This window comes from Myxine glutinosa, chromosome 5 (assembly GCF_964187855.1).
Source record: "Myxine glutinosa chromosome 5, kmMyxGlut1.1, whole genome shotgun sequence".
In the NCBI taxonomy this organism is placed as follows: Eukaryota; Metazoa; Chordata; class Myxini; order Myxiniformes; family Myxinidae; genus Myxine; species Myxine glutinosa.
In genome coordinates this window covers 42,211,473-42,283,561 of record NC_136265.1, presented here as the reverse complement: position 1 = coordinate 42,283,561, position 72,089 = coordinate 42,211,473, and the positions used below count along the sequence as shown (strand labels likewise).

At 46.8% G+C, this 72,089-nt stretch overlaps 1 protein-coding gene across 1 annotated transcript; it reads right to left on the bottom strand.

Moving 5' to 3' along the window:
• Nucleotides 1-43,457: 43,457 nt before the first annotated feature.
• Nucleotides 43,458-67,665, bottom strand: LOC137417383 (wee1-like protein kinase). Its single transcript, XM_068103255.2, has 11 exons — nucleotides 67,063-67,665; nucleotides 60,500-60,756; nucleotides 60,337-60,391; nucleotides 60,015-60,187; nucleotides 59,028-59,149; nucleotides 58,330-58,476; nucleotides 55,298-55,402; nucleotides 52,961-53,046; nucleotides 45,680-45,850; nucleotides 45,356-45,501; nucleotides 43,458-44,823 (listed from the first exon to the last, which is right to left on the bottom strand). Exons 1-11 carry the CDS (start codon nucleotides 67,351-67,353, stop codon nucleotides 44,682-44,684), a joined length of 1,695 nt encoding a protein of 564 aa, XP_067959356.2. The 5' UTR covers nucleotides 67,354-67,665; the 3' UTR covers nucleotides 43,458-44,681.
• Nucleotides 67,666-72,089: the final 4,424 nt, after the last annotated feature.

Here is a 72,089-nt window from a genome sequence, read left to right as displayed (position 1 = left end):
ACTCGCTGCCCCGTCAGGGCTTCACGCGGCTGGTTGAAAAAACGGGGCTGGACTCATCTGCCGTATCTCTTTGCAACTCGTTCGTAGAAGTTCCTCTGCTTTCTCTTGGACCCTTTCTTTGTCGTGTACCTCTCCACGCAGCTCAGCTCGTATTCCCTTCCTCTCACTTCTCTCCAGCGCGGGACTGACACGCCCTCTTACGCACCTGGACTCATCTGCCGTATCTCTGGTGTAGCTTGTCCCAGCGATCGTCGCACCCTTCTGTCCAAACCTTCAGAGCGGGTCTGTCACGCCCCCTCCGGTTTCGGTACCGCCCTCCTCCCCCGTGCTCTGTTTCGTGACCTTGTATGGTAATCCCACGGGCTTGTCTCCTTATTTGGGCATGGCGCCGACGGCACGCCCCTCGTGGCGAGCCACGGGCTTGTTTCCTTATTTGGGCATGGGGCTGAACAGCCCCGCCCTTCGTGGCGCGCCCTGGGCTTGCCTCTCCCTGGCGACCCCGCCCCTCCTGTTCAAACAGAGCACGGAGCACATATTCACTATAGCAGCGAAATGAGAGGGCGTACATCCCACGCTTGTGAACTGCTTTACCCACAGATGGAGAGTTTGGCTGTGAAATGGAATTATTGAAGGGGAGCTATTCTTAATTGATTCGGTGCAATGGAGTATTATTTTAATGGAAGACAAGGCCTTACTCTAAAACACATAATAAGATATAAGCTACTGAACAAGGGTTTTATCGGGTCCTGCAATGTGGTGTTTCATGGAATAACTACAGAGACGCCCTTTTTATCTTTACACAACTCCGGAGGCAGGAGGGGCCATATCCAAACAATGTTCATCACCAATTTACCACTACAATACACACAATCAAAAAAATGCAATCCTCATATCCGCAACAATATTTTGTTTAAATCGCGGCATGGTCAGTCATACACCGCCTGAAATAACAGACGGGAAAATGCCGAGATATATTAAAAATTCGTCCATTTGATGACAATCGTCACGATGAAATATTTAATTTATACGTCGTCACAATAATGTGGAGAGAGGAGCATAGCTTCGTTCACGTGTCGCCACACACGGGAAATTGCCGAGATATATATATTTTAAATCGCGGCATGGTCAGTCATACACCGCCTGAAATAACAGACGGGAAAATGCCGAGATATATTAAAAATTCGTCGCCACACACGGGAAATTGCCGAGATATATTTTCACTTTGCACAAAAATAACATCAAGTAATCGAATCCATAGGAATGTCCTGTGCCTATAACATCGACGTTATAGGCACAGCTGCATCTAGGCATTGTGTAACATCGACGCGGCTTTTGTTTTAATTAAAACTTTTTGTACTTGTTTTTGTATACAAGATCGAGGCTCGTGAAAGAGCTAACATTAATCACACTAAAGTCAAACCGACACAAAAAACACAAAATAATGGGAGCTGTTGACAAGATGGGGAGAGAGGGGGAAGGACACAAACACAACATATGAGAGCAGGGACATCGAGAGAACTGTGGGAGGGAGAGGGTCTGGGGGGGGGGGGGGGGAGGTGGGAGAGGTATAAAACATATGGACACTGCAAGGACTTCCAGGAAAGAAGTTGGAATTTCGAAAAAGTGTATCTGGGGTGAATTAGCGGGGTTAGAAAAGATCAAGGTTTTGGATGGGGGAAGATAAGAAATGGTGGTGAACAACTGTTTTAAAGACTTGGAGGGAGGAGTGGGGTTGAAGGGAGTGGGGGAGTTTGTTCCAGAGGCGGGAGAAAAGGGGAATGAAAGAGTGAAGGTGAGCAGAATCTTGATTTTGGCAGTTTAACCATAAGAGGGTTGCTGGCAGATCTTGCGTGACCTGTAGGAATATTTGGGGGACAAAGCACAGAGAGAGCTGGGGGAGCAAGGCCGGAGAGGAGTCGGCAGAAGACAGAAAGACCATCAACCTGCCTGCGGTGAGTGAGTGAAAGTCCCTCGGAGTTAGCTTCATCGCAGGAGATTCCAATGATTCTGAAAGCTTTGGTTTCAACAGCGTGAAGCCGAGCTCGGTGTGAGGCAGGAGCACCAGCCCATAGGGGAGAACAGTATTCCATTGAGCTGCGGATGAAAGCCTTGTATATGGTGAGGATCTCAGGTGTGCCAAGGAAGGACTTCGCACGATGGAGGATGCCCAGTCGGCGATTGGCTTTGGAGGCCAGCTTGGAAATGTGGTTTTCCCAGGAAAGATCATGGCAGATAGTGAGACCCAAAAGCTTGAGCGACAGAACTTATTGGAGAGGATTGTTGAGAAAGTAGATGGGAGGGTTGTCCAGTCGGTCTTTTCGGAGAGACATGGCAAGAGTGTGAGATTTGTCAGGATTGAAAGACATGTTCCACTTGCTTGACCAGTCTGTGATTCTTGTCCAGGTCTGCAGAGAGTGAGGAGGCTGCAGACTGCCGATCTGAGTGATGAGGAATGGAGCGGCAGAGAGTGGAGTCATCAGCAAAGAGATAGAGAGGATTTTCCAGAGATTCGGAGAGATAAATACTTGGAGATAGATCGATAAAGTAGATAGATACTTGGAAAAGTAATCGAGAGAAAGCTTGGGTGTGGCTCCGCACGACAAAATAATTAGACGGAGACACCGTATCTGCTTTGGATGCTTCTGAACACCGATGTTCAGGATGTATCTGGGCACTGGCGTCACTAGGGGGATGCGGGGGGTGCGGACCGGACAGGGTGACACCAAATTTTTGCAGTGTCAAGGCTTTCCGATCTTGCGATATTATCAATTGAAAGTGAGTTGGCGAAAGGCATTGACTTCGATGAAGTGATTCACAAGTTCGCAGCTTTGAAGGCCAGGAAAGGAAAGTTCTGAATTCGTCGAGATGTTCACTAAGTGCTGAAATGCTGTGTATTTGTTCCTGTTTATTTTATGGTATTATTTTATTTATGAGTATATTTCCATATGCATTTGTCTACAAGTTCTGCATTATTTGGCCCGTTATTAATTATGCAAACCTAATCCATTAATGTATCTCATGTAACAATAAAGTTTATCGTTAAAATCATAATTTTGATGAAGTTCTTAAACGTTTTTACTTCGAATTCTATTGTTTCTTACCGAATTTTCACTTTAACCACATGAAACTATTTAAATGTAAATACATTTAGGCTGTGCGTATGATATTGTAATTTAAAGGTGTAATTTTAATTTCGCTAGTTGTTTATGTCACTACTATTGCCATTACATTCAGTGATATATGGGAATTACGATTTACGAGTCACATTAGTACAAAAAACATTACTAAGGATTCTGTATGGTCTGGTACGGCAGGAGGTCCATGTAGTCAGGTTCACTATGTTTTTTCGTTCAAATTTTTTGGAGATTAGCAAAACTATACATTTTTGGAATATTCAGAGCATGAGGAATCCAAAAATTAATGTTGGCATTTGCGTAGACACCTTTGCGAAAATGACACTCAGGACAGTGATGAAGATCTGTAAAAGCATATTCCTGAACGGGATAGACCTTGTAGATCCTGTGTATAGGACTTATAGTTCAATCTGATACAAACAAGGCTGCTTTCTTGCTTTATAAACCCAAACCTATAACTTCAAAGGACTTGCAATATCATGTATTATGTAATACAGTTATATCACAAATATAAAGACAATGGTTTTCAATTACCTTTGTTTGTTGCTTTTCTATAATCCTGAGCACTATTTTGAGGCCTTTATTGGATTCCTTGACCCAGAAAACATGGGATTAGCATATTTAATTAAGTTTCTAGGTTGACTAGAAGCCGAGATAGCACAAAATATGTATTTTATGGCGGCCATTTTGAAAATCCAAAATCTGTGTCTGTGCAAATGCCAACATTGATTTTCGGATTCTCCATGCTCTGATGATTCCAAAAATGTACAAGTTTGTTAATCTCTCAAAATTTTGAACGAAATTATATTTGTTAACATCGTGAAGCTGACTAATGGGGGGGGGGTGGGGGGGGGAAGGGGAGGGTGGCACCATGAGTTACCGCACTGGGTGACACCAACCCTATTTACGCCACTGTATCTGGGGCTTGTAAATGCACAGGGTAAGTTTAAATCAAACTTTTAAAATGATGGTATCTATATAATAATATCTATATAATAATAGCGTAAGGACTCGACTTTGTTATCCCTTTTACGCCGCACCCAGTGACCCGATGCCCACGGCACTAATGGATTTACGATGTACGAACCGCGCTCTTTGTTTATCACGTACAGCCATACTCGAAAAATCTGAATTAGCCGACGTTGGGGCCCAAAAGCATCCGATTAACTGCCGATACGACGCCATCTTACGACGCCATCGTATTGGCGTCTGCTGGGCGAAGGCGGAGCAAGCCATCCGCTGATTGGACAGTCGAGTGGTGTGAACATGGGTGGTGTGAACCGAATGGTCTTTTTATTCCCTTGAACATTTTAAATTAGGATATATAAGGAAACGTCTTTATCGTCATTTTAATAAAGTTAAATGGAGTGACGTTGCGATACTCGGGGTGCGTTGCATAAATCCTCGTAACTCAGAGAGGTGTAGCAGGTGGTGAGACGTAAGGAAGCTTAAAGATAACGAGCTGAAACAGACGAACGATATGTCAATCCCTTTCTACACCGAACGGCAATAAAAGTATGAGAGCGGGAAGGCATGGCCTGAGCACTTCGAGCAGAGAGGACTGATTGGACTTAACTTAAAGAGAAAAAATTGGAGCTTAACGGAAGAAGAAGATCCCATGAGCGCTCCCCTATGCCATCCATAATGGTACACTCTATCCATACACCACATCCTCCCTTCCGTGGATGTTCCACGGGTTTCGGCTCGTTTACTATTAATCATGTTGGAGGGGCAGTGGTAGTGGGCGCTCTGAGGGCTGTTATAAATGTGTTGTTTGTCTGATTCCGGTACCACATGCACAAATAGCACTTTTTTGCATCTATTTGCCCCTCTCATTCCCCAGGAGGACCTCTGGCTGCGAGTTACCCTCCACTGCCACCTCTTAGTCTTATTCGTCTGCATGTTTTACGTCAGTCCTCCTGACAGCGACGACTCCATCTACATTTCTCTCAGCCAACATGGACAAACTTTTAACCACTCGTCCCAAACTCTCTCTTCCACATCTGTGGTGATATCAATTATTGTCACCATGCAACCTGACTGGGTGATGGTACCTTTCGCCAGCCGTGGCACTTCAGTAAAGGACCTCTGTGGCTCCGAGGGACGACTCCATCTGTGAACGTTCCAACCCGGATTCCTCCCAAATCATCCTCTACTACAATTGGCTCAACTGATCATATGTTTGTGAAAATCAACATCTGTCTGGTTATTCTTCGAGAGCTGCGTCAACGCCGGTGTGTCTGGCATTTCACCCAAGCAGATTCGCAGAGACTGCAAGCGGCCATCTATATATTCAGGACTGGTTTCCCATATCTACTGCCCCTGATATTAACTCAGCCAGGGAATTCTTCCACATTAACTTCATTTCTCCCATGCAAAGATTAATCGTATCTCGTCTTCAATTATCCTACCGTTATTCCCGCCCATGGTACATTGGGCCACCCTCTTGAGGCCCCACGGTTATATCAGAATGAGCTGATTCGTCACAGGGTCACGGAAACACGGATTGCTTAACCCCAATATGTGACTGTTCAAAAATTACGTAACGCTATTTATTTTAGTAATTTGCGTTATGTAATGCTTGACTACGTAATGTAACATAACGCTTGATTACCGTGCGTTATGATGTGCCGTGCGTTCTGATGTGCCGTCGTTCTGATGTGCCGTGCATTCTGGTGTGCCGTGCATTCTGGTGTGCCGTGCATTCTGGTGTGCCGTGCATTCTGGTGTGCCGTGCATTCTGGTGTACCGTGCGTTCTGATGTGCCGTGCGTTCTGATGTGCCGTGCATTCTGGTGTACCGTGCGTTCTGGTGTGCCGTGCATTCTGGTGTACCGTGCGTTCTGATGTGCCGTGCGTTCTGATGTAACGTGCATTCTGATGTACCATGCATTCTGATGTACCGTGCCTTCTGATGTACCGTGCGTTCTGGTGTACCATGCATTCTGATGCACCATGCGTTCTGATGTGCCGTGCGTTCTGATGTACCGTGCTTCTGATGTACCGTGCATTCTGATGTGCCGTGCGTTCTGATGTAGCGTGCGTTCTGGTGTACCGTGCATTCTGGTGTACCGTGCGTTCTGATGTACCATGCATTCTGATATGCCGTGTGTTCTGATGTGCCGTGCGTTCTGAGGTACCATGCATTCTGATGTGCTGTGCGTTCTGGTGTACCGTGCGTTCTGATGTACCGTGCGTTCTGATGTGCCGTGCGTTCTGATGTACCGTGCGTTCTGATGTGCCGTGCGTTCTGATGTACCGTGCTTCTGATGTACCATGCATTCTGATGTACCGTGCGTTCTGATGTGCCGTGCATTCTGATGTACCGTGCTTCTGATGTACCGTGCGTTCTGATGTGCCGTGCGTTCTGATGTACCGTACTTCTGCTGTACCGTGCATTCTGATGTGCCGTGCGTTCTGATGTAGCGTGCGTTCTAGTGTACCATGCATTCTGGTGTACCGTGCGTTCTGATGTACCATGCATTCTGATATGCCGTGCGTTCTGATGTGCCGTGCGTTCTGATGTGCCGTGCGTTCTGATGTACCGTGCTTCTGATGTACCGTGCATTCTGATGTGCCGTGCGTTCTGATGTAGCGTGCGTTCTGGTGTACCGTGCATTCTGGTGTACCGTGCGTTCTGATGTACCATGCATTCTGATATGCCGTGTGTTCTGATGTGCCGTGCGTTCTGATGTACCATGCATTCTGATGTGCTGTGCGTTCTGGTGTACCGTGCGTTCTGATGTACCGTGCGTTCTGATATGCCGTGTGTTCTGATGTGCCGTGCGTTCTGATGTACCATGCATTCTGATGTGCTGTGCGTTCTGGTGTACCGTGCATTCTGATATGCCGTGTGTTCTGATGTGCCGTGCGTTCTGATGTACCATGCATTCTGATGTGCTGTGCGTTCTGGTGTACCGTGCGTTCTGATGTACCATGCATTCTGATATGCCGTGTGTTCTGATGTGCCGTGCGTTCTGATGTACCATGCATTCTGATGTGCTGTGCGTTCTGGTGTACCGTGCGTTCTGATGCACCGTGCGTTCTGATGTGCCGTGCGTTCTGATGTCCCGTGCCTTCTGATGTGCAGTGCATTCTGATGTGCCGTGCATTCTGGTGTACCATGCATTCTGATGTACCGTGCCTTCTGATGTACTGTGTGTTCTGATGTACCATGCATTCTGATGTACCGTGCGTTCTGATGTGCCGTGCGTTCTGATGTACCGTGCTTCTGTTGTACCGCGCATTCTGATGTGCCGTGCGTTCTGATGTAGCGTGCGTTCTGGTGTACCGTGCATTCTGGTGTACCGTGCGTTCTGATGTACCATGCATTCTGATATGCCGTGTGTTCTGATGTGCCGTGCGTTCTGATGTACCGTGCGTTCTGATGTGCTGTGCGTTCTGGTGTACCGTGCGTTCTGATGTACCATGCATTCTGATGTGCTGTGCGTTCTGGTGTACCGTGCGTTCTGATGTACCGTGCGTTCTGATGTGCAGTGCGTTCTGATGTGCCGTGCGTTCTGATGTACCGTGCATTCTGATATGCCGTGCGTTCTGATGTACCATGCGTTGTGATGTACCGTGCATTCTGATATGCCGTGCGTTCTGATGTACCGTGCATTCTGATGTACCGTGCGTTCTGATGTACCGTGCATTCTGATATGCCGTGCGTTCTGATGTACCATGCGTTGTGATGTACCATGCGTTGTGATGTGGCATGCGTTTCGATGTACCATGCGTTGTGATGTACCATGCGTTGTGATGTACCTTGCGTTTTGATGTACCATGCGTTGTGATGTGGCATGCGTTTTGATGTACCATGCGTTGTGATGTACCATGCGTTGTGATGTGGCATGCGTTTCGATGTACCATGCGTTGTGATGTACCATGCGTTGTGATGTACCTTGCGTTTCGATGTACCATGCGTTGTGATGTACCATGCGTTGTGATGTACCATGCGTTTCGATGTACCATGCGTTGTGATGTACCATGCGTTGTGATGTACCTTGCGTTTTGATGTACCATGCGTTGTGATGTACCATGCGTTGTGATGTGGCATGCGTTTCGATGTACCATGCGTTGTGATGTACCATGCGTTGTGATGTACCTTGCGTTTCGATGTACCATGCGTTGTGATGTACCATGCGTTGTGATGTACCATGCGTTTCGATGTACCATGCGTTGCGATGTACCATGCGTTGTGATGTACCATGCGTTTCGATGTACCATGCGTTGTGATGTACCATGCGTTGTGATGTACCATGCGTTGTGATGTACCTTGCGTTTTGATGTACTGTGCGTTCTGACAGGCTTCATGAAACCTTACTATCATGCCACATACGATTTGATTTTTTGGGTCCATCATAGTGTTACAGACACGACTTTGATGTTAAGGTGGGCCGAGCGGAATGGCCGTCGTGTCCGCACAAATTACCCGATTGTACTCGAACGTTGACGAAGCCGCGCCACGTTGGCTCAATAAGAAAAAGAAGACACCCGGCTGGGTTATAAAATGACGACACCAGGGATACGGTTCTCAAGACCTCCGGAGGAGATTATATTCGTTACGGAAGGTCAGATTACAGGGACGAGAGGTACAACATAGAAAGACAAGCACTTAGACACAATCTTATATTATTCCCCAACAGACGACAGGCAAACGGGACAAGGCTGACTCACACGGGGGGTTGATGGCAGGAAAGCGGTTGTCGATGGCTCCAGGTCCTCCTGGGCTCAGGGCAGGATCGACCCGGTCCGGTCCAGAGATGCGGAAGGTTGCACAGCGCTCAGAGGTGACGTTCTTTCTCAGGCGGGTCTTTCTCAGGCCTCTCCAAACTCAGGCGCATCTGTTTCAGCGCTCGCAGGTCCTTCTTTCTCCAGCTGGGGGCGAATCTCACGTCACATCCGGCGCGTGGCCGCGTATATCCGGCGGGGAGTGACACGCCCTCGGCTCGTTAGCTCCGCCTCGTGGAATCGGCACGTTGCTTCTCATTGGGTGCGTGCGGGGGGTTTACCAGGCTCCGCCCTTGACGAGGAGCTGACAAGGAGCCCCTTCGTGGTAACCCCGTGGAGCGCATGGTCTGGAGCGCGTTGTCTGGAGCGCATTGTCGATGGCGGCGAACCGAGCCGGTGGGAGGACGCACACTCCCCCCCGCGCAGCGCCGTGCCCCTCTGTTGTTGTAGACGGGGAAGAAGATGGGAGGAGGTATGGGAAAGGTCCTAAACTCACTACTGATGCCATATAATCACATTCTGGTGCAACGAAGAGTCATAATTAATGGAGACGAGGCCTTAACTGACATAGACTAAGAATAACTAGGAAGATGTCCGAAAGTTGTCTACGTGTGGTGCGGTGGACCTGGGCACGACATTTAATGGGGGAATAAGGGGAAGGTCGGCTCTACTGATTGTTATTTACATGCAATGGGACTAGGGAATGGGGGATTGGGGAAAGTTGGGGAGTATTGGAGAAAATAGGGGAATATTTACAAGCGGATATGGAGGCCAAATTCCATATTCGCAACATTGCACCCTTCTCTACCCTCGGGGCGTCCCGACCCGATAAATTTTTACCTACTTTAGTGTGGCACGCAATGTAGTTCCCTCTACTATTAACTCTACCCTGAGTGCGACAGTTTTACAGATATTCACGAATGAGTAAATATGTCCCCCTGCGACGTTGCACCCTTCTCCTCACAGAAACACACCCACAGGATAACCGAATCCGGAAAGAATTCTCAAACTACACATACAGCCAGTAGGGAGCATTATTTACAAGACTACGCTGCTATCTACACTACGATCCAGGACCTGTCTTTGGAGGAACACATGCAGATGTTATGCATAGAGAGAGCGCGCTTGCCAGCATCGATACACCAACCCACGAGTGCTCTGTGGCCGACGGCCTTTAATAACGTGCAGAGCACCCCTTCCCGAGCATCAAAAGCACCACCCCACCACCAATCGGTGCAGTCACCATTGTTCATTGGAATTAAAATAAATTCGACAACCCCTAACCCTGCAGGTGTCTCTTGCTCTTCTTGTGGTGCACTTGGTGTTAACTAAAAGTGGTTCACCTGTATGGCATAGGTGCCACGTTGACCCATAGGTCCATCCCCGGGTGGTGCTTGGCCGCAAACGAACTGCGGTCCATTGTGGGTGGCCACAAACATTGCGGTCCATATGGTGTATCGATCCCGGCAGCAAACAGCGAAAGTGCAGGCCCACAACTGCGCAGCCAGCACCTCTCTCTCCTCTCTCTCTACCCCAAAGCCAGATCCTCGGAGGTGGGAGACAAAAGAAGCAGACAAGTGAGTAAGGTGGTAAGGGCGCAAAAGTGCACGCAATATAAGATGATGCACACTGGGGCACATGGGAACCAGGTGAGACAGGTACGTTCCTACCGTACGCTCCCCCCCCCCCCCCCCACCAGGTAACCTACATGGCCCCTCCCTTACCCCTTACTGTATCCACAAAACACAACACTACCCATAAACATCTACTTTACAAATCAACAAACATCCCTACTGTCTTCCCCGTTCCTCCCATAAACCAAATTCGTCTTCTCTCCCTCCTAACCAATCAAATTTGCCATTTTCAACTCTCATCAAAATTTGCCATTTTCAACTCAACATCAAAATTTGCCATTACCAATTCATCATCAGTCCCTCCTAGGGAGGGAGGGATGGAATCACCCCAATGTCTCATCCACGTCGTGATGCGTCTCACAAATCCACAGCAATCTCATTTCCTGCTACAAAACAAAGAAAACACAGGTGTGGAGTCATCATCATCACCACAGGTAAGTGGCTGCGTATGGTGCGACAGGTTCATCAATCCTAACTATTTCCTAAGTGACTTTAACAACTTTACACTACCCGGGGTCTTTCTCCGGCCAAACCATTGGCCCTCTTACACTATGGGTTCTAAAAACCAATTCCCATTGGCCAAACTGTGGTGCTCTTCAATTTGGGGTCTCACTCCCCCGATTCATCTCCCGGTGCCCTCGTACAATTTCTGGGCTGCGACGTGTACCTCTCCCAGTGGGTCTACCCACCTGCACACCTCCACCACTGCAGTTGCCTCCGAGCTTACCTGCTCCTTACCCTAACCTAACTACCAGGGGAAGGCCCTCTGGCACTCTCCCCACTCGGTGCCCTCTCTGGCACTGGGCTACCCGGGTCCATCCTCCGGATCCTCGGGCCCCATCCACAACTCTACCGGCTCCCAGAGCCCACCTGCGGCCTCACCCGGCCGACATCCTCACAGTGGTGGAGTGCCCAACCAACTACACACACTAACAGGCTACACGCCCAGCCATTTCCACAACACTAATGCACCCATCCACAACACCATTCTGCCACCGCACCACAAATGCCAATATCCAACCACAATTTACCTGTACCCTCTACCTAACACTTACACTACCCGCCCCGGGTACTCGTGAAAGGGGTCCACTCTTCCCCCATCCACACCTTCGCACCATGCACACCACTCCGTACCACTCACTCCAACTCTCTCCACACACCTGTACCTGCACACCTGTGCTCTCACACCTGGTGCCACCTGCACCCTTCTCTCCCCAAGCGCATTCGCGCTGATCCACACACTCACTACTCATACACTGCTCCACACACCTGTCCAGTTGCACACCTGTGCAATCACACCTGTTCAACTCTCAACCACACGGCATCATCTCAGCTAACTACTCCCTTCTGAAACTTGCGCTTCCCAGTCGTCCCTTTTAACTATTGCGCTCCCACGTCATTATCATCCACACTAATCTACCTGCGTCCCCACTACAGGTATCAGTCACTAACTAAACTTAACGTTACCTAATGTCAATCTCTTCTAGATCCCTACAATATAACCTAACCCACCCGGGCTAGTTTCCACTGCCATCAACCCCATAAGCTATAGCTCCTTTGCCCCACCATGGGAAGGATGGTGGATTTGCCATCCCACCACATCGGGGGTCTCTCACTACCAATTTTGCACATCAAATTTCAACAAATTAAAAATTTGCCAATCACTGCCCATCATCTGCCAATCACTACTGCCAATCCCTTGCCAATCATCAAATTTTGTTTTTCTCTAATTTTGGGTCCAAAACACTAACCTCATCACCCAGTCGACTCACTAATACCTCTCGGTGCGCCAATTCCTGTCCAAAGCCCGGCTTCGTAAAGCCAAGCCATGAATGCTGGTTGTTCTGTGCCAGCGGCTGGGTGCGTCCCGCATTCGGTGCAGGGAAGGAGGTTTACCCGGGCCGAGATCCCACGCACCATCTCGGCACGGAGCCATCCAATGCCCCGATCTCGACCTGCCGGCACGTCTCACCAAAAAGTGGTCGCCATGACGACCCTTTCTATCGGGCTGCCAGCTCCGCCTAGTGGAGCCTGGACGCGGCCGTTCAAAGCGAGGCCCGGCACGCACCGAGGGCCCGATTCGGCTATAAGTCGTTCTAAACTCTATCCCGTCTAACGTCGATGCTTCACCTGGACGCTTACACCCCGCAGCCCGTTCTTTGCTCACACATCCAGCCGTGCCCATGCTCCTCGTACCTTTCCTTACACACCCAGGTACACCCATTCCACTCACAGCCTTGGTCACACACCTGACCACCGAACATTTTGGCACACATTCGTTCGTAGCACACCTCACCAAAACACCTCTTCGCGCCCCCTCCTTGGTCACCTCCTCTGTGACAATCACAGGTGTGCCCTCATTCGCACACCCAACCACGTGCCTCACCACCAACTCCAGCGTGCATTCCCACTCACGCTCTACCATTCCAGGTGTGCATCCTTCCATCCCAGGTGTACATCCTCGCTCACCTGTCACAACCAACTCACTCTCCTTGTCACTCTCACTACTCTCACCTCCATTCTTGACAGCGCACTCACCCTTACTCTTGACAGCGCACTCTTTCCTCATGCACCTGTCCGTTACACACCTTTCTCACGCACACTCTCCCGTTACACCCTCTGTAACACTCACCACAGGTGGACACTCTTCCTTACTTCTGACAGCGCACTCTTTCCTCATGCACCTGTCCGTCACACACCTTTCTCGCGCATACTCTTGCGCACACTCTCCCGTCACACCCTCTGTAACACTCACCACACCGCGCTTCCACGTGCTTCCTCGCACATGTGCTACGACCGACTCACTCTCGCCAGCACCCTCACTCCTTGGCACGCACTTTTTCCTCACACACCCCAGAGTCGGACTTTCTTGCACACCTCCTTTTTCGCACACCAGACCGGTCGCACACTTCACCAGTGGCCTCTCACGAACATCCGGGTCTATCTCGACCCCCAAGCTTATTAAATCACCTGGCGCATCATACGCACGACCATATTGGTCACCACTTACACCAGGTCTTCTTCCTCTTCGCTTCTCCTCCATCACCTGCGAATCCCTCATCCGGTTAATGAGCACATCACGATCCAAACACAGACTTTGGACCAATTCTTTCATCTCCTCTTTTATCTCTTTGTTATCCCCTCTCCGTCGCTTCTTAATTTCGCTCACCCCTTCTTCCACTTCTTCTAATTTGTGCCTCACCTCTTTTATTCCCCGGTACGTCTCCTCAAGCTCGTCCTCCAAGGCTACCTTGACCGTTTCCATGTGCGTCCTCACCTGCCGGTCCTTCGTCTCCATTACCTCTATCACCTCGTCCAACCTCGTTGTCAGTCCCTCACGTACTATCTGACATTCCCTCTTTGTCGCTATTAAGTCGTTTTTTATGTCGTTTTGTGTCGCTTTTAAACCTCCTAATACTGCAGTGTTCCTTTGAACCTGCTCCGTTAGTCCTTTTTGTCCCTCCGTCAGCTGTTCCACCTCCTGCGTCAGGTCCTCTATGCCCCCTTGTAACTTTACAGTCCCCTTTCTCACCTCCTTTTCCATGTGCTCCTCACAGTGCCTCACCTCCTCGCGCACTCCTCCGACCTCCTCACTCACACCTCTTCTAATCTCCTCTCCCATCACTTGCATCTCCTGCCCAGATGCCACCCTCATCTGCTCCATTTCCTCCCTGTGAGCATCCAATTTCGTTTCTACCCCCATTCTGACCCCCTCTATCTGATTCTCCTGGGCAGCCATTCTATTTTCTACCCCCATTAACCCATTTTTCACCTCCTTTATCCCGTTGTCTAACCCCTCTCCGGTACCCCTCGCTTCGTCCCTCATTACCCCCATCTGGTTTCCCATTACCCCCAATCGCTCACTCCGAACCCTCGCTTCGTCCCTCATTACCCCCATTTCGTTTCCCATTACCCCCATTTGGTTATTCATTACCCCCATTTTTGCTTCTAGCCTCTCCATAAGGGCCCCCATTTGCAACATAAAAAGGTTCGGATCCACCAGGGGCGCTGCCACGGTCGCGGGCGCGGTGACCAGCGAGGCGCCATTTTGCGCTCCCGCAATGTCGGGCACAACGACGCTATTTTGTGCGTCTGCTACCCTCGCTGCTTCGCTCTCCTCCTGTCCCTCATGTCCCTCAATTTGGTCCTGGACCGACCCTGCTTCACTCTCCCCTACCGGACCCCAGCCGTCTTGATCCGCCATAGCGCGACTTTCAAAATTCGAGTTTCGTAACACCAATCCAAATTTTGCTGTTATAATTTCGTCGAGCGCAGTAACCGCGGGACCGCGCTCCGGATCGATTTGGTCGAGCGCCGTACGCGCTCCGGCTCGATTTTCCCTCCCAAAATTTGGGCCTAACTAATTTAGTCCCGGGTCCGAATCTCACTCCTCGACACCAATTTTTACCGTACTAACACAATTGGTGTCCAAAATTTGGGCTAAATAAATTTAGTCCCAGGTTCGAATCCAACTCCTGACAACCAATTGTTACAGACACGACTTTGATGTTAAGGTGGGCCGAGCGGAATGGCCGTCGTGTCCGCACAAATTACCCGATTGTACTCGAACGTTGACGAAGCCGCGCCACGCTGGCTCAATAAGAAAAAGAAGACACCCGGCTGGGTTATAAAATGACGACACCAGGGATACGGTTCTCAAGACCTCCGGAGGAGATTATATTCGTTACGGAAGGTCAGATTACAGGGACGAGAGGTACAACATAGAAAGACAAGCACTTAGACACAATCTTATATTATTCCCCAACAGACGACAGGCAAACGGGACAAGGCTGACTCACACGGGGGGTTGATGGCAGGAAAGCGGTTGTCGATGGCTCCAGGTCCTCCTGGGCTCAGGGCAGGATCGACCCGGTCCGGTCCAGAGATGCGGAAGGTTGCACAGCGCTCAGAGGTGACGTTCTTTCTCAGGCGGGTCTTTCTCAGGCCTCTCCAAACTCAGGCGCATCTGTTTCAGCGCTCGCAGGTCCTTCTTTCTCCAGCTGGGGGCGAATCTCACGTCACATCCGGCGCGTGGCCGCGTATATCCGGCGGGGAGTGACACGCCCTCGGCTCGTTAGCTCCGCCTCGTGGAATCGGCACGTTGCTTCTCATTGGGTGCGTGCGGGGGGTTTACCAGGCTCCGCCCTTGACGAGGAGCTGACAAGGAGCCCCTTCGTGGTAACCCCGTGGAGCGCATGGTCTGGAGCGCGTTGTCTGGAGCGCATTGTCGATGGCGGCGAACCGAGCCGGTGGGAGGACGCACACTCCCCCCCGCGCAGCGCCGTGCCCCTCGGTTGTTGTAGACGGGGAAGAAGATGGGAGGAGGTATGGGAAAGGTCCTAAACTCATTACTGATGCCATATAATCACATTCTGGTGCAACGAAGAGTCATAATTAATGGAGACGAGGCCTTAACTGACATAGACTAAGAATAACTAGGAAGATGTCCGAAAGTTGTCTACGTGTGGTGCGGTGGACCTGGGCACGACATTTAATGGGGGAATAAGGGGAAGGTCGGCTCTACTGATTGTTATTTACATGCAATGGGACTAGGGAATGGGGGATTGGGGAAAGTTGGGGAGTATTGGAGAAAATAGGGGAATATTTACAAGCGGATATGGAGGCCAAATTCCATATTCGCAACAATAGTCAATAACACTCGACACAAAAAGACAGTGGGAATCTGATGCAACAAACCCGGGCAGTGTATAATCAACAGAGGCTTGCAGGCCTAATGTGTTAGAGCCAGGGGTGGGGAACCTTTTTTCTGTCGAGGGCCATTTCGATTTTTAGAACATCCTTCGAGGGCCATGCTAAATTATTGAATACATATATCGGACTCACCTAATGCGATGGCTGGAACTGTTTCTCTTTGGCGAGGCGTTTGGTGTCAGGTGGTAGTGATGATGATGCTACTCGCAGCTGGTTTTGCAGGTTTGGGTCAGTCAGTCTTGAGCGGAACCGAGTCTTTGCAAGAGTCAGTTTTGAAAAGAACTGCTCACAGCTGTAGGTCGTCCCAAACAGTGATGCAAACTTCAGTGCATGTCTCCTCAGAATGGGAAAATCCTCAGCACGTACATACAGTTTGTAGAACTCGAGCAAAGGGAGGACAAATCTCACACTCTTACTATGTCTCTCCGAAAAGATCGACTGGACAACCCTCCCATCTACTTTCTCAACAATCCTCTCCAAGAAGTTCTGTCGCTCAAGCTTTTGGGTCTCACTATCTGCCATGATCTTTCTTGGGAAAACCACATTTCCAAGCTGGCCTCCAAAGCCAGTCGCCGACTGGGCATCCTCCGTCGTGCGAAGTCCTTCCTCGGCACACCTGAGCTCCTCACCACATACAAGGCTTTCATCCGCAGCTCAATGGAATACTGCTCTCCCCTATGGGCCGGTGCTCCTGCCTCACACCCAGCTCGGCTTCACGCTGTTGAAACCAAAGCTTTCAGAATTATTGGAATCTCCCGCGATGAAGCTATCTCTGAGGGCCTTTCACTCACTCACCGCAGGCAGGTAGGTGGTCTTTCTGTCTTCTTCCGACTCCTCTCCGGCCTTGCAGCCCCAGCTCTCTCTGTGCTCTGTCCCCCAAATATTCCTACAGGTCGCACAAGATCTGCCAGGAACCCTCTGATGGTTAAACTGCCGAAATCTCGGCTGTCTGCTCACCTTCACTCTTTCATTCCTCTTTTCCCCCGCCTCTGGAACAAACTCCCTCACTCCCTTCAATCCCACTCCTCCCTCCAGGTCTTTAAAACAGTTGTTCACCACCATCTATTTTCTTCCCCCATCCAAAACCTTGATCTTTTCTACCCCCGCTAATTCACCCCAGATCCATCTTGTTTGAAATTCCAACTTCTTTCCTGGAAGTCCTGGCAGTGTCCATATGTTTTATACCTCTCCCACCCCCCTTCCCATGCCCCCCCTTCCCATGCCCCCCCCCCCCCCCCAACGCCCTTTCCCTCTCACAGATCTCTCGATGTCTCCATGTCTCTCGGTCCCTGCTCTCAAATGTTGTGTTTGTGTCCTTCCCCCTCTCTCCCCATCTTGTCTACTGCTCCCGATGTTATATGTTTTATGTGTCGGTTTGTCTTTCTGTGTGATTAATGTTAGGTCTTTCACGAGCTTCGATCTTGTATACAAAAAAAAAAAAAAAAAAAAAATTTTTTTTTTTTATAGATAGATGAATTGCCTCGCGGGCCGGATCAAACGGTCTCGCGGGCCGTATACGGCCCGAAGACCGGAGGTTCCCCACCCCAGTGTTAGACCCATGAGAAAAACAAGATGGCAGCCATATAATTTCTTCTCCATGCCATGGGATGTGGTCCAACCCGCTCCGACCAATAGGTGAACACTTCAAAGTTCGACTCCCAAAAAGAGCCACAACAACAACAACAACAACAACAACACAATAACAACACGACACCCAGCTGCTCCTGGACTCTCCTGTGTCCTACTCTCCTGACAAGGTGGAGAAGTTTATGTCAAACCTCGACTCTGATTCTGCAACTGGACCAGACGGCATCAGACCACGGGTCCTAAAATCCTGTTCTTCCGCTCTTTGCTCCCTCTCTCTGTTCTCTTCACCCTCTCTTTGCCTCAAGGTCATCTGCCATCAGCTTGAAAATCAGCCAACATTACCGCTTTACACAACAAAGGTGCAAAAACAGAGCCTTGCCACTACAGACCAATCAGCCTGCTCCCAATTATCAGCAAAGTCATGGAATCCATCAAGGTCATTCAGATATCAAATCCATCCTCTTCTCCAATGGCTTGCTCTCTGATCATCAATTGGGTTTCAGACCAGGCCACTCTACTCTGGACATGCTGCTTCTGCTGTCTCAATAATGGATGGAGGTCCTCAATGTCAAACAGGAAATCAGAGCTGTCTCCCTTGACATTTCACGTGCCTTCGATACGGTCTGGCACCCAGCTCTGCTCACCAAACTCTCCTCCTATGGTATCCATGACAATCTCCATGCTTGGCTTGTGGACCTCCTCTCTGGTCGTAGTCAAGGTGTGGCCCTGAATGGGTTTCTCTCATCTCCCCCTTCCTGTTCAAGCTGGAGTTCCCCAAGGCAGTGTTCTGGGCCCTGTGCTTTTTCTGGTCTTCATCAATGATCTCTCTGACTCTCTGGAAAATCCTCTCTATCTCTCTGCTGATGACTCCACTCTCTGCCGCTCCATTCCTCATCCCTCAGATCGACAGTCTGCAGCCTCATCACCTCGTCACACCTTGACAAAAACACAGACTGGTTAAACAATTGGAACATGTCTTTCAATCCTGACAAATCTCACACTCTTACTATGTCTATCCGAAAAATACCGACTGGACAACCCTCCCATCTACTTTCTGAATAATCCTCTCCAAGAAGTTCTGTCACTCAAGCTTTTGGGTCTCACTATTTGCCATGATCTTTCTTGGGAAAACCACATTTCCAAGCTGGCCTCCAAAGCCAGTCGCCGACTGGGCATCCTCCGTCGTGCGAAGTCCTTCCTTGGCACACCTGAGTTCCTCACCACATACAAGGCTTTCATCCGCAGCTCAATGGAATACTGTTCCCCCCTCTGTAGTCCTTGAGCCAGACCAAAAGTAATGCTCCGGCGGGGGGAGTAATTCTCATTATGATTTTCCATTAGACCAATGTCTCAAGTGTCAGAAAAGGTGTGATGGACATCTGAGAACGGTAGCTTAGTGCCCGGATGGACGCCATCTTTGAAACCACCCAGCTCGAAAATGCCCATTTGGTGGGGTACATTGTTGCACGTGTATCTGGACTTCTATACTAGCTATCGATGTGCGGTTGACGACTAAATATACGTCCGATGTGTACCGTCTAAATAAAAAATAATATGAAGCATTTTGTTTTAGATTAATTATTATAAAAATCAATTATCGAAAAAAAATCATATATTTTTCAATATTTTATTATTAGACTTGTACTTTTTTTAGTGAAACAACACTGGTATGATTTTCCAAATTATGCATTGTGCTACACCGTTTATCTGTCTATAAAAATAACTCAAAAACTAAAACATATCATCCACCACGAGTTTACAACAAATAAATGTAAAGAGGCATAAAATGACTTAGGCCGCCGCTGGCATTATCTATTCTGACGATAACGCAAGTTAGGAATGTCGTACGGAGAGGATTTTAACACCATACGATATCTAATAAGCAGGCGGAAATTGTTACATAGGAAATCTGCACTTTGGTGGCCATCTTGGATTTCAAAATGGCCGCCAATTATATTAATTATTCATTACTAGAGTTTGGAAAGACGTATGGAGCTGATTTTAACACCATACGATGTATATTCCTAATAAGCAAGCGGAGGTATCATTGAACATGTCATGTTTTAGTCAAATAACACCGGTATGATCTTCCAAATTATACATTTTGCTAAACCGTTTATCTGTCTATAAAGATTTTCAGGCAGTTTGGCCTGCATTATAATAGAGAACAACATATGCTATACAATATACAGTGCACACAAAGTTAATCATCAGAGTCGCCATCAGAGTCATTGGCATCCTGAGCCACGATAGCATCATCCTGCACCATGTTGGAGCATCCCTGCAGCTTACACACAACAGTGCACTTCAACCCATTCAGTATGCAGGAGCAATCTGACGGTCGACACGTCCTTCTGCATGTGCATGAGATGAGATTCAAGACGACATCTGGAGCTGGTAGACCCGCCATCCATCGGATTGTGAGCGAACCGCCATCATCGAGTTCCCAACCATGTCCTGCTGATGGTGTTGGGACGTCTGGTAGGTTTTCAAGGCTGCGTCGCCAGATAGCCGCCTGATAGTTGGCCCTAAGCGTATGCTGCATCAAGGAGTCTTCACAAGGCGGCAATTGTCCAGATTCGATCTGGCCCTTCTTTGCACAGAACATGTGATAACGGAGCGAATTAACACCGACGATCTTCGTGTTCTTGGCGTACAGCTGACACGTGAAGGCCTGAATGCTATTGAAGACGTCTGTTGGTACATTCCACGAAGATCCCAGATCTGTGAATGCTTGAAGATACAGCTCATTCGCTTGCACAAGCTTCAAAGCCTTTATCTTTCCTTGGCTAGCCAGAGCACTCACAGTGTCACACCCGCTCCATGCATGAAGCCCTGGCAATGCACTGCAAACTCCAGACCCCAATACCGCAGCCAACTTTCCAACGTCGATCATTCTGACTCGAACCTTTGTTCCTCGTCTGATGAAGAGCTGACTATCGATGGTTCTGCTGAGATGAAGACTGATGATCAGAACGTCGGTGTCATCTGCCACTAAGATGATCGTCTTGTAGTGGGTAGCGGCGTGCTTTGCGTGGAGAAACATACGCGTGTCTGCTTCCTCGTGGCTACATTCGAGTGCTTGCACCAACTTCCACCTATCGCGGGTCAGTACCAGACATTTTTCACCACAGGTGACATACAGTGTTCTGTTGCCTAGCTTTTCGCGATTTGTTTCATGTGTTTCCACGACTCCGCCAGAAACACAACCAGTTTCTCCTTTGTCTGGCTGCAAGCAAGGAGACGCCGCCAGTTCATGATTTTGTGTGCGGGTCTGATCTCGCTGAAACTGATGCCTTCATTTGAACCGCGGTTCACACGCTCAGCTGCTTTGATGGATTCTTCTGTGTATGTGTCAAAGACAACATCGATGCGCTCACTGCCTTGACCAGCGTGAAGCGCTGCAGCAAGGATGCGGTCAGATAGTTCTTCGAACGTGTCGTTCTCGCCATGCATCTTTTGTATGAGAGCCATCGCATCAATTATTGTTGCACTTCGCTTGTCAACGTTCTCGGCTGGTTCCACAAGACCTTCCATGTGTTTCGCAAGTGCAGCTTTGTTCGTTTTTTTCATTGACCCATCAACGTTTGCCAAAGACCATGGTAACGGCCCTAGTGGGTGACAAAGGACAAGTTGCATGTCGAGGTTCCTTGTCTCGGCGATGAGTATCATGGTGGCAAACAGTTGTCTGTCAGCTCTCAGGACGATCTCCTTGTTTGTGCCCTTCACAACTTTCTGCTTGATCTTACCAAAGGTCTTCAAGTTTAGCTTGTTCAATGTGTCATGAAAGCCTGTTCCCTCTTCAAGACGTTTCTGGAAGCTTTGATACGCCGCTTCCCCCTTTTGCAGGGTGTTGAGTAGGTCATTAGAAACGTCCTCCCTCGCAGCCGCTCCGGTAGATATACTGAGAAGACATGACGGATCATCGGCGAATGGATTGGTCCAGTCATTTTCCAGTAGATCACAGATAGCTGTGACGCCAGACTCATCACGTTTGATGCGAGAAGTAGACAAGTCAGGGTGCTTGGCGTGAGATGTGTCGCTGCCATTCACAAGGATAGTTTCTCGTAGTTGCCTCAGTGCAGTAGCCCGATTTTCTGCAGTTAGATAGTATCGTGACACAGCCCCTTGTCGAAGACTAAAACCTCGTGTTCCTCCAGCTGTTTGCGTATCTTTGTTTACTGTTTCTTCTGTTGTCTGATCAACAGCGATTCTGGCAAATGGATTCCCTGGTCTAAGCTGTACGGAGAAGTAGCCTTGATTGAAATGCCTGTACAACTCGGGGCATGTTTCGTGGAGTTGCGTCATCTGTGCATAGTACACTGGTAGATATCTAGCATAGTTCACCTTGTTCATTGCGAAACACCAAGGGATCACTCTTCTGACACAAGCCAAGTGAAGCATCCAGTCGCCTTCTCTATCCGCACGAATCAACCCCAGCAGGGTCTCTACCATATCAATATACATCATCCAGAAGCGAGCCAGGTCTCCATGTTTGGTTCGCAGAAAATGTAGGTATTTCGCGAACATGTCAAAGCTCTGTACACATGAATCATCATCGAGAGCAGCAGCGAGAGTCTCGTGGCAAACATCCTCCTTGATGCTGCGAATTTTGAGGTCAGTGCTTCGAATCTGGGGTTCCTTGTCAGGATGATTGCTTTCTATCCACACCTGGAAGCCCTTCCAAATGATGCACATTAGTGCCTCGTACATCAACTTGTGGAGTCGCACAGCACGGTTGTATTGCTTGCCTTCCAGAACCCTGTTGATGGAACCTTCAGCGATTACTCCTGACTCAACAGCTACATCCCGAAGGCCTGCATCTCCAAACATTTTCCCAATGCTCGACATGAAGTTACAGATGGTATGGAAGTTCCCCATCATGAGCACGATTCTTCCATATCGATCGACATCTTTCCATGCTATTTCGGTCGCCTTAGCAAATAGTGCCTGGTCTAGCACCACCGGTATACGCTCAAGCTGAAGTGATGACATGATGTTCAGAGCTTCTCTGAGGATTTCTTGGTTTTTGTGAGTGAAGTCTGATCTACAAGCCCTATGGTATAATATTGGAATATTAGGAAGTTCAAGTGCGCCTTCTTGGACTAGCTTTAGAATTGGATAAAAGTTTCTAACTGCGGCTGCGTCACACAATGTCTTCCAAGAACTGTTGCCCGCTGCCTTGCTTAGTTCAGAGAGTGGCGACTTCTTGCTGCACAGGATGCACGTTCCGGACTCAGGTTCAATCTTCGCCCGTTTCGCCTCGACACCGGCCATCTCAGCTGAAAGAACAAAAAGACTGACGTTAGATTACTCCGATATCCGAAAAGCTCGCCAGCTTACATAGACATACTCATCCAAGTCAGTGAACATGTTAGATGGCGCCACAATACAACTCTATAATAGAGTTGTATGTGGCGCCATCTAACATGTTCACTTTTAGTTCTTAAGCCACCCACCCCCCCCCCCCCCCTCAGAAATTAATCAGGTCACCGCAACAAATCTCAGACTGAGATATAGAATATAGAATATAGATATAGAATAGACTGACGTCACTTTCGGCACTGGGTTCTGTGGGTTGATTATCGGCGGGAAATTCCAACTGACATAGTTTCGGTTTGTGGAAAGTGCATGCCTTTTCATATATTTTTTGTGTACACTCGTGGTGGATGATATGTTTTAGTTTTTGAGTTATTTTTATAGACAGATAAACGGTGTAGCACAATGCATAATTTGGAAAATCATACCAGTGTTGTTTCACTAAAAAAAGTACAAGTCTAATAATAAAATATTGAAAAATATATGATTTTTTTTCGATAATTGATTTTTATAATAATTAATCTAAAACAAAATGCTTCATATTATTTTTTATTTAGACGGTACACATCGGACGTATATTTAGTCGTCAACCGCACATCGATAGCTAGTATAGAAGTCCAGATACACGTGCAACAATGTACCCCACCAAATGGGCATTTTCGAGCTGGGTGGTTTCAAAGATGGCGTCCATCCGGGCACTAAGCTACCGTTCTCAGATGTCCATCACACCTTTTCTGACACTTGAGACATTGGTCTAATGGAAAATCATAATGAGAATTACTCCCCCCGCCGGAGCATTCACTTCAAAATATGGCCGGTTGGCTCAAGGACTACTGGGCCGGTGCTCCTACCTCACACCTAGCTCTGCTTCACGCTGTTGAAACCAACGCATTCAGAATCATTGGAATCTCATCCTTCAGCCGTGTGTTTACTTTCCTTCAGGCGCCAGGACAGTTTCGAAAGTGGACGAGACAGTGCAATGCATTGTGGGACATTGCCATCTCCCAATCAAGTTTATCCAGACCTTATCTTATTTAGCTGTTATCTGGTACATAGATATCCAGCCATAATTTATCCCTCGTATTTTTAACTATCGGATAATTATTTTATCCTCAGGATAACTCTTCTCATGTGGTTATGTTATCCAGGTTTCTTCGCCTTCGCCCCCATTTCATGGACGCCCGGCATTTCATGGAAACCCGGCATTTCATGGAAACCCGGCATTTAATGGAAACCCGCAATTTCATGGAAACCCGGCATTTCATGGAAACCCGCCATTTCATGGAAGCCCGGCATTTAATGGAAACCAGCCATTTAATGTAAACCTGCCATTTAATGGAAACCGGCCATTTAATGGAAACCCGCCATTTAATGGAAACCCGCCATTTAATGGAAACCCGGCATTTAATGGAAACCCGCCATTTCATGGAAACCCGCCATTTCATGGAAACCCGCCATTTCATGGAAGCCCGGCATTTAATGGAAGCCCGCCATTTAATGGAAACCCGCCATTTAATGGAAACCCGCCATGTCATGGATGCCCGGCATTTCATGGAAACCCGCCATTTCATGGAAACCCACCATTTCATGGAAACCCGCCATTTCATGGACGCCCGCCATTTCATGGAAACCCGGCATTTAATGGAAACCCGCCATTGAATGGAAACCGCCATTTCGTGGACGCCCGGCATTTCATGGTAACCCGCCATTTCATGGAAACCCGCCATTTCATGGACGCCCGGCATTTCATGGAAACCCACCATTTCATGGAAACCCATGATTTCATGGAAACCCGCCATTTCATGGACGCCCGGCATTTCATGGAAACCCACCATTTCATGGAAACCCGGCATTTAATGGAAACCCGCCATTTCATGGAAACCCGGCATTTAATGGAAACCCGGCATTTCATGGAAACCCGGCATTTCATGGAAACCCGGCATTTCATGGACGCCCACCATTTTATGGCCGCCCGTCATTTCATGGAAACCCGGCATTTAATGGAAACCCGCTATTTCATGGAAGCCCGCCATTTCATTGAAGCCCGCCATTTCATGGACGCCCGTCATTTCATGGAAACCCGGCATTTAATGGACGTCCGCCATTTCATGGAAACCCGGCATTTAATGGAAACCCGCCATTTAATGGAAACCCACCATTTCATGGAAACCTGCCATTTCATGGATGCCCGCCATTTCATGGATGCCCGGCATTTCATGGAAACCCGGCATTTAATGGAAACCCAAAATTTCATGGACGCCCGCCATTTCATGGAAACCCGGCATTTCATGGAAACCCGGCATTTCATGGACGCCCGCCATTTCATGGAAACCCGGCATTTCATGGACGCCTGCCATTTAATGGAAACCCGGCATTTAATGGAAACCCGGCATTTCATGGAAACCCGGCATTTCATGGACGCCCACCATTTCATGGACGCCCGTCATTTCATGGAAACCCGGCATTTAATGGAAACCCGGCATTTAATGGAAACCCGCCATTTCATGGAAGCCCGCCATTTCATGGAAGCCCGCCATTTCATGGACGCCCGTCATTTCATGGAAACCCGGCATTTAATGGACATCCGCCATTTCATGGAAGCCCGGCATTAAATGGAAACCCGCCATTTAATGGAAACCCGCCATTTAATGGAAACCCGCCATTTAATTGAAACCCGCCATTTCATGAACGCCCGCCATTTCATGGAAACCCGCCATTTCATGGAAACCCACCATTTCATGGAAACCCGGTATTTAATGGAAGCCCACCATTTCATGGACGCCCGGCATTTCATGGAAGCCCGCCATTTCATGGACGCATGCCATTTCATATAAACCCGGCATTTAATGGACGCATGCCATTTCATGGACGCATGCCATTTCATGGAAACCCGCCATTTCATGGATGCCAAGCATTTCATAGAAACCCGCCATTTCATGGAAACCCACCATTTCATGGAAACCCGGCATTTAATGGAAACCCGCCATTTCATGGAAACCCGCCATTTCATGGAAGCCCGGCATTTAATGGAAGCCCGCCATTAAATGGAAACCCGGTTTTTAATGGAAACCCGTCATTTCATGGACGTCCGCCATTTCATGGAAACCCGGCATTTAATGGAAACCCGCCATTTAATGGAAACCCACCATTTCATGGAAACCCGCCATTTCATGGAAGCCCGCCATTTAATGGAAACCCGCCATTTAATGGAAACCCGCCATTTCATGGAAACCCGTCATTTCATGGATGCCCGGCATTTCATGGAAACCCGCCATTTCATGGAAACCCACCATTTCATGGAAACCCGGTATTTAATGGAAACCCGCCATTTAATGGAAACCCGCCATTTCATGGACGCCCGGCATTTCATGGAAACCCGTTATTTCATGGAAACCCGCCATTTCATGGACGCCCGGCATTTCATGGAAACCCACCATTTCATGGAAACCCGGCATTTAATGGAAACCCGCCATTTCATGGAAACCCGCAATTTCATGGAAACCCGCCATTTCATGGACATCCGCCATTTCATGGAAACCCGGCATTTAATGGAAACCCGCCATTTCATGGAAACCCGGCATTTAATGGAAACCCGCCATTTAATGGAAACCCACCATTTCATGGAAACACGCCATTTCATGGAAACCTGCCATTTCATGGATGCCCGCAATTTCATGGACGCCCGGCATTTCATGGAAACCCGGGATTTAATGGAAACCCGCCATTTAATGGAAACCCGCCATTTAATGGAAACCCGCCATTTAATGGAAACACGCCATTTCATGGAAACCTGCCATTTCATGGACGCCCGCCATTTCATGGACGCCTGCCATTTCATGGAAACCCGGCATTTAATGGAAACCTGCCATTTCATGGAAACCTGCCATTTCATGGAAGCCCGCCATTTCATGGAAACCCGGCATTCAATGGAAACCCACCTTTTCATGGAAACCCAACATTTCATGGGCGCCCGCCATTTCATGGAAATCCGGCATTTCATGGAAACTCGGCATATAATGGAAACCCGGCATTTCATGGACGCCCGCCATTTAATGGAAACCCAAAATTTAATGGACACCCGGCATTTCATGGAAACCCGGCATTTAATGGAAACCCAAAATTTCATGGACGACCGCCATTTCATGGAAACCCGACATTTTATGGAAACCTGGCATTTCATGGACGCCCGCCATTTCATGGAAACCCGCCATTTCATGGACGTCCGCCATTTCATGGAAACCAGGCATTTAATGGAAACCCGGCATTTAATGGAAACCCGCCATTTCATGGACGTCCGCCATTTCATGGAAACCCGGCATTTAATGGAAACCCGCCATTTAATAGAAACCCACCGTTTCATGGAAACCCGCCATTTCATGGAAACCTGCCATTTCATGGATGCCCGCAATTTCATGGACGCCCGGCATTTCATGGAAACCCGGGATTTAATGGAAACCTGCCATTTAATGGAAACCCGGCATTTAATGGAAACCCGGCATTTAATGGAAACCCGCCATTTAATGGAAACATGCCATTTCATGGAAACCTGCCATTTCATGGACGCCCGCCATTTCATGGACGCCCGCCATTTCATGGAAACCCGGCATTTAATGGAAACCTGCCATTTCATGGAAACCTGCCATTTCATGGAAGCCCGCCATTTCATGGAAACCCGGCATTCAATGGAAACCCGCCTATTCATGGAAACCCAACATTTCATGGACGCCCGCCATTTCATGGAAACCCGGCATATAATGGAAACCCGGCATTTCATGGACGCCCGCCATTTAATGGAAACCCAAAATTTAATGGACACCCGGCATTTCATGGAAACCCGGCATTTAATGGAAACCCAAAATTTCATGGAAACCCGGCATTTAATGGAAACCCGCCATTTAATGGAAACCCACCATTTCATGGAAACCCGGCATTTCATGGACGCCCGCCATTTCATGGAAACCCGGCATTTCATGGACGCCTGCCATTTAATGGAAACCCGGCATTTCATGGAAACCCGGCATTTCATGGAAACCCGGCATTTCATGGACACCCACCATTTCATGGACGCCCGTCATTTCATGGAAACCCGGCATTTAATGGAAACCCGGCATTTAATGGAAACCCGCCATTTCATGGAAGCCCGCCATTTCATGGAAGCCCGCCATTTCATGGACGCCCGTCATTTCATGGAAACCCGGCATTTAATGGACATCCGCCATTTCATGGAAGCCCGGCATTAAATGGAAACCCGCCATTTAATGGAAACCCGCCATTTAATGGAAACCCGCCATTTAATTGAAACTCGCCATTTCATGAACGCCCGCCATTTCATGGAAATCCGGCATTTCATGGAAACCCGGCATTTCATGGACACCCGCCATTTCATGGAAACCCGCCATTTCATGGAAGCCCGCCATTTCATGGAAACCCGCCATTTTATGGAAACCCGCCATTTCATGGACGCCCACCATTTCATGGGAACCCGCCATTTCATGGAAGCCCACCATTTCATGGATGCCCGGCATTTCATGGAAGCCCGCCATTTCATGGACGCATGCCATCTATCTATAATTCCAGCAATCTCTGTGTGTATGTGTGTATGTGTGTTTGTATGTGTGTATGTGTGTATGTTTGTCTGTGACCGCTGTTTCTCGACAACTACCGGTCCGATATACTTGAAACTTGCCAGGTATATTGCTGGGGACCCGAGGATGTGCCTTTTCAAGGTTTGAAATTAATCGGACAAGTAGTTACCGAGCTATGGCGATTTCTTTACCAAACACCGCAAGCCGTTCGCTTTGGACCAAACCATTTCATGTAAATAGAGGGGGGGGTTCTGTGGTCGTTGCGAATGGACCAAACCATTCATGTAAATAGAGGGGGGGGTTCTGTGGTCGTTACTGCCACGTGGTTTCAAAGTTTTTTTTTGTTGTTGTTGTTTGCACGCATGTTTTTTTGCACCCACGTACGGGCACGCCCTAGGATGTTTACACACACACACCCCTACACAAATTTTTTTTTTTTGGCAAGGAACGGGCACCCACGTACGGGCACGTCCTAGCTTATATATAGTACGGGCATGCCCTAGTTTCATATAAACCCGGCATTTAATGGACGCATGCCATTTCATGGACGCATGCCATTTCATGGAAACCCGCCATTTCATGGACGCATGCCATTTCATGGAAACCCGCCATTTCATGGACGCATGCCATTTCATGGAACCCCGCCATTTCATGGACCCCCGCCATTTCATGGACGCATGCCATTTCATGGAAACCAGGCATTTCATGGATGCCGCCATTTCATGGATGCCCGCCATTTCATGGAAACCCGCCATTTCATGGACGCATGCCATTTTGTCCATGTCCCCAAACAAATTCTCTTGAATTTCAACACTGGCAATCTAGAATTTATAATGGGTACGTTGGGACGAACCCCACTCCTGATACCGGTTGTCCTGTCGACAGATCTAACATCACCCGTCGCATTTGCTACTCCTGAAGATATCCGAGTTCACCAAATTCGCCCTGCCTTCTGTTGTTAGCTTGAACTGCGGTCTTTATTCCATCAGTTGTCAGCCTAAGATCTGTAGATGGCAGCAATCCCTCCAGTCTCCACCATGGGTTTGTTTCCCGTGGAACACCAAGAACAAACTTTGGTGGTTAAAATCGATTCTATCGATCGATCACCATGGACGCATGACCATGAAATCCCAAATTATAAAGTCATTACCCACCCGTAGTGGTTCCAATTCTCCGGAATCAGTCGATTATTAATTATTTGCAGCTAAATTGTAACCACGTGATCAATCCATTTGAGGGTGCAGGAGGGGCGAGGGTTGCGAGTATCAGTAATAGGATTAGCTGATTGGTCCGGATGTGGAGTTTTGTGGACCACGTGATGTCCAGGTCTCTCTACCTGTATCTCTTCTTTCACTCAGGAACATGTCTCATGTTCAGGAACATGTCTCAACAAAGGATGGAGGTCCTCAATGCCAAGCAGGAAATTAGAGCTGTCTCCCTTGAAATATCACGTGCCTTCGATACGGTCTGGCACCCAGCTCTGCTCACCAAACTCTCCTCCTATGGTATCCATGGAAATCTCCACGCATGGCTGGCGGACTTCCTCTCTAGTTGTAGTCAAGGTGTGGCCCTGATTGGGTTTCTCTCATCTCCCCCTCCTGTTCTGGCTGGAGTTCTCCAAGGTAGTGTTCTGGGCCCTGTGCTTTTTCTGGTCTTCATCAATGATCTCTCCGACCCTCTGGAAAATCCTCTCTATCTCTTTGCTGATGACTCCACTCTCTGCCGCTCCATACCTCATCCCTCAGATCGGCAGTCTGCAGCCTCCCCACTCTTGGCAGACATGGACAAAATCCCAGACTGGTCAAACAAGTGGAACATGTCTTTCAATCCTGACAAATCTCACTCTCTCCCTCTGTCTCTCCGAAAAGACCGACTGGACAACCCTCCCATCCACTTTCTGAATAATCCTCTCCAAGAAGTTCTGTCACTCAAGCTTTTGGGTCTCACTATCTGCCAAGATCTTTCCTGGGAAAACCACATTTCCAAGCTGGCCTCCAAAGCCAGTCGCCGACTGGGCATCCTCCGTCGTGCGAAGGCCTTCCTTGGCACGCCTGAGCTGCTCACCACATACAAGGCTTTCATCCACAGCTCAATGGAATACTGTTCCCCACTCTGGGCCCGTGCTCCTGCCTCACACCGAGCTCGTTTTCACGCTGTTGAAACCAAAGCTTTCAGAATCATTGGAATCTCCTGTGATGAAGCTAACTCTGAGGGCCTATCACTCACTCACCGCAGGCAGGTTGGTGGTCTTTCCGTCTTCTACCGACTCCTCTCCGGCCTTGCTCCCCCAGCTCTCTCTGGGCTCTGTCCCCCAAATCGCACAAGATCTGCCTGCAACCCTCTTATGGTTAAACTGCCAAAATCAAGACTCTCTGCTCACCTTCACTCCTCTTTTGTCCCTCCTCTGGAACAAACTCCCTCACTCTCTTCAATCCCACTCCTCCATCCAGGTCTTCAAAACAGCTGTTCACCACCATCCCTTATCTTTCCCCATCCACAACGTTGATCTTTTCTACCCCCACTAATTCACCCCAGATCTACTTTTTTGAAATACCAACTTCTTTCCTGAAAGTCCTTGCAGTGTCCTTGTGTTTTATACTTCTCCCAATCCCCCCCCAACCCCTTCCCATGCCTCCTCCCCCCAAGCCCACTCCCTCCCACAGATCTCCCGATGTCTCTGCTCTCAAATGTTGTGTTTGTGCTTCCCCTTCTCTCCCCATCTTGTGTACCGGCCCCCTTATTATATACTTTGTGTCTGTTTCATTTTTTTGTGTTATAAATCTTAGTTCTTTCACGAGCCTCGATCCTGTATTTAAAAAAACAAACAAAAAAAAACTCGCTCTTGTTCCTTGTCGTACATGTTCCTATCGGAATTAACCAATAAATGTTCATTTTGATGATGATGATGATGATGATGTAATAAACGACGCAAAGAAAGAGTCAAGGTAAATGAAACATTTAGTCTCTTTTCTTCCCATTGAAATTTCTCCAAACTTAAAACTCCTCTTTCCTGAAAATATGTCACTCAGTTAATAAAAACTTCAGTACTTGTATATTATCCCTGGAGTTGGCTTAACGGTTAAAGTAGCTGGCTTGAGATCTGCCTTGATTATAAATTCCAGAGTTCAAGCCCCTGACCATGTCGTTCAATTAACACCAGGTGGGTTGACTCAGCCCGTTCATCCTTCCGAGGTTGGCAAAGTTAGTACACCGGGGGCACTGCATGGTAATGACAGGTAATGGGGGCACTGCATCAGCGGGCTGCATACGCACAAACAAAACAACGTACTTGCATTGTTTTGTAAACCGTATGTGACACACATATATATATATATATATATATATACACACACACACACACACACACACACACACCAATACACCGCACAGTTCCGGAATCGAGATAAGAGCTGATAATATCGATTACATTTTGGTTCATCCAGATCCGGCCTATCATTGGGATACAAAACGTAAACTGTTCAGCCTGGCGGTGTCACATCAACAGCATTCTTCAGAATCCGTGTCGATCTTTGTTGTGTGTTGTCAGGAACTTCATATCACCGTATGGAATTGACAGTTTGCACAAAATGGAGGTTAGAAACGATCTGGTGTGGTTTAAATGTAATGAAGGCAATAATGGTGTGATGCTGTGAATGGGGTCCTCAATGAACAGAAATGATTTTTGGGGGGGAAAACCACATTTCCAAGCTGGCCTCCAAAGCCAGGCTCCGACTGGGCAACCCCCGTCGTGCGAAGTCCTTCCTAGGCACACCTGAGCTCCTCACCACATACAAGGCTTTCATCCGCAGCTCAATGGAATACTGTTCACCCCTCTGGGCTGGTGCTCCTGCCTCACACCTAGCTCGTCTTCACGCTGCTGAAACCAAAGCTTTCAGAATCATTGGAATCTCCTGCGAATAAGCTAACTCTGAGGGCCTTTCACTCACTCACCGCAGGAAGGTTGGTGGTCTTTCTGTCTTCTGCCGACTCCTCTCTGGCCTTGCCTGTGCTCTGTCCCCCAAATACTCCTACCGGTCACACAAGATCTGCCAGCAACCCTCTTACGGTTAAACTGCCAAAATCAAGACTCTACTCAACTTCACTCTTTCATTCCTCTTTTTTCCCGCCTTTGGAACAAACTCGCTCACTCTCTTCAATCCCACTCCTCCCTCCAGGTCTTTAAAACAGCTGTTCACCACCGTCTTATCTTCTCCCATCCAAAACCTTGATCTTTTCTACACCCGTTAATTCACCCCAGATCCACCTTTCTGAAATACCGACTTCTTTCCTGGAAGTCCTAGCTGTGTCCATGCGTTTTTTTTTAACCTCTTCCACCTCCTAACCCCCTTCCCACGCCTCCTTCCCCCAAGCCCTCTCCCTCCCACAGATCTCCCGATGTCTCTGCTCTCAAATGTTGTACTTGTGTGCTTCCCCCTCTCTCCCCATCTTGTCTCCCACTTCCTTTATTTCGTCTTCTGTGTCAGTTTGTTTTTTTTGTCATTAATGTTAGCTCTTACACGAGCCTCGATCTTGTATACAAAAAAAAGAAAAAAAGAAAAAGAATGTGAATCGAGAGCAAAACTTCCAAAGAACACAAACTCGACAAAAATTTATAATGAAAATATTTTAACCGGATCCAAAACATTGACCCGTGGAGCCGTTCCACAAATCATGCACACATCGATTAGACAACATAGGACTCGACTTCAAACACTGCTGGTGACCTTGACGGAACAGATGTACTACTTTCAGGAGTATTCTGGGTTCCACTTCCGGACACCATCTTTCGACGAAACTTTTCCATCCGCAGTCAGTGGAGCCATCGAGGAGGAATATGAACCAACGGTAATCTGTTCAGATCAAAGTCTGCTCATATTCTTCAGAGACGCGACCTGAGATCCAACCACGGTCAGGTCACCACTACAACAGAGACAACACTGGATTTACAATGGCGCCTCGGAACTGGGCCAACAATGACCGAAATATATATATACAGTGGTACCTCGGCTTACGAGTTTAATCCGTTCCGTGACGGAGCTCGTAAGCCAAATCGCTCGTAAGTCAAAGCAAATTTTCCCATTCAAATGCATTGAAATGCTATTAATCCGTTCCAGCCTCAAAAAAAAAACACCAATTTTTTTTGTTAGGTGCTTTTAAATAACAAAAATGTACTTTATAAATAACAAATAATGTATAAACAAGCACGACCTCGTATATACTGTACATAATACAAGAGAATGTAAAGAAATAAACTGGACCTCTATCCATGAAGATATGGAGAAGTTGTTGTTTGTGTGGTTGAAGGAGAAGCAGCTCGCAGGAGATACCGTGACCGAGAGCATCATGTGTTTGAAAAGATTGAAACTCGGATATCGAGCACGGACCACGAGGTGTTTTTTCTTTTTTCTTAATCTCGGTTTCAGTGAACTTTTGCTCTGTGCTCACGTGTACTGTACCTGTACCTGTAATGGTACGTCAGAGGATGGCACCTGTTGTCATCATATTAAGTGCAAGATGTTCTGCATCGTAAGTTGGTACACCGTGGTCTTTCGGCGGTGTTTAAGCCGGCCGTCTTGGCTTCTGTCACCATTGGCATTGAGTCTTTCGATGTAGGTAGGTCGTTGTGTGCCGGTGCCTTGGCCGAATTCCTTCATTGCTGCATTGTTAGCTCACCTGGTTTTTTATACCACATCTTTGGTTATCGGACCAGCGAATGACGTCATCTCCAAAGTATGGCTTATTCTCACTTGTCTTGGACGATCTTCTACTTCTAGCCTTCCACCGTGCATTTGGTGTCCACTGTACTTACTGTACAGTGCCTGGTAAAATTGATGTAATGGGTTTTTGACCGTCAACGCCATGAACCGCTAACACTCAAAAGCCCATTTATCGCGCCTTATAAAGCAAAACGCAAACCGAAAGCCATGCCTCTCAAGCGAGGCGTGCTTCCGTGGTCACGTGATCCACAGGTGTAGCTCATTATACCCGCACGCGCGACACGCTTTGGCGGTCACGTGACCAGCCACTCTGGAGGCGGGGATCCCCGCCGATGACGTCACCGGCTGGAGCAAGGAGATTCCTCGCTAATGTATTTCGACGATTGCGTGTTTTATATCCAAGCAGAGATGCTTTCACGGCAAGATAACCACGTGACCGGAACCGGAAGCCACAACCGGAAAATTCAAAAAAATAAATTTTTTGAGCTCGTACATCGGATCTCGGCTCGTATCCCAAAGCAACAAACCGCCCGAGCGACGGCTCGTATCCCGAAAAACTCGTACGTTGGGGCACTCGTAAGCCGAGGTACCACTGTATATATATTTTAAATGTACGCACATATCACGATACATTTAAATAAGTAATATATCGATACATTTAAATCAGTAATCTATCGTGTATATATAATCGAACCGTGGTGCCTGTCCGTGCATTCTTCAGTCTCCTGTTTATGGCGGCAACTTCGGTGCTGCATTTGAAAAGCTGCTGATTGGTGGATATTTTGCATTTTCATTTCACCTTTCTTGATGCATTATAGTCAGTCACTTTATTATCCCTTCCAGTAATCTTTAAAATCAACCTGAACATCTGGATTAAAATAGATTTAAGACAGATCGTCATGGAGTAACAATTTTAAACAGCTGTTTTACGCTCTTTTTGACATATCCAACCTCCTCCGCCCGATGTTGCACCACCATTTTGCAGTGGGCGGTACAAGTAGCTCAGAGCATTGGCTCTTGAGTGAAACAAAGAGTGCAACACAATTAACCTTTTTAAAAGCAACGCAAGTACATTAAATCTATCTTATAATTCCAGTAATCTCTGTGTGTATGTGTGTGTGTCTGTGTGTGTGTTTGTCTGTGACCGCTGTTTCTCGACAACCACGGGTCCGATATACTTGAAACTTGCCAGGTATATTGCTGGGGACCCGAGGATGTGCCTTTTCAAGGTTTGAAATTAATCGGACAAGTGGTTCCCAAGGTATGGTCACCGTACTCGCAAGCCGTTCGCTTTGGCTTTGCGAATGGACCAAACCATTTCATGTAAATAGAGGGGGGGGGTTCTGTGGTCGTTACTGCCACGTGGTTTCAAAGTTTTTTTTTGTTGTTGTTGTTTGCACGCATGTTTTTTTGCACCCACGTACGGGCACGCCCTAGTAATTTAAATTGATACATTAACTTCAACTTTTCCCATCACTGGGGTTGTGTACTGTTGCTACTACAGTATATACAGTGCCTTCCATAAGTATTGGAACAGTGGTCAAACTTGTTATTATTACTAAATACTCAAGAAATTATGATTTTAGATCAAAAGGTTAATATGAGGCAAGAGTACACAAGGTCAGCTTTTATTTCTTGGTATTTCTGTGCATATAACTTTTACCATTGTAGAACAATATAGCACTTTGTAAGTTCAGTCCCCCCATTTTAGGGAAGCAAAAGTATTGGAACAGATGAACTTAAAGTAAACTAGAGAGGTTCCAGGGAACCTGAGCTCAACTGGTCTATATCAATATGGTTAGAATATGCATAAATAGAACCAAAAACTATATAGTTTATATGTGCTAAAAAATATATGACAAAAATTGATTTTTCAATATGGCCGCCCTGCCGTGCCCATCTTTTGGCGTGCAACGCCCAAATGCAATCCCAAACTAGTTTATGTCTTAAAGATGCTGCATAACAAGTTCCATCAAAGTTAATCAATATTTCTGACTTTTAGAACGTAGACGTTTAGACGACAGACGGACGACGGACACTGGGTGTCCACAAAAACTCAGCTGGACATAGTCCAGTTGAATTAATAAAAGTAGTATAAAAGTTAGTATTTGGTTGCATATCCCTTAAATGTAATAACTGCATCGAGCCCGTGATCCATCGACATCACCAAACTCTTGGTATCTTCCTTTGAAATGCTTTGCCAAACCTTTACTGCAGCCATTTCTAGTTGTTGTTTGTTTTGGGGGTTTCTGACTTTAGTCTCCTCTTCAGCAAGTGAAATGTTTGATCCATTGGATTTAAATCAGGAGATTGACTTGGCCAGTCCAAAACCTTCCAATTTTTTCCCTGATTAACTCTTTGGTTGTGTTGGTGGTGTATTTTGGGTCATTGTCTTGCTGCATGGTGAAGTGCTGCCCAATAAGATTGGAGGCATTTTCTTGAACATAGGTAGACAAAATATTTCTGTCCACTTCCCAATTCATTCTGCTGCTGCGATCATTAGTTACATCATCAATAAAGATGATCGAGTCCGTTCCAGATGCAGCCATGACACTACCTCCACCATGCTTCACAGATGATGTAGTATGCTTTGGATCATATGCAGTTCCTTCCTTTCTCCAGAATTTCACCTTTACATCACTTTAGTAAACTAAAAGGTTTATCTTGGTCTCACCTGTCCATAAAAATTCCTGCCAGCACTCTGGTAGCTCACCACTATTTCTTGGCACTCAAGTAATTTGTGGGCTGTGAAAGCAAACGGGAGGTAAGCCCGGAGCTATACGATGCTCCCCTGGACCTGATCCGGCTTTGGGGTGAGTCGAGCAGCAAATCTGGAATCTATAAATCTCCGATCAAGCCATGATCGCCACACGATCAAGCCATAGATCGCCAATCTATAAATCTCCGATCAAGCCATGATCGAATCTATAAATCTCCGATCAAGCCACGATCAAGCCGTGTGGCCCATTGTATAATGGGCCACACGGGGAAATCGGGAGCAGAAAAGTGGTCACCCAGGTGCCACCCAGGCACCAAAGGGATGTCTCCAATGTACACCAGCAAATTCTCAGTGGAAGGGACACCCAGTTTATCATCCAGATGGCAGGATCTGAGTGCCGGAGAAATAAAATATAGAATTCCAATGGTGATGGCGGGTGATTATGTGGTGTACTGCAGTGAACTTTGATCAGATCCAACAGGTTGAGACAGTGCTCGGTGTTTAAGGTCTTTCATTGATTAAAATGTGCTTTTATTACAATAATTATCAAGTGTCCGTGTTTATTAACGAGTGGTGAACTGTGACAAACTGTAATGTGCATGGACTCAGTGCTGATATGGATTCTGTAGCTTGTTAACTCAACTGGACTACCGTCCAGTTGAGTTCATCCGGCGTCCGTCCGTCGTCTGTTAACTTTTCGACGTTAACACTCCAGCGTCCACAAATATCAACCGATTCTGATCAAACTTGACATGCAGCATCCTTACCCCAAGGACCAGGTTGGAATTACATTTCAGCCCGATCCGTTGAAAAATGGCGGACGTCGGCGACCATTTTGTTTTTGGTCATGACGTTAACACTCTAGCGTCCACAAATATTAACATATTTTGATCAAACTTAGAATGTTTAACCCTTACCACACAAGGTAGGTTGCTATTGCATTCCAACCCGATCCATAACAAAATGGCCGCCATATTGTTTTCAGCTCCGAAACGACGACTTTAACGTCCACAAATATTTATGGATTTTGATCAAACTTGGTGTGTGAGACTCTTACGACACAAGGTAGGTTGCTATCGCATGTCAACCCGATCTGTCACAAAATGGCCGCCATAGGCCGGCATATTTTTTTCAGCTGTGAAACGACGTTAACAATCTGGCGTCCACATATATTGACGAATTTTCATCAAACTTGGCATGCGAGACCCGACCTACTTTAAAGTTGTCCAGTCAGTTCAGTTGAGTTCTGCTTCCCTGGAAGCTCTAGTTTTAAATACTGTACCACTATATGATAAACATAATGAAAAAGTATATTCCTAAGTTATCTGAAAGGTCATCCCACAAGTAGTTCAAATAATATGCACAAAACAGCTCATCAATATACATGACCGTGGAAGTTTTGAGTTGGGAGTTTCAGGGAGGAATTAAAAAACACCTCTATTGTTCTGACTGACGGTTTTGCTAACTCCCTAGTTAATTTTGCGTTGTATTGTACTCCAAATAGACTTATATATGAAAAAGGGGAAAAAAAAAAAAATGGGGAAATTAGCCAATTCGACTCGTCCTCCACATAGACTTGGAGGCCAAAAAAAAAGATATGGTGAGTGTGTGTGCGTGTGTCTATAAAATGTAATGCTACTTTTTAAAAACAAACCAGTATTTTGAACGTATTGTTACGGACACGACTTATTAAGATGTTATGCTGGGCCGAGCGGAATGGCCGCCGTGTTCGCACAGTTTACCCGATTATACTCGAACGTTGGCCGAGTCGCGCTACGCTAGATCAATGAAGGAAAGGACACAACGGCTGGGTTAAATGACACGACACCAGGGGTACAGTTCTCAAGACCTCCGGAGGAGGTTATAATATGGGTTTGCAGAACGTTTAGATTACACTGACAAGAGGTACAGCATAGAAAGGTGGGCACTTAAACACGGTCTTATCTTAGCCCCGACAGACCACAGATAAACGGGACAAGACTGACTCACACAGGGATTGATGGCAAGGAGGGGCAGGTAGTCGATGGCTCAAGGTGCACCTTGGCTCAGGGGCAGAATCGACCCGGTCCGGTCCAGAGATGCGGGAGGTCTCTCTCAGCACTAGGAGGTGACGTTCTTTCTCCAAGCTGGGGGCGCATCTCACGTCACCTCCGGTAAGTGGCTGCGTATATCCAGCGGGGAGTGACACGCCCTCGGCTCGTTAGCTCCGCCCCAGATGGAATCGGCCCGCCGCTTCTTATTGGGTGCGGGGGGGTTACCGGGCTCCGCCCTTGACGAGGAGCTGACAGTCAGCCCCTTCGTGGTAACCCCGTCGGAGCACATGGGCAATGGCGGCTAACCAAGCCGGAGTGAGGACGCCCACTCCCCGCACCGCCGCCGCGCCGCCCCCGCTGTGGTTGTAGTTGTTGTTGTAGTTCCATGAGATGATGGCAGGATGCGGAGATGAGGTTGTGGGGAGGTATTGGGAGGTCCTAAACTCACTACTGGTGCCATACAATCACATGCTGGTGCAACGAAGAGTCAGAATTAATGGAAACGAGTCCTTAACTGACATAGACTAAGAATAACTAGCAAGATGTCCTATAGTTGTCTACGTGAGATGCGGTGAACCTGGGCACGACATTTAATGGGGGAAAAAGGGGAAGGTCGGGGCTACAGAGTGTTGTTTACAGACAATGGGACTAGGGAATGGGGGATTGGGGATAGTTGGGGAGTATTGGGGAAATAGGGGAATATTTACAAGCGGATATGGATGGAGGCCAAATCCCATATCCGCAACAGTATATACTTATTTTAAGTGCCACATAATGTTGTGGTGTTGCAATTTACATTACATTTCACTTGAGGTAGTCAAAGACAAGGCCTTCTGCACCATCAGAATTTCAAAGCAGGAGGCGGATTCCCAAGCATCGTCACTCTCCCACCAGTGGCACCCTAGTGGCAGCCACCACCATCTGCAGCTTAAACTTGTAAAATGTGGAGCTCATAATAGGGTTAATCCAGTTTTGCATCAAGAGTGCTACATATCACACAGCAAGTATTTGGCCAGCATACCAATACACAACGGCCGACCCTTCCTTACAAAGGCACCGAAGGGAGGACTCCAATATACACCAACAAATGCTCAGTAGATGGGACACTGAGTTTATCCTCCAGTATGAAGACGGTGCACTCACTGAGTGAAGCAACGCATTACGAAACACCAGGGATGAAGTCTAGAGTCGAGTTTGGAATTTGACCCAGACAAGACAGGTCAAAGGCATGCCCACCACACCATCGGCATCAAGTCACATTTGCCAAATTACTCAACGACCCTCATTATTAATGACAATAATATACTTTGTATATTTATCCCATCTCGCCTTCAGTTGTCTTACCCTTCCTCCCGTCCATGGTACACTGAATCTTGTGGTGAGGCAGTTGCCCTGAAACAACTTGCCTTTGCCTCTTGGAAGGCTAATCCAACTGAAGGCAATCTCAGTTCCTTCCACCAAGCTCGGAACAAGTGTGTGTCTACCCTCAGGAGTGCCAGGAAGCACTATCTCTCCTCACTCAAGAATGAACTCTCAAACCTGTCTCCTTCCTCCAAATCCTGGTGGCGTCTGGTCAAATCCGTTTCTGGTGTTTGTTCCCCCTCCATCCCCTCCCTTACCTCAAATGGCCACACAGTTGACATCGCACGTGACAAAGCCGAATGCCTCAACTCTGTGTTTGCCTCAAAACCCTTAGTCCCAAACCCATCTCTCTCTATTCCCACCTTTCCCAGTCGAACCCAACTGCTCCTGAACTCTATGTCCTTCTCTCCTGACAAGGTGGAGGAGTTTTTGTCAAACCTCGACTCTGATTCTGCAACTGGACCAGGCGGCATCAGCCCACGGATCCTAAAATCCTGCTCTGCCGCTCTATCTCACCCTCTCTGTTCTTTTCACCCTATCTTTTGCTCAAGGTCATCTGCCAGCATCCTGGAAATCAGCTAACATTACCGCTTTACACAAAAAAGGTGCAAAAACAGATCCTTGCAACTACAGACCAATCAGCCTGCTCCCAATTATCAGCAAAGTCATGGAAGCCATCATTGCTTCGGATATGAAATCTTTCCTCTTCTCCAATGGCTTGATCTCTGATCATCAATTTGGTTTCAGACCAGGTCACTCTACTCTGGACATGCTGCTTCTGCTGTCTCAACAATGGATGGAGGTCCTCAATGCCAAACAGGAAATCAGAGCTGTCTCCCTTGACATATCACGTGCCTTCGATACGGTCTGGCACCCAGCTCTGCTCACCAAACTCTCCTCCTATGGTATCCATGGAAATCTCCATGCATGGCTTGCGGACTTCCTCTCTGGTCGTAGTCAACGTGTGGCCCTGAATGGATTTCTCTCATCTCCCCTTCCTGTTCAGGCTGGAGTTCCCCAAGGCAGTGTGCTGGGCCCTGTGCTTTTTCTGGTCTTTATCAATGATCTCTCCGACTCTCTGAAAAATCCTCTCTATCTCTTTGCTGATGACTCCACTCTCTGCCGCTCCATTCCTCTTCCCTCAGATCGGCAGTCTGCAGCCTCCTCACTCTCTGAAGACCTGGACAAAATCACAGACTGGTCAAACAAGTGGAACATGTCTTTCAATCCTGACAAATCTCACTCTCTTACTATGTCTCTCCGAAAAGATCGACTGGACAACCCTTCCATCTACTTTCTCAACAATCCTCTCCAAGAAGTTCTGTCGCTCAAGCTTTTGGGTCTCACTATCTGCCATGATCTTTCTTGGGAAAACCACATTTCCAAGCTGGCCTCCAAAGCCAGTCGCCGACTGGGCATCCTCCGTCGTGCGAAGTCCTTCCTCGGCACACCTGAGCTCCTCACCACATACAAGCCTTTCATCCGGAGCTCAATGGAATACTGTTCTCCCCTATGGGCTGGTGCTCCTGCCTCACACCTGGCTCGGCTTCACGCTGTTGAATCCAAAGCTTTCAAAATCATTGGAATCTCCCGCGATGAAGCTATCTCTGAGGGCCTTTCACTCACTCACCGCAGGCAGGTAGGTGGTCTTTCTGTCTTCTACCGACTCCTCTCCGGCCTTGCTCCCCCAGCTCTCTCTGTGCTCTGTCCCCCAAATATTCCTACAGGTCGCACAAGATCTGCCAGCAACCCTCTGATGGTTAAACTGCCGAAATCTCGGCTCTCTGCTCACCTTCACTCTTTCATTCCTCTTTTCTCCCGCCTCTGGAACAAACTCCCACACTCCCTTCAATCCCACTCCTCCCTCCAGGTCTTTAAAACAGCTGTTCACCACCATCTCTTATCTTCCCCCATCCAAAAACCTTGATCTTTTCTACCCCCACTAATTCACCCCAGATCCACCTTGTTTGAAATTCCAACTTCTTTCCTGGAAGTCCTGGCAGTGTCCATATGTTTATACCTCTCCCACCCCCCCCCCCCTTCACATGCCTCCCCCCCAAAGCCCTCTCCCTCCCACAGATCTCTCGATGTCTCCATGTCTCTCGGTCCCTGCTCTCAAATGTTGTGTTTGTGTCCTTCCCCCTCTCTCCCCATCTTGTCTACCGCTCCCGATGTTATTTGTTTTATGTGTCTGTTTGTCTTTCTGTGTGATTAATGTTCGCTCTTTCACGAGCCTCGATCTTGTATCCAAAAAAAACAAACAAAAAAAAAAACAGCTCAATTACATGATAAGAGTTTTAACATCATCACCGAGACACCAAAACTCAGGATCAGCATGGAGCTGTTCCGGATCAGACGGAAATATGTACAAACTACCCCTACTTAGCTTGGTGTTGGCTTAGCGGTTAGGGTGCCGGCTTGGGATCCTAGGATCCTGGGTTCGAATCCCGGTCGTTCGCTGAATTAACGCCAGGGGGGTAGACTCAGCCTGTCATCCTTCCGAGGTCGGCAAATTGAGTACCAGCTTGCTGGGATGAATGATCCCGGTGTGTACCCCGGTTTAGAATAGGTACACCGTATCCCTGCGCATCGTAAGAGGCGACTAAGGTTTGGCGTCAGGAAGGGCATCCGGCCATAAAAATATTGCCTCAAACAGGGAACCATGATTGTCATGGGGCCCGCAAGGCTAATCCCCGCTCTAGCGGGGAAAATGGCCTTAAAACGATCATTCATTCATTCATACCCCTACTTAAATGAGTACAGAATGAGGCAGAGAGAGGGGGGAAATAAATAAGTAATAATAATAATAATAAAAAAAAAAATAATAATAATAATAAAAAAAACTTACAACGACAATAACAAAGGAAACACAGAATTCAACAGAATGGAGAATAAGGAAGAACCAAGAGGCAAAGCATTTCAGAACGGTGCAAATGTGAGGTGGACTTTTATTTATAAAAGGCAGTTTTCTCCAGGATGCAAGAAACTTTGTTCCTCGATTCCGGTTGAGAACAGATTTGAGAATGGGTTTGTCAAAACACGTGATGCAAAAAATAATAATAACAACAACAGAAACATCACTACCTGGTCACATTTTGGGCCTATATACGTATTAAGTAAGCATAGTGGAACGGATCTTGTGGGTACTTGGTGAAGCCGAGTGATCGACATGTATAAAGATCTCCAAACAGCGCTCGTTTACAGGATGGTGGCGCGAAGCCTTCGTGCTGTTAACGAGTACCTGTAACCAGGAATAGCAAGGCTGGAACTACAGTGATCTTAGTGTTAAATGTTGGGTGAAATGGAGGTTGACAAGGTGCGAGAAGTTGGCAAATCAAGAGGCCATGGCAAATCTCGCTCAAATTAACTCCCAAAAATCTTTTAATTTGACACAAATCCACTGGATTTAAAGCGTTTTTTTTCCAGATTTGATGGGAAAGGAATGACGAAATAAAATATTAAAGAAACAAGTGACCGAAAGAAAGGCTCTTTCCAACAAGATGCATTTTTTTTCTCCTAAAACAGTAACGATAAAAGAAGTGACACTTGTAGAGCTTTAAAAAAAAAAAAACACCAAAGAAACCTGTTTTAAAACCAACAAGTAAGGGGGTTTTGAAAAAATAAAATAAAAAGGGTTTCAATCTTTACAAGGGATATAGGAATGTTGGCAAGGTTGTGGGTGCAGGGAGAGAAGAACTGCAAATAAGTCCATCGTCAATATACACGGAATATCAACCGTGGGTGCTACATTTAGAGGAAAAGGAAAGCCAAGTAAATTTGAGGATCTGCAAATGCAAGTATTAGGAATGGTCAAGGGAAGAGTCCTGGAAGAGGTCAATTAGATTCCTATAAAACAACAAGGAAATTAATTAACGGCAACAGCAGCAGTAGAAGAAATCGTCGAAGTATCAGCAGCTCCAGCTCAAGGCTGGTTCGTAGGTTCTCGTAACCTATCGGATAGAGGCAGGCCATCTTCCCAAGGACGGGGATGAAGGTGGAAAGTTTGGCTTCCCGCGAAAAGAGCTCCGCTTCCACAGTGAGGAGCTAAACAAATCCCTCTCAACAAAGCAAACAAAAGGGCCCCCGAGGCTCACCTCCACCTGCCCTTGGAAACAACACTGGCCACGGCAAAAAGCCCCGGCGGCTTTCAGTAGGTGTTTAGGCTGAGAGAACGGGGCATCTTATTGCCGATGAGACGGGAGGATCGGTTGCTCCCAACTCTGGCACGGGTGCCTGCGATCACGGGCGACGACGCCTGCACACATGCTTCCTGGGCTTTCTGTAGCTCCCTACAGAGGTTTGGGGGATGGAACAGATGGAGTGTAAAATGGTAAGGATTGATGAAAAAAAAAATCTATGTGCGAGATGTCATACGGATTATCAGATCTATGGTTAAGCATTTCAAACTTTCATCCATTAGCCAGCTTAAATAATCCATCAATGGGTAGTAGTTTCACACTTTTTGGCCTCATTTGCCTGGAACTGCTTCCAAGTTAACGTGCCTACAGCAAAATGGCTCGACGGTCACACAGTGACACACACACATTAAAAAAGAGCAGTTTGCATATGTATGCCAGGGTAAATGTACGTCAGGGTAGGTGGAAGAGAAAGGGGAAAAAAGGTTGAAAGTAGGAAGGGCTATAGGTATGGGCATGAATGGAGATGGGGGTGGGATGGGGTTCTTTCTTTTAGATATATGTAAGAAAACAAATTAAAATAAAACAAAGCCTGAAAAAGCAACTCCTTCAAAATTTAGATTTTCTTTTTATTCAGCATAGTTTCAAAATCATTTGCCAAATGAAAGACCGAAATGCATCATACCTTTCCAACAAGGCATTCTTAAAGCGTTCCGCGTTCAGTTCCCTTCGAAGTTGTGCCGAGCTCTTTCGGCTGCCAGGAAGGAGTGCAGCATGCCTTACAAGGTCCGAGGAGGAAGGTCTTCTCTCCGGCTCAGGAGAAACCATCGCCTGGAAGAGAGTGCATGAGATGTTTGTGACCGTATTTAAAGAAGGCCTACGAGACCACATTGGTCAAGGTTTTTGGAAGGATTTCACTCGATCTCTCCACAACAGTGGTGGCACTTTTGGCTGCGGCTACGCTGTAGGTGCGGGAGGACATTGTTATCGTCTCCTGGTGAAGCATTACCGTAAGAAGGCGGGTGAGAGCAGGGGAGAGCGGTTGTGGTATCTGAGGGAGATGTCCGCTGCGGATCATTTGCCATTTGGCCCCGTTTGCAGGCAGCAGCCCACAACCAGCAGCCTCCACAGCAGTCAGAGCCAAAGCAAACACATCCGCCTTTGGCAAGCAGCAGTATTTCTGATGGAAAACAATGGTGGAGTTGGATGATTGTTGCCAAACGTGAAAAAGTGACAAGACACACACAGGCACACACAACGTGCAGACATAATATATATACAGGGTGGCCCATTTATCACTGACAGTTTTAAAATCTCTATAACGTTTTTGTTTTTTAACCAAATCAGATTTTAAAAATGTACACAACATAGGTGCATATTTCGGTTTTTTTTTTTTAGTTTTTTTTTTAACAAGTTTCATAAACTCTAAGAACTTACAAATTTAGTTATGAACTTCAATGTGATTTCCAACATTTTCAATCGGTTTATTCAGCCTTTCTCTGTATTCCAACGCCACCTTTTGTCTCATTTCGACAGTAATTTCACCAAAAGCTGCTTGAATTCTCTGTTTCAGTTCCTGAATGTTGGTTGGCTTTTTCGTGTCGACTTTCGACTTGATAAACCCCCCAGAGAAAAAAGTCACACGGTGTGAGGTCGGGAGAGCGCGGGGGCCAGGGTATATTGGGGGATCCACGACCCATCCAGCGTTCGGGCAGTGTCTCATTGAGCCAATTCCGGACCTGGATACCCCAATGGGGAGGAACTCCATCTTGCATGAATATCAGTTCATCAGCCATGCCACAAGCTTCCACGTCTGGCCAGAACTGATCCCGTCTGGCCAGAACTGATCACGCAACATTATCAGGTAAACATTATCAACATCAATATCACAGGCACATTTACCTGTGACATTTTTATCGAAAAAAAACAATGGACTGAAAACACCACCCTGCCCTGCCCCCCCACCCCCCTCCTCCATACTCTCCATGCTCTCCATGCTCTCCATGCTCTCCATGCTCTCCCGACCTCACACCATGTGACTTTTTTCTCTGGGGGTTTATCAAGTCGAACGTTTACTCGAAAAAGCCAACAAACATTCATTCTGTATTTCTGCATAAATTTGTTCTAAAATGTGATCAGATCTTCATCCAAGTCCTAAAAATAGATAAAAAGAACCTGATTAAACAAATAGCACACCAAAAAAATCTACTTTTACATTCATTTATCGAGCAAAATGATCCCACAGACAATTTCTTTGTCGGAAAAAGTATGTGAACCTCTGGGTTAATCAGCTCAATTAAGGGGGTAATTACAGTCAGGTGTTTCAATCAATAGGATGACAATCAGGAGTGAGTTTGGCTGGCCCGGCCCAATATGAAAAACAAACTTTGTTCGTCACAACCAGAGTCTGGCCTTCACCTCACAGCTTTGTGCAAGCATGTCATGCCCCGATCAAGAGATTTCTGAGGACTTCAGAAAAAAAAGTTGTTGATGCTCATCAGTCTGGAAAGGGTTACAAAACCATTTCTGAAGATGTTGGACTCCACCAATCCACTGTCAGGCAGATAGTGTACAAATGGAGAAAATTCAACACCATTGTTACTCTTTCCAGGAGCGGTCGTCCAACGAAAATTATTCCAAAAGCAAGGCGTACGATAATCCAGGAGGTCAAAAAGAACCCCAGGGTAACATTTAAGGATCTGCAGGTAGTGCTGTTAGCTAGATTCAAAATCCCGTCTCGGAACCGTCTCGATAAATTTTCAATTTTCATAACGGGATCTCGGTTCGGCTCGGTTCCCGGCAAAGAAAAAAAAAAAAAAAAAAAAAATAATAATAATAATAATAAATAAATAATAAGGCTTCAAAAATAATGGAATTTCATTACAATATATAAACAACAATGAAAAAAATTCATTTCTGATGTTGAGTACTTAAATTCCGACTTAGCTTCCATTTACCGGGATGAAATAAAATACACCGCCTACATGCAGATGATCGGCCACCGATGGGACCGGGTTATCTCATTACAGTTTGTATTGTCGTGTAATTTCTTGCTCGGAATGTCAGAGAGAGGGAGAAAATGTTTCTGCCCAGGCATATTCGAGTCCCGGTTGGAGTTTCATTATCATTTTGTGAGTTGTGATCGCCAAGGGGCTCGCTCCCCCCCCCCCCCCCCCCGTTCCCCTCCCCTCCCCCGCCCGGCAATGCCGGGTACTTCTGCGAGTAAATTATAAAGCAGGCGGTGTAGTGATCACCCCCCCCCCCCTCCTTATTTTGACTCTGTGACTAAAGTAAACGTAATCAACTTATCAGGCCTAAAGTGGAGATAAGATAACCAAAATACTTTCACATTCAAACCGTCACACCAAACCCCGAGGGATTCTTACAATTTATAGATTTAGCGTTGCAATTAAACATAAACGTTCATCAAAAACTCATTTCATAAAACTACATAATGTATTGTACTTGTATTAATACATTGTGTGGAGAATAATCCGTTATAAACGTGTTTTTAATCGAAATAAACATCGTCCCTCCATTCACCGGGCCTCGAGCGAGTCCCTCGATATTAATGTGCTAAAGACCCTAGCAACCACATTCCGTAACTCGTCTCCAAGGACGGACACGTGACCGCAGCGTAAAGCGGGGCGAGGCGGAGTGATACAGCGGAAGGATTCAACGGTTTAAATGAAGCCGCGATGCGGCGGATTTTCATTGTGACCTTTATCCTGATGTCGTTACTTCCGCCACCAAAGGTAGATGGAGGTTATGTTTTCACTCCTGTCTGTTTGTCCGTTTGTTTGTGAACACAATATCTCAAAAAGTTGTGGACGGATTCGGACGAAATTTTGTGGAGATGCAGCGTGTGTGACAAGGACGACATGATTCGATTTTGGTGAAGATTCGGAATTCGGATTCGTTTGCAGTGCATTGTTTGTTGACAAGGGGAAAATCCTGGAACAGTGAGTTTACTTTATCATCGTTTGTGTCAGTTCAGCTGCACTTGCGAAAAATGATGCTTGTGCAGAAGCAGAGTAATGAAAGCAAGGCTCAATAAATGCCTCTATTATGGAAAATATCTGCAAGAAGTTGGAATTTTAACCGGGATTTTTTTACCGAGAAATTGCGTCAATCAATTTATCTCGGGACCGTCCCGAGACCGTCTCAAAAGCCGAAACCGCCGGGATTTCGTCCCGGTCTCGGATCGGTTGACAGCCCTATCTGCAGGCCTCTCTGGCATTAGCTAATGTCAGTGTTCATGAATCCACCAGCAGGAAAACACTGAACAAGAATGGTGTGCATGGGAGGATGGCAAGGAGGAAACGGCTCCTATCCAAGAAGAACATTGCCGCTAATCTCAAGTTTGCCAAAGACTACCTGGATGATCTATTGGAAGAATGTTCTGTGGACAGACGAGTCGAAAGTGGGACTTTTTGGCTTAAATGAGAAATGTCAGGTTTGGAGAAAACAAACATTGCATTCCAACCTAAGGACCTCATCACAACTGTGAAAGGTGGTGGTGGGAGTATCCTGGTTTGGGGCTGCTTTGCTGCCTCAGGACATGGAGGGTTTGCCATCATTGACGGAACCATGAATTCTGGATTGTACCAGCAAATTATACACGGAATGTCAGGGCATCCGTCAGTGAGCTGAAGCTTAATAGAAAGTGGGTCATTCAGCAAGACAACAATCCGAAACATACAAGTAAAGCTACAACAGATTGGCTGAAGAAGAAGAGATTTTGCATTTTGGAATGGCCAAGTCAAAGTCCAGACCTTAACCCAATTGAAATGTTGTGGCAGAACATGAAGCGAGCAGTTCATGCAAGAAGGCCCATTTAATCGATGAGTTGAAGCAGTTCTGGTAGCAGGAATGGGCCAAAATCCCTCCAAGCCGATGTGCAGGACTGATCAAGAGTTACAGGAGATGTTTGGTTGAAGTTATTGCTGCTCAAGGTGGTGCCACCAGTTACTCAATGGAAACGTTCACAGACTTTTTCCGACAAAGAAATTGAATGTTGGATCATTTTGCTCAATAAATAAATGAACGAAGTAGATTTTCTGGTTTGCCATTTGTTTAATCAGGTTCTCCTTATTTATTCTTAGGACATAGATGAAGATCTAATCACATTTTAGGTTAAATTTATGCAGAAATACAGGAAATTCTAAAAGGTTCACAAATTTTTTCTCACCACTGTGTGTGCGTTTGAATCTAATTTTCTTCAACCAAAAAAAAGGCAATATCCTCGGTAAAAAGCAAAATATACTCCAACAATTTGCTTATTCCATGAATTATGAATGATCTTTAACCAAAAAAGGGTAATATCCTCCGTAAAAAGCAAAATATATTCCAACAATTTGCTTACTCCATGAATTATGAATTTTCTTCAACCAAAAAAGGGTAATATCCTCGGTAAAAAGCAAAATATATTCCAACAATTTGCTTATTCCATGAATTACGAATTTTCTTTAACCAAAAAAGGGTAATATCCTCGGTGAAAAGCAAAATATATTCCAACAATTTGCTTATTCCATGAATTATGAATTTTCTGTAACCAAAAAAGGGTAATATCCTCGGTAAAAAGCAAAATATATTCCAACAATTTGCTTATTCCATGAATTACGAATTTTCTTTAACCAAAAAAGGGTAATATCCTCGGTAAAAAGCAAAATATATTCCAACAATTTGCTTATTCCATGAATTACGAATTTTCTTTAACCAAAAAAAGGGTAATATCCTCGGTAAAAAGCAAAATATATTCCAACAATTTGCTTATTCCATGAATTATGAATTTTCTTTAACCAAAAAAGGGTAATATCCTCGGTGAAAAGCAAAATATATTCCAACAATTTGCTTATTCCATGAATTATGAATTTTCTTTAACCAAAAAAGGGTAATATCCTCAGTAAAAAGCAAAATATATTCCAACAATTTGCTTATTCCATGAATTATGAATTTTCTTTAACCAAAAAAGGGTAATATCCTCGGTAAAAAGCAAAATATATTCCAACAATTTGCTTATTCCATGAATTATGAATTTTCTTGAACCAAAAAAGGCAATATCCTCGGTAAAAAGCAAAATATATTCCAACAATTTGCTTATTCCATGAATTATGAATTATCTTTAACCAAACAAGGGTAACCACCTTACTTACGTTTTCCCAGACAAGGGCCCTCAGACCTCAGACCTCAGACAAGGGCCAACACCTAATCCCTGGTGTTGGGCTAGTGGCTAGGGTGCCGGCTAAGGATCCTAGGATCCTGGGTTCAAATCCCGGTCAATCGCTGAATTAACGCCAGGGGGGTTGACTCAGCCTGTCATCCTTCCGAGGTCGGCAAATTGAGTACCAGTTCACTGGTAATTCCCTGCTCGTCGTTAAAGGCGGCAAAAAGGGTTGGCGTCAGGAAGGGCATCCGGCCGTAAAACATCGCTTCAAAAAGGGGACCGAAAAACAACAACCACAGTTCCTGAAAAAGGCCAACCCCTGCTTGCGGGGAAAAATGGCCTCTAAAGGTGGTTTTTTTTTTTTAAACAAGGGTAATATCCTCGGTAAAAAGCAAAATATATTCCAACAATTTGCTTATTCCATGAATTATGAATTTTCTTGAACCAAAAAAGGCAATATCCTCGGTAAAAAGCAAAATATATTCCAACAATTTGCTTATTCCATGAATTATGAATTATCTTCAACCAAAAAAGGGTAATATCCTCGGTAAAAAGCAAAATATATTCCAACAATTTGCTTATTCCATGAATTATGAATTATCTTTAACCAAACAAGGGTAATATCCTCGGTAAAAAGCAAAATATATTCCAACAATTTGCTTATTCCATGAATTATGAATTTTCTTTAACCAAAAAAGGGTAATATCCTCGGTAAAAAGCAAAATATATTCCAACAATTTGCTTATTCCATGAATTATGAATTTTCTTGAACCAAAAAAGGCAATATCCTCAGTAAAAAGCAAAATATATTCCAACAATTTGCTTATTCCATGAATTATGAATTATCTTCAACCAAAAAAGGGTAATATCCTCGGTAAAAAGCAAAATATATTCCAACAATTTGCTTATTCCATGAATTATCTTTAACCAAAAAAGGGTAATATCCTCAGTAAAAAGCAAAATATATTCCAACAATTTGCTTATTCCATGAATTATGAATTATCTTCAACCAAAAAAGGGTAATATCCTCGGTAAAAAGCAAAATATATTCCAAGAATTTGCTTATTCCATGAATTATCTTTAACCAAAAAAGGGTAATATCCTCGGTAAAAAGGAAAATATATTCCAACAATTTGCTTATTCCATGAATTATGAATTTTCTTTAACCAAAAAAGGGTAATATCCTCAGTAAAAAGCAAAATATATTCCAACAATTTGCTTATTCCATGAATTATGAGAAAAATATACACTCTTTATTTTTTTCGAAACTGAACATGTACAGCAACACAAACTAATCACAAATGGCCTTCCTAAAGTAATTACAATCAACTCCTACATAAATTCATCTATATATTAAATTAGCGGCAGTTTTATGTCTGTGTGTCACGCTACGTCATTACGTCTATGATGTCATTACAGCGTACGACAGCGTATGACGGCTGACCTCACCGACCGCCATTTTAATTTATATGCCGTTCAGGCTGAAACGTCGCCGAAGCGGAACAACCTGTCATATATCACAATCGCCATGCTTTACCTTTACGTTCTATTTAAATGGACTAAAATACTTTAAATGCACCTTTTATAGTTCACTAATATATATACATTACAACAAACGTAGGCTATATGTAAGAATATTATTACCAGCCCCCCCCCCCTCCCCCCCTCGCCCCCTCCTCTCCCCTCCCCTCTCCATCGATCCGCCACTGAAATATAACATTTTGTTTTCTGATTATCACTATTGTTCACCATCACAAAGCATACATGATGAAAATGGAAACAATGGGCGATTCACCTCGAACAGCAGCGTTTGTTTTAGTGAGATGTATAATACAACACGTTTGTTTCCTGATTGTGCCTTTCATTCACCATCATTGACACTTTCATTTTGCAATTTATCATTTATTTTCCCTTCAACGTCTGATCTCTGGGAACATTAAAAAAATTCATGACTATTTTTGGCATAAGTGTGCGGATGAGTAAAATTAACGCTTGGTTGTTAGCAGTAAACATAAACTTCCGGGAGCATGCGAGGCAGCGCTTTGTTGCCTATACACTGCCCAAACAAAGTGAGTGTTCCACAGGGTCCCTGCTTGTGTTTGCTAAAAAGTACAAAAATCCCACCTCTTGGAGCACCTCCACAGCCAGGTAACGACTATCTCCCTCCTCCACCTGTGGCTCTGATGTCAAAGTCACATGGCCTAGGTCACCTAGAAGACAGCAATGGCAAAAATGGTGAGGGGGTGGGGGGGAAAATCGTCAACCATTACATCAGCCCATCACACAGGCAACAGCATCGATGATAAAAAAGGAGAAGCGTGTGTGTGTGTGTCCATGTGTGGTGTGTGTGCCCATCATGCTTCATTCTAAAGGGTCCCTGTTGTCGTAGGATAATAAAAATGGTACATTGGAGAGATTATATTAATATATTTACTTGGTTGGAAAGCTGGATCAGCAAAAGCAGAAATTTTCGCACTGGGCGAAATGAAAACGTGTTCGAGAGTTTTTAATTTCACGGAGCGGGCACACGACACATGACAATCTCAACGATGTTATAATAATAATAATAATTCATTTATTTTGTATAGCGCTTTTCCAGAAGCCCAAAGGCGCTTTGACAGAGTGGCAAACATAATGCATAACAATACATGAAAACAACAATTTCAAAAAAGACAAGAATCAATAGGGAAATATTTAAAGCAAAAGGAGGGAGAAGGAGAAGAGATAGTCAGGGGTTAAATGCTGTGGGTTGAATGTTGAATGCAGTGTTGAACAGGTGGGTCTTTAGTGATGTTTTGAATGTGGTGAGTGAGGAGGAGTCTCTGATGGTGTGAGGTAGTGAGTTCCAGAGGGTGGGCGCAGCGATGGAGAAGGCCCTGTCCCCCCAGGATCTGAATTTGGTCCGGATGGAGGGGGTCAGGAGGTTTGTACCAGCAGAGCGGAGGTTGCGGGTGGGAGTGTGTCTGGAGAGGAGGTCAGCCAGGTAGGATGGGGCCAGGTTATGGAGGGCTTTGTATGTCAAGAGGAGGATTTTGTACTGGATTCTCTGGGGGATGGGGAGCCAGTGAAGCTTGTAAAGGACGGGGGTGATGGGTGATGTGGTCACGGGTCCGGGAATGGGTGAGTAGACGGGCAGCGGAGTTCTGAATGTATTGGAGAACATGGATGTTAACCATGTGAAACCCCAGTGAACTTTTACAAAGCAAGAAAATAACTTGCAATGTCACAATAACTGAAGAGAAACCGGCATCAAATCACGTTTTATTATAAACGAAGGATTACGAACTTGGTATAAATCATATGGAACCAATGCATCACTGTACGGAACCGATAAGATACGGATTGCAAAATACGACGGGAAAGTAGAGTAAAGTACATCAAATCAATAACTAATTGAATGCAGAGATTAGTAAATTAATGGTCTCCTGGAGGATTTGTATATTGTTATTCATTCCAATGTCGGCCCTCTGCATCGCTTTCTCCACAAGGTAATACGACGATTTTGTCGGAGCCAGCTTTCAATATTTCCTCATTAGTGTCATGGACAGACGATTCAACAAGTTCTGCTCTAACCAATGAACATTGATGTTCATTTTGTCCGCTTTTTGAAACGTTGAAGTTTGTCCGCTTTTTGAAATTAGCCTACAAATAGAGAAGCATATTTTACGTTGAATTGTGAACACTTAAGTACAGTAACTTTAGACCAATTATAACCCTAAGACCCTTAAGACCACCCCCCACCCCCAAGACACTTTGCAAACCTAATACCCTGTAGATGCTATAAACCCATTAGAAACCATAGACCTCTAACGCCTTTGAAGTAACACTTGAGGGTCACCTCAAGAGGCCGCTCTTTGGTAAACCGCCTCAGTACGAAGCTAAGAGGGGGCAAAAGAGAATCAATTTCTCTTTTTTCAGGTTCTGTTGGGAGCACAGCGAAAAGCCCCACTCCACGTGGCAAAGAGAAAACGGTGTCCATGACAAAAATTTCACCCCATTATAATCAAATGGGATACGTTTGTGATTTTATTATTGCCAAACCTAAGGAACTTCAAAATATCAGATTGAAACTTACAGCTTATTTGAAAGCATGGGTCAGATGTATATATATATATAAATAAATATGTAAATACACACACACACACACGTCTCCAACTGTGCTGGTGGGGGGGGGGGGGGTGAGGGAGGTGGGGTTTGGGGAGGCTAATAATAATAATAATAATAATATAATAACAATATTAATATGGACGGAAAAAACTAAACTTCACTGCAAATCATCTCTCAAAATTAAAAGTTTACAATTGAACATCGGTGCTTAAGACTACTCAATAACATTGACAATAATTCACGAGCATGCCGATTTGAGAACAGTGCCAAAAGCATGTATTGGAGAAAACGTTTACACATTCTTCGAAAACTTTGGAGGCCAGGAAGTTGGTACGCACAGCCAGCAGGACCTACCGATCTTATAGGTGACTGTGGTCATGATGCTCTCGTCATCCTCATCACAAAAAGGCCTACAATCGATGTCTGGTGAGAGGCTTCTTCGACACATAAATATGTTACCTTTAAGGGTGGGTGGGAGAGAGAGGCCAGGGGGTAAGGAAGATGTGAGATCACTTTCTTTCATACAATATTGCAATTTGCAGGTGTACAAGCAAAAAAAGAACTTGCATCCATTGAAGAGGCTTTTGACAGTTGCTAAATGCATTGACTGTCTTGACACAAATTCAAGATGACCTCACCTTGGGGTGGGATGCCAACATTTTTCTTGGGTAGCTATGCATGAAAGATGACCACATACTACGAGAGGCAATTAATCATCTGAATATTTCCAGTTTTTTAAATTATTATTTATTTTTGGAATCCATTCGGCCTGCCGATTCATCTCCCCATCAAATGGTGTCTTGTATGCCGTATTTCAAATTAAAGATGCAATACTTCGTAAACCCTTTCACAATGGCTTCTGTATGAAGCTAATGATTACCAGTAGAGTGCATACCTCTACGAAGCTGAACAGTTTACGTTTTGTATCTCACTGATAGACCGGATCTGGATCCAGGCCTGAACAAACATCGAATCGGCTTATTCTGGTTGCCCAACCAACCCATCTGCTAAGTCTATGTCATAACTCGTCCACAAACTTTTGAAACATTATACAGTATATACATATATATACATATATAAACATATATATACACACACACATACATACACACACACAAACAGTGCATTCAGAAAGTATTCAGACCCCCCTTCACTTTTTTCACATTTTATTATGTTGCAGCCTTATGCTGAAATCGTTTAAATTCATTTTTCCCCCATCAATCTCCACTCAATACCCCATAATGACAAAGAAAAAACAGGATTTTAGAAAGTTTTGCTAATTTATTAAAAAGAAAAAACTGAAATATCACATTTACATAAGTATTCACACCCTTTGCTATGACACTTGAAATTTAGCTCAGGTGCCTCCCATTTCTTTTGATCATCTTTGAGATGTTTATACACCTTGATTGGAGTCCACCTGTGGTAAATTCAATTGATTGGACATGATTTGGAAAGGCACACACCTGTCTATACAAGGTCTCACAGCTGACAATGCATATCAGAGCAAAAACCAAGCCCGTTTGGAGTTTGCAAAAAAGCACCTAAAGGACTCTCAGACTGTGAGAAACAAGATTCTGTGGGCTTTCATGTGTCTTTCACTGAGGAGAGGCTTCCGTCTGGCCACTCTGCCATAAAGCCCAGATCGGTGGAGTGTTGCAGTGATGGTTGTCCTTCAGGGAAGTTTCTCCCATCTCCACACAGGATCTCTGGAGCTCATCCAGTGACCATCGGGTTCTTGGTCACCTCTCTTACCAAGGCCCTTCTCCCCTGATTACTCAGTTTTGCCGGGCGGCCAGCTCTAGGACGAGTCCTGGTTGTTCCAAACTTCTTCCATTTAAGAATTATGGAGGCCACTGTGCTCTTGGGAACCTTCAATGCAGCAGAAATTTTTTTGTAGGCTTCCCCAGATCTGTGCCTCGACACAATCCTGTCTCTGAGCACTGCAGGCAGTTCCTTCGACCTCATGGCTTGGTTTTTGCTCTGGTATGCATCGTCAGCTGTGGGACCTTATATAGACAGGTGTGTGCCTTTCCAAATCATGTCCAATCCATTGAATTTACCACAGGTGGAATCCAATCAAGGTGTATAAACATCTCAAAGATGATCATGAGAAATGTGAGGCACCTGAGCTAAATTTCAAGTGCCATCGCAAAGGGTATGAATACTTATGTCAATGCGACATTTCAGTTTTTTATTTTTAATAAATTTGCAAAACTTTCTAAAATCCTGTTTTCTCTTCGTCATTATGGGGTATTGAGTGTAGATTGATGAGGGAAAAAATGAATTTAAACGATTTCAGCATAAGGCTGCAACACAACAAAATGTGAAAAAAGTGAAGGGGTCTGAATACTTTCTGAATGCACTGTACATATATATATTTAGTTTTGGCCCTTTGAAAAATCACTTGAAAAATTAAAAAAAAATTCTCGCATCCAGATCCGAATTGTAATGAATTTGTCCTCGTCACACACCCAACCTGTCCACAAAATTTCGGCCAAATCAGTCCACAACTTTATGGGATATCCTGCTCACAGACAAACAGATATACAGATGTGAAAACATAACCTCCATCCACCTTCGGTGGCGGAAGTAGAAATTATTCATGGTTTTTATTTTTCACCATTGATTTAAGGCTAATGAAGGAACTCGCACATAATCACATGCAGGCCAGTTATTATTAGACACCACGTGTGCTTCTACATAGATTAAAAGGACAGCAGACAATTGACAATGTACAAGTAGCGCACAAAAAAAAATGGAAACACCTGGGTAAATGAGAGACCCCAAGCAATGGCTTCCACCGAGGTGTAGCCCATGTGTTAATTAAGCAAATAACATCCCAGCATGGTTAGGGCCATTTATAAAAAATGCTGCACAGGCCTGGTTGCCTATAATTACGGCAAACATGGCTGCAAGAGGAGATGCTACCCGATGCTCCCATTCACAGAGCACGTGTGGTCGCCCAATAGTTTGATGAGCCCGACACCGATGTTATCCATATGTTATGGCCTCCTTATTCACCATATCTGAACCCAATCGAGGATTTATGGGATATTCTGGAACGGTGCCCGAGACAGCATTTTCCACCTCCATCAAACAGGTGTGTTGATTGACTTTCTTATGGAAGACTGGTGCCGCATCCCTCCTGCAGAATTCCAGGCGCAGGTGGACTCCATGCCACGGCGTATACAGGCTGCATGTGGTGGCCCAACGCCCTAATAAGTGAATTGACTTTGGTGTTTCCATTTTTTTTTCTCCACTACCTGTATGTGGGACTTGAGCATGGGTTTCCAAAAGAAAATAAGTTTATGCACTTGTGCAGTCGACAATTCTGTAAGAATGGACGAGAGTGTCTTTGGCTCCAATAACCAACACAAACAAACCTGGCTTGATGTCCAGATGTGCAAGACTGAGGCTGTGGATGTAGCGAAGACCACGGGAAACCTGCAAAACCAGGTCTTGCACCTCTGGCTCCGTAAACTGACAGCCATCAGCCCACTGTTTGGCCAGGACCGTGGCCAAGCTGCCTCCTGCATCATGTAACGAAGGGGAAAACACGTGCAACAGTGAATGGTAAACAAAAGCACAGCAAGAGAAGGAAGAGAAGTAACAGCAGAGCAAGAGGAGGAAAATAAAAACGTTTTATTTAATAACTAGGGGTGGTGAGGGGGTAGAGAGGGTACCCGGCGCTGCATAGCTGGGTGAGCTTTTCCCGAAAGTGGTTTCAGGACGTGTTAGACATTGAAAAGCTATGGAGTTATCGGCCTCATGGTGGTTACCTTTAGCCTGCAAACCTGCGGCAGCACTGCCTGACCCCAAATCCCAATGTTCATGTTATAGTGACCCTTGGTGGCCTCAAATCAGACCTCAATGCCAACATGCTGTGGCTTTAAACCTTGCTCAGATTCTCAGGTACCTGCACCCAAAATTTGGGGTCTCTAGTGGTATGGTTTGGCCGTGAAAAAATAACAAGCAAACACAAAAACACTAAATTATTTACAAGATACAATTCAACATTCCCAGCAAAAGCATCATAGCACAAAAAAAAGAAGAAGCAGACTCGGATTGTTGGCACCCCTACCATTGCAATACTCATTCTGAATGATCATGTGATCATCCTCGGCCCATGCAGAAAAGTACTGCACGACATGGGGATGCTGTCCCAGCACGGCGTGCGCGTACACCTCACGCAAGGCGTTCTGCCTGTATGGGGGGAGAAGAAGAGAGGAAAAAAACAAAAAACAAAAAAAAACTTTTTGGCGAACGCCACAACCCAGCCATATGCATCTTATACATGCAAGGGGGACGATTGCGGATAATAGGTACGGAGTTAGGAACAAGGTAATGCGAGGAATAAGGGATGCATGGGGTATAGCAGGGCAGAATTCCATCATTTTTGCATATTGTATATGCAACTCCAAATTAAATTAGGTTTCCAAAAAAAAAATTACAGAAGAATTGTCCCTTTCCAACTCGAGGAAGGTAAGACGAAGCCATGTTACTTTTGGGAGCAGAAGGCTGGATAGTCCATCAATAATATCTCTTGTCTTCCCCCATACAAAACATTGATCTTTTCTACCCCCGTTAATTCACCCCAGATCCACTTCTTTGAAATACCAACTTCTTTCCTGGAAGTCCTTGCAGTGTCCATGTGTTTTTTTTACCTCTCCCACCCAAGCCCTCTCCCTCCCACAGATCTCCCGATGTCCCTGTCTTTACTGTTGTACTTGTGTGCTTCCCTCTCTCTCCCCATCTTGTCTCCCGCTCACTTCATTATATGTTTGATGTGTCCGTTTCGTTTTTTTGTGATTAATGTCAGCTCTTACACGAGCCTCGATCTTGTACACAAAAAAAAAAAAAAAAAAAAAAAAACCAACTGGAACGGCACTCGGTAGAGTGCATACCTCTGCCAGACTGAACAGATTACGTTTTAGATCCCACGGATAAGCCAGGTATGGATTCGAACCTGAACCAAAGTTAGGTTTTCACCATGTCAAAAAGACATGGTGAAAACAACTTCCGTCCATCACAGATGGACCATCATCCAATGAGATAATCAACCACTTACTCATCGAGTGATCCGGCTAGAGGCCTTTTTGACCACTTGATCGCATACAGACAGCCATCAAGACGCTTCAGACATTTGAAGACGGAGCCGAATTCCCCGTCTCCTATCTTCTCGAGCTCGAGAAACTCAGACTTGTACCGCGACTTCATGTTGCTCATACGCAGGCTTGCACGCTGGGGGAAATGAGGGTTCCAACGGGAAAAGGAAAAAAAACCACTTCAATTGGAATCCCACACACCTCAAATCCCGCGGCTTGATCAGGCAGCCTCGACCGCCTCAAACGCTCCCAAATAAAGTACAACAGAGCAAAGCTGTGACAAACCTTTGCCGGGAGGAACTCTTCGTGGCTCACTCCGACAATCTCCTCAATCTCCATTCTGATGCAAGAAAAGAAGAAAAAATAAATAAATCAGGATCTCCGTCGTTATGCAAATGCAATAAACATATTGCTGTTCAAAGGGAGTACTTTCTTCTTTACTACTCACCCGGATCTCCTCCTCTTTGCCGCTCCTCTTGCCACAGAGCGCAGGGCCGCTTGCCCATCCGGCGTGAATGGGTTAAAATTAACTCCCGCATCCCTCCCTTGTAAACCGTCGATTCCCTCATCCTCTTTCTCTTCCTCCCGCTTCACAGTCTTCGTTCCTCTAGACGCTCCAGACTCCACCGAACCTGCGAGCGGGATCCGACGACGAGCTGCAGACGATCGGGTACTGGCACCCGGCCGGGCGTGCGAAAGAAGGCTCTGTGGAAGGAAAAAAGAGGATGTCCAGCGAGGGGAAGAACAAGAAGGCGATTGAAAGTCAGCATAGTGGCAGTCGTGTTTCCTCGTCCTCATTGGCTCGCACAATCAATATGGCATGTTGCCATTCGTAAGAGGGTTTTGGAGGAAAGAAGGTTGGTAGAGAGGATGCAAGAGAACAAAATGCACCAGCAAGTCGACCATTTTTCATCTCACCCATTCCCGAAGTCTCCTGCGAATCAGTCAGCAAGTGTGTGCGAGTCCGCAAACACATCTACGTATTGCTCTGCCCGAAGGTAAGGGTGTGTTTGGATTTAAAATTTCGGATCAATTACAAATCCTAATTAGATATACATCAAGGTGACAACAGGATTGATTGTCCTTGTAATTTGTCAAAGTACACCGATGCCTACCAATGTCTTTGTCCTGCATGTGATACATGTCCAAGTTACAACTTGAGGCTGAGATTACTATAAATAAATAAATTACAGTCAACCCTCGTTAATCCGACCCCGTTTAATCCGGAAATCTCGTTATCCGACCAAAACATCCAGGAACAGATTTCCGCAATTCATTTTATTCCTCTAATCCGCAAAATCGCTTATGACAATCTCACTAATCCGACATTGGGTGCTGGAAACATAGTCGTCCAGATTAACGAGGGTTGACTGTATATTTACCTTCGCCACGGAAGGTTGACGGAGGTTATGTATTCTCCCCTGTTTGTCCGTTTGTTTGGCTGTGAGACCGATATCTCAAAAAGTTAGACGGATTTGGACAAAGCTTGGGGGACAGGTTGGGTGTGTGACGAGGACAAATGGATTTGATTTTGGGGAAGATCCAAATCCGGAAACGATCATTTTTAGCTCACCTGGGCTTTAGTCCGGTGAGCTTATGCGATCCAGCAGTGTCCCCGTAGGTAGGTTAGTGAGTGAGTGAGTGAGTGAGTGAGTCTGTAAACATTAGTCATTATTGCTTGAACCAACGCACGATTTTGATGAAACGTGGCCACAAGATTCATATCTGATGTCAAACGAAGGTGTATTGACAGGGTGGGGGAAGTAGGGGATTGTTGGCATGGGGGTGGGAGGAGGGGGTTCTCACAAGAAACAAACAAGGAATGTAATATTTTGTACCGTGAATATTGCCCACCGTATGTTTCACATAATAACCTATGGACAAAGACGCAGATACCAGTGGAAAAGACCAGTGGTTCTATGCGACCCAATCAACAAACTGCTGCAGCATAGCTGTTTACATTTTTACAGCATACCCCATAGGGCAAAGCTGTGTAAAACAGTGTATGTATGTATGTATGTATGTATGTATGTACCCTCAAACATATACCAATCAGAGCTGAGGATTTGGTCACATGACAGGGTGATGCGATTACGTCTGATGTCATTGCGGCGTATGCGGCTGACTCTCCACACACCGCCATTTTGATTTATATGCCGTTCAGGCCGAACATATCGTTGAACCTGTCATATCACAATCACCATGCTCTACCTTCACGTTTTTCATTCAGTGTGAAACACAAACAAACCGATTGATAAAATAACCATCAAATATCGAAAGCATCGACTTTCTAACGACACAGTACGACAGTACGGGTCTTCTAACGACACAGTACATATAGACCTTAAGGCTTCATGCCTCACCTTCAGGCTGTTTCTGCCAAATTAGCCCAGGTTTCTTAATACAGTGGTGTTGTTTTCATAATAATAACAATAACAATGTTAATAATAATAATAATAATAATAATAATAATATAGTAAAAGTAATCATAACACTGCAATCCCTTTGTTGTGACTGCAAAGTTACTGGATTGAAGTGGTGTATGGTTGGTTCATTGCTGACTCAAAACATATTGAACAAGAAAGAGCAATCAAAGATTGCAAACCCTGCCAGGATGTATTTTCAGTGGTTTTTAAGGCTTTAGTGTTAAAGCAAATATGGCAGCCGAACCACGTGACCGATGACGTCAAAAAATGTTTTCTCTAAACTAATTATTTATTCCTAGATTATGCTCAAGAAATTTCATCTTAATCAGATGAGGTGCTAGGGTTCGAGGTGCCAGGGTTCGAGATGCCAGGGTTCGAGGCACGAGGGTTCGAGGCGTGAGGGTTCGAGGCGTGAGGATTTTGAGGTGCGAGGGTTTGAGGTGCGAGGGTTTGAGGTGCGAGGTTGCGAGGATTTGAGGTGCGAGGGTTCGAGGTGCGAGGTTGCGAGGGTTTGAGGTGCGAGGGTTTGAGGTGCGAGGGTTCGAGGTATGAGGGTTTGAGGTGCGAGGGTTCGAGGTGCGAGGGTTCGAGGTGTGAGGCTTCGAGGTGCGAGGGTTAGAGGTGCGAGGCTTCGAGGTGCGAGGCTTCGAGGTGCGAGGGTTCGAGGTGCGAGGGGTGAGGGTTCGAGGTGCGAGGGTTTGAGCTGCAAGGATTCGAGGTGCGAGGGTTTGAGGTGCGAAGTGCGAGGATTCAAGGTGAGAGGATTTGAGGTGAGAGGGTTTGAGGTGCAAGGTTGCGAGGGTTTGAGGTGCGAGGGTTCGAGGTGCGAGGGTTCGAGGTGCGAGGATTTGAGGTGAGAGGGTTTGAGGTGAGAGGGTTTGAGGTGCAAGGTTGCGAGGGTTTGAGGTGCGAGGGTTCGAGGTGCGAGGGTTCGAGGTGCGAGGGTTCGAGGTGCGAGGGTTCGAGGTGCGAGGGTTCGAGGTGCGAGGATTCGAGATGCGAGGGTTCGAGGTGCGAGGATTCGAGATGCAAGGGTTCGAGGTGCGAGGGTTTGAGGTGCGAGGATTCAAGGTGCGAGGATTTGAGATGCGAGGGATCGAGGTTTCGCTGATTCCACGTGCAAATTACATAATATTGATTTGTATTGCATCACTGTCAGATAAGGGGTTTTAACGTTATTAAAATGGATATTAAACAACCGACAACCTGTTAAATGGTGATCTGAATTCATCAACCTAAAGCTTTTACAAACCCCCGTTTTGCGATTCGTTGGCACGAAAAACTAGATTCCTCCTTTGATGTTCGGATTTTGGATCAGGTGTGTATGGGAAACCACAAAAGGTGAGATGTACCTGTACCTGTACTCACTTTCGGAGGAGGTCGGAACATTTATTCATTCATTAATTACCCCTCTTTTTTTAGTACATTTCACACTGCTGGTGGAAGAGCAGAAGTACAGGGGGTAACATCACAACCGACAAAATGGGGCAGAAGAGAAGTAGATCAAGAACAGCAAGATGTACCACGGGACAAGGGGAGGAATAGATTGCAGGTCAGTGAGAACAAGGTGCTTTGTGGGTTTAGTAAAACTCAAATAACCAAATGACTCACGCAAGGGGGTGGGAGGGGTGACAAGGTGACCCACCCGAGATCGTGACCGTGACCCTCGAACCCTGGCGCCTCGAACCTCCGAAAGTGAGATGGGTGTGGGGGCAGGGGTGACCCATGCAAGGGGGGTGTGGGGGAGGGGTGACAAGGTGACCCACGCTAGACGGGTGTGGGGGAGGGGTGACCCACGCTAGACGGGTGTGGGGGAGGGGTGACCCACGCTAGACGGGTGTGGGGGAGGGGTGACCCACGCTAGACGGGTGTGGGGGAGGGGTGACCCACGCTAGACGGGTGTGGGGGAGGGGTGACCCACGCTAGACGGGTGTGGGGGAGGGGTGACCCACGCTAGACGGGTGTGGGGGAGGGGTGGCCCACGCGAGACGGGTGTGGGGGAGGGGTGACCCACGCAAGGGGCGGGTGTGGCGGAGGGGTGACAAGGTGACGCACGCTAGATGGATGTGGGGGAGGGTGACCCACGCAAGAGGAGGGGGGGGGGGTTGGGAGGGATGACCAGGTGACCCATGCAAGGGAGGGGCAATGATAAAGCGCCCAATGCAAAGGTGAGCGGGGCATCTAGAAAACGCTACACACCAAGGGAGTGTGGGGGAACATTGACCAAACGAGCTACGCAAAGTGGTGGAGGTAATGACCAAGCGAAAAGAGAGGGAAACGACCCAACAACCCACAGAACAAGGGGGGGGGAAACGACCCAACAACCCACAGAACAAGGGGGGGGGGGGAAACGACCCAACAACCCACAGAACAAGGGGGGGAGGAAACAACCCACAGAACAAGGGGGGGGAAACGACCCAACAGCCCACAGAACAAGGGGGGCAACGACCCAACAACCCACAGAACAAGGGGGTGAGCAACGACCAAACAACCCACAGACCAAGGGGGGGGGCAACGACCCAACAACCCACAGAACAAGGGGGGGGCAACTACCCAACAACCCACAGAACAAGGGGGGGAGAAACGACCAAACAACCCACAGAACAAGGGGGGGCAACGACCAAACAACCCACAGAACAAGGGGGGGGCAACGACCAAACAACCCACAGAACAAGGGGAGGGATGCAACGACCAAACAACCCACAGAACAAGGGGGGGCAACGACCAAACAACCCACATACCAAGGGGAGGGGGGCAACGACCAAACAACCCACAGAACAAGGGGGGGGGCAACGACCAAACAACCCACAGAACAAGGGGGGGGGCAACGACCAAACAACCCACAGAACAAGGGGAGGGAGGGAGGCAACGACCAAACAACCCACAGAACAAGGGGAGGGAGGGAGGCAACGACCAAACAACCCACAGAACAAGGGGAGGGAGGGGAGGGAGGGAGGCAACGACCAAACAACCCACAGAACAAGGGGAGGGAGGGAGGCAACGACCAAACAACCCACAGAACAAGGGGAGGGAGGCAACGACCAAACAACCCACAGAACAAGGGGGGGGGAGAAACGACCAAACAACCCACAGAACAAGGGGGGGGGCAACGACCAAACAACCCACAGAACAAGGGGGGGAGAAACGACCAAACAACCCACAGAACAAGGGGGGGCAACGACCAAACAACCCACAGAACAAGGGGGGGCAACGACCAAACAACCCACAGAACAAGGGGAGGGATGCAACGACCAAACAACCCACAGAACAAGGGGGGGCAACGCCCAAACAACCCACATAACAAGGGGAGGGGGGCAACGACCAAACAACCCACAGAACAAGGGGGGGTCAACGACCAAACAACCCACAGAACAAGGGGAGGGGGGGCAACGACCAAACAACCCACAGAACAAGGGGAGGGGGGGCAACGACCAAACAACCCACAGAACAAGGGGAGGGAGGGAGGCAACGACCAAACAACCCACAGAACAAGGGGAGGGAGGGAGGCAACGACCAAACAACCCACAGAACAAGGGGGGGGCAACGACCAAACAACCCACAGAACAAGGGGAGGGAGGCAACGACCAAACAACCCACAGAACAAGGGGGGGGCAACGACCAAACAACCCACAGAACAAGGGGAGGGAGGGAGGCAACGACCAAACAACCCACAGAACAAGGGGAGGGAGGGAGGCAACGACCAAACAACCCACAGAACAAGGGGAGGGAGGGAGGCAACGACCAAACAATCCACAGAACAAGGGGGGCAACGACCAAACAACCCACAGAACAAGGGGAGGAGGGCAACGACCAAACAACCCACAGAACAAGGGGAGGGGGGGCAACGACCAAACAACCTACAGAACAAGGGGAGGGGGGCAACGACCAAACAACCCACAGAACAAGGGGGGCAACGACCAAACAACCCACAGAACAAGGGGGGGGAGGGAGGGAGGCAACGACCAAACAACCCACAGAACAAGGGGCGGGAGGGAGGCAACGACCAAACAACCCACAGAACAAGGGGGAGCAACGACCAAACAACCCACAGAACAAGGGGGGGGCAACGACCAAACAACCCACAGAACAAGGGGAGGGGGGCAACGACCAAACAACCCACAGAACAAGGGGAGGGGGGCAACGACCAAACAACCCACAGAACAAGGGGAGGGGGGCAACGACCAAACAACCCACAGAACAAGGGGAGGGGGGGCAACGACCAAACAACCCACAGAACAAGGGGAGGGGGGGCAACGACCAAACAACCCACAGAACATCCCTGGGACATGACACCAACTACACGAACAGCAACAAACACTCAGAATCTTTCATTGGACTTTCGAAATGAAACGACCGGTGACGTCAACACAGAACAACTCGGAAAGAACATTTCAACGTCACATCTCGACATCCTCGGGTCCATCAGGTCCCCGCGGGGTTCCACCATCGCTCCACCACTGAAGACGCCGCGGGCGACACACAAAATGACCGCCGGTCCGCCGACGCCAAACACCGCACTGGTCTCAGCGAGTAACCGCCAGGACGGACCGAGGACGACGGACGGAGACCCGCGGGGGTCGCTCACCTTAGGTGTGTGTGGTGTGTCGAACAATCGCAGAGACCGCAGTCCGTGGTGAGGCGGCGTCGAAGGTTCGCGTTCCGGACGCGACACCAGGACCGGACTTTCGGGACGGGTCGCCGCTCTGTGATCCTTTCCCGGGGGAGTCATGGGCTCGTCCTCTCCCGTGGAATTGAGTCCATCTTGGTTGAGGATCGCCTTCTCTCCCGCTCCGATCGGTCTCCCTTCCTCCTCCTCGTCCTCTTCGTCGCTGTGGAAAGTGAGCCGCTGGGCGACCCGCGCGGTGAACGCCTTCATGGCCCTCGAATCCAGGGAACCACGAACCTCCGGGTCTTGAGTCCCTGACAGGCCCAGGCTCGGAAACGCAACCGCCACAATGTCTCAGTTGTCCAAGTGTTCCAACCTCGGCCCGATAGGGCGGCCAAACGAAGCTTTCCGATTTAATTAAAGATTTATTCCAATTATACTCACTCACCCCTCCTCTTTCTTCCTCCCCCCACCTCTTCTTCCTAAGCCCGAAGTAAACACGTAATTCCCACTTTGCACCCACAATGTCGACGCACTTAGGTCATGAACCCCCCTTCTCCAATCCCGACCGTTTTCACACGTGACGCCTTCCCGACCAATGGTGGCGCCGTACTGACATTTGAATGAGCATCACGTGGGCTGTGACGTAATTTGGCGCGAATTTCCGGAGCGCACGCGAGGCGGCCATGTTTTGTCTGCCGTGGATTGTCGGCTTTGCCAATCGACTCCCCCGGGAAATTTTCTTTCTAACAAATACTTTTTAACAAAACGACACGACACGTTGCTATAAAGTGGGATCAATGCAGAAAATCGGCTATTCTGTAAATGTGAGATTCGACACGAATATCCACGACGCATCATCAAATTATAGGAATCAAAGCGTGATTATTGCAATAATCTACAAATATACGGAAAAATATATCGCCGATCGTTTTCTTGCTCTTTCCTAGTTCTCTAAAGAAAAAAAAATTTCATTGAAAAAGACATGGTTGCGGATATTGCGGTCTTTAAGGCGGTGTATAAGTCAGTGCACCCTTGGCTTTTTTCTTTTTTTTGAAATTGAAATCCTCCACCAGAGTGTTTCTGACACAGGATTAAAGATAGCTTATTGTCCGTGTAATAAAACATATAAATTGGACATTGACTTACAATTTAATAACCAAACATTTTCGAAATGATGACGTCAGCGATCAGGCTACGCGTGAAAACGAAAACAATGATGGAGTGGGTGTCACGGTCACGGATGTTGGTTGCGTCATCATCGGTCACGTCAATCATTATTTATATATTTAACGCATCAAAAATAAACTCCGTCTGCAGACACCTGGAATTCGAGCCTTTCATTAGGGTTTGAATGGCCCACCTGCAGGGTGTCCCATAAAAAGGTGCATGGGTTTTAAATCCCAAGAAACGTTACCTTTTTAGTCTTATGGTTGATTTATGAGACTGGCATCATGAGAAAGAAGAAAGCAGTTTTGTAACCAGGAAATTTGGTTCCCAATTTTGCTGGTACTCGGTAGAGAGCATATAGCTCCACCAGGCTGGTACTCGGGAGAGAGCATATAGCTCCACCAGGCTGGTACTCGGGAGAGAGCATATAGCTCCACCAGGCTGGTACTCGGTAGTGAGCATATAGCTCCACCAGGCTGGTACTCGGTAGAGAGCATATAGCTCCACCAGGCTGGTACTCGGTAGGGAACATGTAGCGCCACCAGGCTGGTACTCGGTAGGGAACATATAGCTCCACCAGGCTGGTACTCGGTAGAGAGCATATAGCTCCACCAGGCTGGTACTCGGGAGAGAGCATATAGCTCCACCAGGCTGGTACTCGGTAGTGAGCATAGAGCTCCACCAGGCTGGTACTCGGTAGCGAGCATATAGCTCCACCAGGCTGGTACTCGGTAGAGAGCATATAGCTCCACCAGGCTGGTACTCAGTAGGGAACATGTAGCGCCACCAGGCTGGTACTCGGTAGTGAGCATATAGCTCCATCAGGCTGGTACTCGGTAGCGAGCATATAGCTCCACCAGGCTGGTACTCGGTAGTGAGCATATAGCTCCACCAGGCTGGTGCACGGTAGTGAGCATATAGCTCCACCAGGCTGGTACTCGGTAGCGAGCATAGAGCTCCACCAGGCTGGTACTCGGTAGTGAGCATATACCTCCACCAGGCTGGTACTCGGTAGTGAGCATAGAGCTCCACCAGGCTGGTACTCGGTAGCGAGCATATAGCTCCACCAGGCTGGTACTCGGTAGCGAGCATATAGCTCCACCAGGCTGGTACTCGGTAGCGAGCATATAGCTCCACCAGGCTGGTACTCGATAGTGAGCATATAGCTCCACCAGGCTCGTACTCGGTAGTGAGCATATAGCTCCACCAGGCTGATACTCGGTAGCGAGCATATAGCTCCACCAGGCTGGTACTCGGTAGTGAGCATATAGCTCCACCAGGCTGGTGCACGGTAGCGAGCATATAGCTCCAACAGGCTGATACTCGGTAGCGAGCATATAGCTCCAACAGGCTGATACTCGGTAGCGAGCATATAGCTCCAACAGGCTGATACTCGGTAGCGAGCATATAGCTCCACCAGGCTGGTACTCGGTAGCGAGCATATAGCTCCACCAGGCTGGTACTCGGTAGAGAGCATATACCTCCACCAGGCTGGTACTCGGTAGTGAGCATATAGCTCCAACAGGCTGTTACTCGGTAGCGAGCATATAGCTCCACCAGGCTGGTACTCGGTAGCGAGCATACAGCTCCAACAGGCTGATACTCGGTAGCGAGCATATAGCTCCACCAGGCTGGTACTCGGTAGCGAGCATATAGCTCCACCAGGCTGGTACTCGGTAGCGAGCATATACCTCCACCAGGCTGGTACTCGGTAGTGAGCATATAGCTCCAACAGGCTGGTACTCGGTAGTGAGCATATACCTCCACCAGGTTGGTACTCGGTCGTGAGCATATAGCTCCACCAGGCTGGTACTCGGTCGTGAGCATATAGCTCCAACAGGCTGATACTCGGTAGCGAGCATATACCTCCACCAGGCTGGTACTCGGTAGTGAGCATATACCTCCACCAGGCTGATACTCGGTAGCGAGTATATACTAGACAACTCTTGTATGGTGCTGTTCTCTATTGCGTTCTCATCTTGTGTAATACTGCACATTGTTATTTGCATATTCTGTATCTATTATCTTATTCTAATATCTACCATCGCTTTCTTTGTCTTGCAGATTGATTGTTCATCGTTGTTGCTAATAAACCTGCATTCAATTGATACATTCTTGTTTATGAACAATCAATCTCTTTGATGACGTCACCGCGTCCATCAAGCAATGGCGGTGCCACATAACACCAAAAAGACGGTAACAGACGCCTGGAATGGCTATCACAGCGTTCCAATCAGAGAATGTGACCGCCATCTGACAACGTTCATCACACCATGGGGCCGATACCGTTACTGCACCACTCCCCAAGGTTACATCGCTTCAGGTGATGGATACTCCAGACGATTTGACGAAATCGTATCGGACTTCAAAAACAAGTCCAAATGTATTGATGATACCATCATGTGGAGCGACACATTGGAAGAGAGCTTTTTTCAGACATGCAACTGGCTCGACCTGTGCGGCCGTAATGGGATTACGCAAAATCCGACGAAATTCCATTTTGGTCAGGACACGGTCGAATTCGCTGGATTCGAGATCACCATGGACAGTGTACGACCATGCCAAAGGTATCTCCAAGCGATACAGGACTTCCCCACACCAAAAACAATTACTGACATTCGCTCCTGGTTTGGGCTAGTCAATCAGGTAACATACTGCTTCAGCATGACCGAGAGGATGCGACCTTTTCGGGACCTCCTAAAACCATGCACCCCCTTCTACTGGGATGCAACACTACAATCCCTATTCGAAGAATCAAAACGACTCATCATATCTGAAGTCGCAAATGGGGTCCGGATCTTTGACAAGGAACGGACAACATGTCTCGCAACTGACTGGTCGAAGGATGGGATTGGCTTCTGGCTCCTCCAAAAACACTGCAGATGCCCTGGTGAAACCCCACAGTGCTGCCCCGATGGCTGGAAAATCACCCTTGCTGGAGGCCGCTTCACCCATGCAGCGGAGTCGCGCTATGCTCCGATAGAGGGTGAAGCTCTAGCAGTGGCGGACAGCCTGGAAAAAGTAAAGTATTTTGTGTTGGGATGCAAGAACCTGATTATTGCCGTCGATCACAAGCCCTTAATCAAGCTTCTTGGTGACAGACGATTAGAGGACATCCATAACACGCGGCTTGCCAACTTGAAAGAAAGGACCCTAGCATATCGTTTCCGAATTATCCACATCCCGGGAAAACGACACTGCGTACCAGATGCGATTTCACGACATCCGTCGGGTGCCAGACCATCGGAACGACTGCCACTGGTGGATGACATTTCCTCCATTATGGATGTGGCCACATCGACTACACTAAGACAGCACACCTTGACTGGGCTGTGGACCACAGATGACGACTCTGGCATGGAAATGGCTATTTCTATGGCAGCCATCAAGACACTCGATTCTGTGCGGTCCGTCACTTGGGACGATGTTCGGGACGAAACAGCAAGTGACACTCAGATGCTGCAGTTACTCAATTCTATTGAGCAGGGTCTACCTGCCAGTCGGGACGATTTCCCTGTGTCCATTTTGGAATACTTTCCCTTCCGTGAACACCTCTACACTATTGATGGCATAGTGGTCTACAAGGGGAGGATTATCATCCCACCGAAGCTACGGAAGCTTGTCCTTGAGAATCTTCATGCTGCTCACCAAGGAGTCACGGCTATGACCACCCGGGCCAGCAGCTCGATCTTTTGGCCTGGAATCACTCCCCAGATTCATGAGATGCGCAATCGCTGCTCACACTGCAATCGGATGGCCCCATCGCACCCAAGTGCTCCACCTACAGCCTCAGCTGAACCTGCCTACCCTTTCCATTACGTTTGTTCAGATTACTT

What these genes read in the sequence shown, in the direction of transcription:
- LOC137417383 (XM_068103255.2), bottom strand. Translation starts at nt 67,353, where the DNA reads ATGAAGGCGTTCACCGCGCGGGTCGCCCAGCGGCTCACTTTCCACAGC. An exon ending in ACATCTGGACATCAAGCCAG is followed by an intron (nt 55,403 to 58,329) that starts GTTTGTTTGTGT and finishes CCACCCTTAAAG; the next exon opens with GTAACATATTTATGTGTCGA. An exon ending in CACAGTCACCTATAAGATCG is followed by an intron (nt 53,047 to 55,297) that starts GTAGGTCCTGCT and finishes GCTGTCTTCTAG; the next exon opens with GTGACCTAGGCCATGTGACT.